Here is a 69,741-nt window from a genome sequence, read left to right on the forward strand (position 1 = left end):
TCTCATAATTCTTTGCAAATCTCTAGACTCCTCTTGTTTTATCACTTTAGCAATGTTTCAAAATGTTCTCTAATTCTAACAATGTGAAAAAGGGATCCATTTATCTCAGCCAGTGAATAAGATTAGCTTCATTTTCCTAACATTCCCTTTCTCAATTATTTTGTCTTTTTCTTCCTCAGATATTATGTGAGATTCAAGATTGCTGCAAGCACCATTTCCCAGGTGATAAAGCCAAGCAATTTTTAAAAAATGTGACAAATTCACATTTTTCAGTTTTTATAAAAGAAACATCTCTTCAATCATATACTAAATGATTAGATTATCTAATAACTTTTTTCTGCTGCTATTTTTTCTATTGCTTTACAAACAAACACCTCAGTGTTGTTTATTGTCCCTTTCAGATAAAGGAGAACCGGACATCAGAGTTTGATCAAACCTTAGCCTGGAGGACTGACTCTTACTTCTCCATGGGGATTCTGGGATTTTGCCTGTTTCTGCTGCTGGGAATAACCTCTTTCCCTTCAGTCAGCAATGCTCTCAGCTGGAGAGAGTTCAGCTTCATACAGGTGAATAGAGACATATGTGTCTGGGTCATATGATGGATAGATGGATGGTTGGAGGTGTAAAATGTCGCTGGATAGCCTCAGTGTTTGTACTGACACATTCTGGGCAGACTTTCCTGTGAAGAATGACGTGCAGCCCATCTAAATTGATCTTGATCCCCGCATCCTGTTTACTGCTTGCTGGCGGCCGCAACTTGAGACAGCAGATTTTTTTTTATATAACCATTTCAAGTGGAGCTGGCCCTGTGGTCTCCACAGCAATCTGTCCAACAGCTCTGCCCTAAAGCACATGTTTATGTTTGTGCCTGAGAGTGGCATAACAGGATTTATTAAATAACCGATTGTGTAGTCAATTCATTTCAGCTGAAAATATCCTAGACTTTTCAAACATTTCCTCTGGACCTACTGTGACTTTTAAAAAGTAAACAGATAAGCATCATTGCAAACCAAATTTGAACTTGAATAAGGAAGTGAACGACAAACACACTGTAGCTCATTTTAGACCTGCCTCTAAAAAATGTCACGAGCCAGCTTCAGATAAAATGAATACAAACAGGCTCATTGTGAAATTTAATTTAGGACGACTGATTAGCTCACCTATACACTGTGGCCTTGAAAAGCTGCAAATGACACGTAGATTGATGATTCATTTACCACAAAGATGCATGCTCTTCATATTACATAGACTCTGTGGGTGCTGCCTTAGAATGGGTGCAGTAGAGATGCTTGAACCTCCTGAGACCCTGCATTCACATATGAGGACACTGTTCAATTCTGGCTTCTCTACATTTAAAAAAAAATAATCTGCTGTAAGAATTTGGGATACTTGTTCAGAATTTCTGTAAAAATTTTAAGAGGATCTCGCTGCAGACCTCTTTGGTGGGGCGACCTCGACCCTGAAGCAGAAAGTGACGTAAATTACCCAAGCCAGAACCAGAATGACGTACTGAATGTCAATGTCAGAGTCTTCTTCAAAACTGCATGAGAGGATTTGAGAACAGAGTTCTTCTCAAGAATGTTTTTTTGAATGCTGATTGTAGTCAATTATTCATCAGATGTAGACTTCTCTTTAACTGTCTTTAGAACAAATCAAAGGATCTGAGAAAAATTCTGTGATGCATTTGACTATTAAAAAAAGAAATGAACAAATAACTTCTTATGAATATGCAGGAAAGAATCAGCAGGGACATAAAAAGCACCACTTTGTCCAAAGAGGGTGCCCATATGAACACAACCTAAAAGTCTCTCACAGAAGATTTAAGGAAACTTTGAAATTGCCAAAGACTTGACGTAGCATGCCAAAATGAAGAGAGGGGTAGCTGCAGTGTATTAATCTCTGACACCAGCTCTAATATGGCTGTTTATCTCAGAATGGAAGAGCCATTATTTGCTGGCACAAATCTTTCCAGGTTGTTGTTTTTTTTAATTCAGCTTTAATACAAACAAAGTCTGGCAGCTACATTCATGTAATAACCACATTTCTGCTGTTACAGACCAAGCAAGATTTTATAAATAAAACATAGAAAAGGGTCTAACCCAGGATTAACCTATATATAGATCCATTTTTACAAGATGATACGCAAACAGTGGCTCATTAGTTTCATTAACTTCAGCTAAAGCTAACATAGCTACCTAATTAATGTTACTTTAGTGAATGCAACTAAAACTAGTGAGCTACAGATGTAACATATCTACATAGCTCACATAACAGCTTTGAGAGCTTAGCTTTAGCTATGTTAGTTATGTAGCTAAGTAGCCCTGTTATCTATAGCTAAGTTAGCTTTAGTAATGTGAACTTTAGAAAACATAGCTAAAGCTTACTCAGCTAAGTAGATAATGTATTGACATAGGTCTCTGTGAGCTTAGCTTAAGCTACATTGGCTACGTAGTTCTTTTATCTACAGCTAAGTTAGCTTTAGCAACGTAAACTTTAGAAAACATAGCTAAAGTTTACTCAGCTAAGTAGATAATGTATCAACATAGCTTCTTTGAGAGCTTAGCTTAAGCTACATTAGGTACATAGCTTTGTTATTTATAGCTAAGTTAGCTTTAGTAATGTGAACTTTAGAAAACATAGACAATCTGATTTATTTTGACAGTGTGAGTTTGTATTTATGTTCCGAGATATGCAGCATCTCTGACGAACAGTGTGTGAGTACAACTGATTAAAATACTGAGGTTCAACACGATAGCTCAACCTGTGACATCAAATCCCCTGTCTTCCTTGGCACCAAAACCGACTAGAATCACTAGTTTACCTTTACAACCGTCAAACACATTGATTGAGAGGAACTTAACAACTGATGAAAATTAAAAGCATGGTCAAATTTTTATCGGGACCCTCTTCAAAAACCCCCAGTGTCCCTGTCCGCCCTGGCAACATCTTGGCCTAAACACAGGAAACTGGGACGTTCTTGGCAAAAGATTTTGGACTTCCCCTTATCTTCCCGTAATGTTGTACAAAACAAACCCATCAATTTGCTTTGTTTTGACAGGTTTAAGATCAACCTGCCCCAACACTATAATAAACTATTTGCAGTTATTTTCAGATCTGTGTGTGAGAACCTTTTATATTGCCACAATATCTGCTGGTTTTATATTTATTATAACTACAGTTAATCAGGTGGGCTCTGGAGATGAAGTAAAGGTGTGTGAGTGAGATAGCCAACTTACTATTAAAAATGTGTTGGTAATACTTTACATCATACTTTTATTCACACTGATACAAATGCTAATCTTTTTTTGTCACTTTCACCAATTGAAAATTAAATTGGCCTCACCATAGGGAACAAACTCATTCATAAATGTAACTGGGTCATGTCAAGCTCTCTTTTTCCACAGCCCTCCCCTTTACTCCTGCCTCAATTAGAGCTGTGCTTTAAATGTTAAGTTATTCATCAAATGTAATTTAGGTGGCATACATTATCCTTGGCCATGGTCTTTAGGTTATTGTTCATGTGTGTTGAGTGGGGGCTTTTAAATGAGTGCGTATGTGGGTGCATGTTCTCTGAATTATCTCTTTTTTTACACACACTGATGAGTGTGTTGGAGAGTGTGCATGTGTAGGTCAAAAGCTTCTCTCTGTAAAGGTCAGTGTTTCACCTTGAAGCTTTTCAAAGCTATTACACAGTAATTAGTCATGTGTTTAACCGTGCACGCGCATGTGATCTATGTAGTCAATGTCTGAAAGTGTACCTTGTTTTTTCTCTCTCTTCCAGTCCAAGCTGGGCTACCTGACACTGTTCTTCTGCACCTTTCACACCTACCTGTATGGCTGGGACAGGTTCCTCCGTCCGTCTACCTACAAGTGGTACACACCTCCTGGGTACATGCTGGCTCTGGTTGTGCCGTCTTTGGTGCTGATATTTAAGCTTCTTCTCCTCCTACCCTGTGTGGATCGCACGCTTATGCGAATCCGACAGGGCTGGGAGAGGTGTGATGTAGAGGACAACAGCAAGAAATCACTGCTAACGTAAGACTTTTACGGGCCTGAAACAATTGCATGTACAAAAGAAATAAAAGCAGAAATCATGTAACTGTGAGACATCCAAAACTGAACATTAACACATATTTTTGAGGTCTGTCTAGTTGAGAAAGTCAAAAAGTCATCACATTATAACTCAGGCAAGTCTTTCTTAATGTTTTCTACAATAGCATCAGAGCACATTTAAACTACTGTACCAAATCATAGACACATTAAAGCAGCCATATCTAATTGTGCCTTGTAAAGAACATAGATGTTCACATTTTTTTAATGTGCTGTACTCATACTTGTCAATATAACAGCCTTCAGCTCTGACTTTTACATCTTCAAGTTTCTCATCTTTTATCTACAGTATCTGGCAGCTTGTGTTTATTGGATTTAAAGTGTATATTTTTATGTAAATTTATATTTTTGATTTCTCTTTTTAAATAAAACTCAGAACAAATATTGATAAGAAGCCTCATCTTTCCTTTCCTTCCATAAATCTCTTCCTGTCTGAGAGCTCTGTTTAACTCGAAGAGTTTTTCCCTGCTGAGTTGAATGTGCTCTGTCTCGTCGTCTCGGTCTGATCCCTCTCCAGGGTTCATCCCTCTGGCTGATCTGATGCTGTTCTCCAGGAAACATTCGCTCTGAGCTGCAGGCTTCTCCCTAGTCACTACTAGATCTCATCACATCAGTGGAAAGAGGAGCGTGCTGACTCTATCACTGGAGTCCTCTGCTGAAAGGAGGTTATATTCGGTAGCGTCGGTACAGATAGTTCTTTGATGTCATGCTACAAGTCATTTCGGATCATCCTGGATGGAGTGAAAAAAAGTATAAGACTAAGGAAACTGTTACTGGAACATGATCCACAATAAATGATAATCAAAACAGAGAAAAAGGTCAGCAGCCTGCTACTCCAGCAATACGTCGTTTCCATCTTATGTGTAACATTATGGTGCAAAGTCCTCACTAAACGCTACATTAAAGTCGTGAAGTTATAACTTAACTTGTGTCATTGGGCGGTTGCACCACTGAGAAATAAGGTTGATCTTAACTAGTAGAGCTTTACCTCCAAATTTACTAAAATATTATCATAGATATGATGTTTTCACTTGATTTAACCAATCAATGAAAAAGCATTTTTCAACCCTGTGTTTGTCACAATGTTGCCTCTCGTGTCTAATCGTAATTAAAAGGGTAATGGCTAAAAATAAATTCCAGCTATACTAGGTATGTTATTACTGTTACTATAAAAGCCAATGTAGCTAAGTTAGCTTTGAAAACAAAAGCTTTAGTAAATGTGGTTTAAGCTAATGTAGCTACGTAGGTAACATTTCTACATAGCTTACATAGCTGCTTTGTGAGCTTAGCTTTGTCTGAAGTTAACTTTAGTAATGTGAGCTTTGGCAAGCTTGGCTTAAACTAACTTAGCTACACAGATAAAGTAGATACATGACTTACGTAAATGCTTTGTGAGTTCAGCTTTAGCTATGTTAGCTACATAGCCCCATTAGCTATGCAGCTTATGCAGCTGATGGAGCTATGTAAGCTACATTTGCTGTGTATGTTTTCATGGGGGATCAGCTTTTTTCCTGTAAGCAGACTGAAACATTTAGTAACACAGTTTGCAGGTCATTGTTAACATGTAACTTTTGGTATCCTAACTCATAGCCTAACCCAAAAAGAAAGTTTAACCTGATTTTATTTTGTAGTATTAGCATGTATTTCTGTTCTGATATTTACAGTGTCTCAGTCTGTGAGAGTTGCCATCAGAGACGACTGTCTAGTATTAATGTGTTATTATGGCTGTGTGTGCACATGGGTGTGTACACATGCATGTATGGATAGATGACTGGTTTGCTCTGTGTTTTATAGTCGTTTCGTTTCAAATCGACTTTTCTTCTGCCCAGGGACAACAGATGTAAAATAGCGAAGCTAAATCTGGTACAAAGCATCTTTTCTCTTCTTGAAATGAATGTTTTTGTTTTTTGGTTTGTTTTTTTTTTCTTATTGTCCTTGACACAAATAAACTTAATAAGGCTAAACTATCCTGAATACCACACACAAATAACTGAAGTATACAACTGAAAAACAATACAATCACTTAACAAAACTTACAATAAAAGCTCTCACATTTTATAGTGAAAACTACACACATATAAGCACAGCTTTGTCATTTTAAATAATGTTGCTAATAGCCCCTTATATGATTACCTGCCAAACTGCATTCCACACAAAACATGCACATTCCTACAAAAAGTGAAGACAAAGTGAATATCAAACTAATCCCCGGTTACACATATCTCAAGACTGGCGTCAAAAATGATTAATATAGAAACAGCATCTCAGAGAAACAGCCACTGCAAACTGTTTCTGCCTGTTTGTTTATCTTTATAGTATATTGTAGCAAGAAGGCAAGAAAATTTCTCAGTCAGTGGATTTTACAATAAGTTCACTTTAAGATAAGTGGATATTAAATGCATTTTGTTAACATTATCCACTTCCTTTGTATGAGACTTTAGATTAGCTGTTTTTAGTAAGCCTCTTTAAAACTTCAAAGGCTTTTCCATAAATCATGAATGACAAGTTGGCAACATAAGGAGCATTCAGACAGTAAGAATTATAAGTTTTGTATGTAGCTGTTGGGTCATCAACAATTTTTTATGTGCTTAGCAAAGTTTTGTTGTATATCATTTTATACTGCAATATGGTCTGTGTATCCCTTACATTTTTTTTACATAACATACATTTACTTTTTTGCCTAAAACTTGCTAAATTACATGAAGAAAGTTTTCCCATCTACTACTCTGTAAAGCCTAGCTTCCCTGCTGCCATGACAAAGTCCTTCTGAAAATCACTACCATGAACCTCACTTCAAAATAACAGAAATATCCCTTTAAAATCCAGCTATTCTTCTGCTCCCAGAGAAGTAACTCCTGAGCCCCTCCGCCCATCCGGATGTCTTTTACTACCTGCACTGTTGCATACACCATTGCATATTTGTCTTTCTTTGTGATTGCATGCCACCTCCTTGTTATTTTCACCGGTGTCTTGTTCATCACCTGTGTCACATTACCTAGTTTGTATTTAGTCTCTGGATTCCTTCCCTCTGTGCCTTGGATTTTGTTACTAATACTCCATGGGCTGTGTTTTATAGTAGGCCCTGCTTTTGTTTGAAAAAACATTGACTCTACATGGTCCTTCCCTTTGTGAATTTCCAAATCTTTATGGGGTAACTCATAAAGATAATCATATGCAATGCAAAATAAATACTATTTCAACACTTGTAAGGGCTTATAATACTCTGTTGATTCAGCACTCTTCATGAAATCACAGCTTTCTATATTTTTCAGTCTCTGGAATAAAAAAAATGTAGAAGAAAATAAAGGAAGGAAACACAAAGATGTACTGTAAAAAAGGAACAAGTGAGTTTACAAAAGCATATTTTCCCCTGCTGCACAGTCTGAGCACAGATTTGATGGTAAATGCAAAATGTTGCAAAAATAGGAATTCAATTAGATCCCATTACATATGAATTACTTCAGTTGTATGTTGTAGCCATCCAATGCAAAAATGGTGAAATTGCATGGTTTTTCATTATCATTTTCAAGTTTTTGGTGCTGCTGACATCATGTCCTACAAGTCCTCAAGGTAAAATAAATCCCCTGTATGACTAAAAACTGAAATAAAATGAAGCATAGCAGAAAACTGAAAGTAACAGCAATTTTATATAACCTAAGCAGTTTTTATTAGTCCCAATGTGACCTTAAACTCAGCTTTTACTTCTGAAAACATGCAGAAGAGTACTGTCTCAAGTGTCCAACATTATACTTCAGTAGATCAACTGAGCAATTCAAGTATTTTCTAAATAGAATTGATATTAAAGATTTTGAAAAAAAAAAAAAAGTAAAAACAAATGCAAGAGAAAGAAAATTTCATGTTACTGGGGATTTGAAAAGCTTAAAACCAAGTATTCATTTCATTGTAAACCACAGCCTTGTTTAACTATTAATAGGGAAAAATGTATCACGTACAAATAATGACATTGGAGAAAAAGATGGACCAGTTGAGCATCTTTCTCAAAGCTGTGGGGTATTCATGTAAATGTATGGCACTGACACTGACAATGCAACCACGTTCCACCTTTAGCTTCTCTCGAGGGGCAAATGCATATTAATTAAGTTTCTAGTCAAGAAAAATGTTCACCTTCCCTCAGTAAATCAACAGTGCTTATGATAGGCTGACTGCAGCTGTGTGGGATTTGGGTACTTTAACTGTCTTTCACGGGTACAATTGAATGAGCAAATGACCCCCCCCCCCAAAAGACAAACAAACAAACAAACAAACAAAAAAACAAAACAAAACAAAACAAAACAAAACAAAACAAAAACACTGTAGTCCACTGGGGTGGACTACAAGTTGAGTGTGTGGCACTCTGTTTGTACTACATGGGACTCTGCAACAGGAATGCTGCAGCTGTGGAATGACGGACAACCTTTGGTAAGGGCATATACCAGCGCTGGATTAAGAATCACAGGATCCTTTACAATAATGACAGGACAGTATAGTTGTACCAATAAGCATTACAGCTAACCCTGACTAATTGTACGTCTTTTATGTAAATAACAAGAACTAGATTTGATTCATAAGTGTTTGCTGGAGCACGACTGCTGGCAGTTTTTGGGCCCTTCAGACATCCACAGCACAACCAGGGGCTTGTGGCAACCCTATTACCCCCGCCCAGCGGGTACCCAAGGCTAGTGGTTCCCAAAGTGGGCATCAGGGCCCCCCAGGGGGTCACAAAACACTGAGAAGGGAGTCTTGAGATGCCTTCCAAAAAAACAAAGAACATTTTTATATGATTAAAAACTGCATATTCCCCCATCACTGTAGAAAACATATGCATAAAATTTATATAATTTAAACCAAAGGCATAGTTACCAGAGGAGATTTATGGTGAAATCAAAACAATCTTCAGAAAATCCTCAAAATGTAAATCTGCATGTGGCTATTCTTGAATGTGCACAAGTGTGTTCAATTAGGTTTTAACAACATTCTGGGACCGTGGGGGTCCCCAGACTCTGGTACTGTTATTTTGGGAGTCATAAGGCTAGATGTAAGGGAACCCTTGCCCAAGGCCATGCTTACCTACCACATCTAACCCTTACTCTTTCCTAAAGGTGTAGACTTGGTCATTTTTTCAGCAGAACATTTTCCAATGCCATCTTGTGGCAATCCTCCTTCCCACCTGATCCTGCCATCAAGTGGCTTTTGCCACAGTTATGCCTTAAACCACATGTTTTGTCCCAAACATGCTTAAAAGTTCTGCACAGTATACTGTACTATTATTCAGATAATAGAATGGAGAAAGCCTTTCTTTCTGTACTACAACGATATGGCAGTGTCAGTGGTTATGCTCTATGATGAAGTTCAGCATTTGCTTTAGCTACATAGTTATGTTATCTACGCAGTTTATGTAGCAAAATAGCCTCATTAACTTTAGCTTTAGTAATGTTAGCTGTGTGACAATGTTTTAATGGAGGACAAGCTTTTTTTTCCTATAAGCAGACTGTAAGTTGGCTTTATTAAACATTTTGTAATCAGGATTTGCAGGTCAGGTTTGCGACTTTTAACTTTTGATATCTTAACCCTTTCCTTAACCCTAAGTGAAAGTTTAATCCAGTTTTATTTTAAAAGTTTTAGTGTGTATTTCTGTCCTGACAGGGACAGTGTATGTTGTCTGCAAGAAGGTGTTTGAGAGCTGCGCTTTGCAGCCAGATTGTCTTGCACATCTGAGGCTGGTCACATCAGGGCCCACTCCCAAAGACAAAGCCCTGGGCAAAAGAATTAAACAAAGCTCTTCAGCCTGTGCAAGATCTCCTTGAATGGGAACCCTATAGCCACTTACCCATCAGTGGTGGAATATCTGAGAATCGAATCTGAATCTGACACGAGGCTAGTATGGCCCATACCAATAGCTAGGCATTATTTAGCAAACACTCCAGCCAAGCCCCCCTTTCCACCGTTTGCTTTCGAAGCAGCATGGCAACCTTGATGGTGTGGCAGGAATTTCCACAGAGGGAGATGGGCTATTCTCTCCCTTTGGAGACTCTCTGATGCTAGGCAACAGAGACTTCCTGTTGCTGAGCAGCCATGACTTTCTGAGACGAGAGTCCTCTCTGCCACTGTGCAGCACATCCCAGTTTTGCAGGGATGTCTCAGATGACACCGGGCAGTATCAGGAAACTAGACCCAATCTGCAGCAGCAGCTCCACCCTCAGAGGGCCAGTCAAAGTCTGCCGGTAACCCTCACTCTGGCCTGCATCTGCTTCTGTAGGCACAGTCGTAGACTTAGGAGGTTTGTCTGTACTGGGCAAATTCAACGATTTGCCGATTCTCCTTATCGAAGCCATCATTACTGTTGAACCCCAAGAGATTAAGGCACAGCCCCCGACGCCCTACATACTCCAACAAAAATATGCCAGACTAATTCTGAAAGCCTCTTTCCTTACCCAAGTAAAAGTATCAGTATCAGTCCTGGAGGCTTGTTGCCACAAACTGGATGTCTAAGCATGGCACTTATCTAATAATGTTACAATGTGTCAGTGTCATTTGGCAGACACTTTTGTCCAAAGCAGCATCCAATCTGACACTTTCTTTAATCTACACTTCTTCTGCTTGAAACAAAGACCTAGGTCCTGAATGTGCTCCAGGAGCCAGCTGATTACCATGAGACTCTGTAAATGTTGACCAGACCAGTATGCTGGCCCCATGCAGTGTTTGGAGCTTTTTACCACATAGGTGGCAGTGAGAGACCTAGTGTGCTTCTGTTGTTTTTATTTTGTTGTTGTTCATGCATGTAGATTGATTTGATGATACAGACTTTAAAAAGAATTATCTTAATAAGTAACACCCTTGATTGCTGTTAAATCAGCAGAAAATTCTCTTGATGAAATAACAGGTTGCTAAATTTCAGGTTTTTGGAGCCAAAAAAGAAGAAGTAGATAGAGGAAGGAAACACGCAGACACAAAGATGTACAGCCAGAAAAAAGGAACCACTGAGTAAAAGTCAGTCTTCATCCCAGCTCTACACAGTCCGAGCACGTATTTCAAGGTAAGATTTATGCATAAAATACAACAAATTGCAAGATTTTTTGAAAGAATCTTTTAAATATAAAAGACAATTTAAAGTAAAGCTAGTCAGTACTTGGTGAAGTTGATAGATCTGTTCTTTTAATTTGATGTAATTTGGATTTTTGTCTTGAAAGTTGAGGATTAACTGGAAGATGTAATTTTCTTTTAAACTGTGTATTTTTTGTCTTTGTATTAGATGAAGGTTTTGTTGCTGGGAGTGATGCTGATATCATGTGCAGAAAGTCGAGAAGGTAAATTTAGCCCTTGGTTAACCAAGCCAGAACCATAAAAGTTGCCTTTGAGTCAGTTTCAGTTTAACTTTAAATTTCAAATTTTAGTGTTCAATTCTTGTTTGCAATAGGAGAAAAATATCCTTTCTACTCCAAATATTTATGTCAGACATTTAAGCATTTTCTAGGTTTTAAATACTATGGAATAGGATGAAAAAAAAGGATAGGACTTTAGAAAACCAAATTGTTAGTTCTGTTGTAAGAGTAAGAGAGTGATAAATGAGTGAAAAAAAACTTAAAATGATACCAAATGAGATTTAAAATTTATTTTATTGACATGTTATACCCATGCTTTTAAGGAACATCCTGCAGGTAGGAGACCAAAGTGAATACACCCTAGGGAATGCAGTTTAGCTCAACCTTTTTCAACAAATTTGTAGAATTAATACACTTCTGACTCCTGGAGTTGTCTTTGTACATTTACTTTTACAGGGTGTACCCCGCCTCCCCCCCCGAATGAGATTAGTTAATGGTTCAGACTGGCAAAAAAGTGGTAAAATGGGCAAAAAAAAAATGTTCAAAGAGGTAAAAGGTGGCATAAACAGGCTTATTTTGCCTAAAAGTGGCAAATATTAGTTAAAAGTGAAAAAATAAGGTGCTTAGAGTTGCAAGGAAAGTAGAAAAATGGGTTTAAGGTGCAAAATAAGGGAAAAAAGAGGTTAAACGTGGCAAAAAAGTGTTAGGAGTAGTTCAAATATCTTAAAATGGGTTGTAAATGACAAAAGAAGGTTAAAGTGGCTAACAAAAATGTTTCTAAAATAGATTAAAGTGACAAAATGGCTAAATAATGGCATAAAAAGTGGCAGAAATGGGTTAAGAGTGGCTAAAATGGGCAAAGAGAGGTTTAAAGTGGTGAAAAGAGGGATAGGATGAGATGGGATTAGCTAAAACATGATGAAAATGAGTTACAAGTGGCAGAAATGGGTTAAAAGTGGCCAAAGGGCAACAAAAAGGTTTAAAGTGGTGAAGAGGTGGCAAAAACAAGCTAATGGAGGCAAAAAAAAATGGCAAGTGTCAAAAATGGGTGGAAAAAGTGGTGAAAATGTGTTTACAACAGGCAGGATTAAACTATTTCAACATCAGACCAGTGAATAGCTTGACACAGTTGCTTTTGCACTATGCTGATGAACAGAGATGTCTGAATGGTAGAACCTGAATCAACAACTGATGGATGGTACTTACTGACCCTATTAGTGACATCTATTGTAAAACAGCAAACCCAAAGACGTTTTCTCTCCCTTTTTCTAGATCTATCTGGTAAAATGTTCACCTTTCCTCAGCAAAGCAGCAACAATCATGTGAGGCTGACTGCATCTGCGCAGAATTTCAGTGCTTTAACTGTCTGTCACAGGTACAACTGAATGAGTAAAACACGCAGAAAGCACATCACTTAATTTCTGACCGTGAATAGCATCACAAATGAATATTTCTTTCTCACACCTACAGGTCCATCACAGACCTGAAGAGAGATCATGGCATTTTCTCTATGTCCACGTCTAGTCATTCTAATGCCCTCCTGATTTTTTGGGATTCTACAAATACAGAGATGGAGGCACACGTCTTGGACTCAGGTGCTGCGCATAATGGGGTGGACTACAAGCTGAACGCATGGCACTCTATTTGTACTACGTGGGACTCTACAACTGGACTAGTGCAGATGTGGTTCAATGGGCTACCTTTAATTAGGCAATTCACCAGATCTGGGACAAGAATTCTTGGACCCTTTATAATAGTGTTAGGACAGGTATGGTTATACCAGTAGAGATTTAAGTTGTGGTCTTTAAATGCAATTCTATAAATGCAGACTTCTGACGAATTCTGCCTTATAAATAGAAAATGTGCACACAAGCTGATCTGATTGGCTGTCTCAATCTTTCATCTCCACAGGAGCAGGATTCCCACGGTGGGAGGTTTGATGCCAAGCAGTCATTTGTTGGAATGATGTCTGATGTTCACATGTGGGACTACGTCCTGTCTCCTTGTGAGATTAGGAACTACGTCGACATGATAAACTTTACTCCGGGAAATGTGCTCAACTGGAGGGCAATGGAGTACCAGATTATTGACAAAGTCTTGCTGGAGAAACAACAAAAGAGCTGTCGCTGAACATTCAGACAGGACAAGCCATCCTGAGAGAGCAGGAAAAAAATCACATTATCTGACTTATACATCCATTGTGAAGGCAGACAGTCAAAGCCACAATAAATAACAATTCATAACAATAAATGAAAGGCATGGCAGGAGTGGAAGTCAGAAGAGCTGAAATGTAGCCTACATGTTTTCGTAAAAAATGTGAACATGGAGTTACGGGGAAGGGCAAGAAAAGTGTTCTTTCATCAAATGATAATCAGTCGCTTTTAATAATGTACATTTAACATGCCAAATGCAGTATGCTTGTAGAACCAATTACACTTGATAAATCAACATAATGTTTCTATAATTTCGTGTTCTATGTGAACAATCATTTGACCATATTTTAAGAATAAATAAATGAAGGAATAATGAATCTGTTGCTTTTGTTTTTTTTTTTGGTTGTGTATTATTTTGTGTGTTCCTACATAATTCATGTATCACTGAGCACAGACATAATATGGGACAGGAGATTGGCTGGTTGGCTGGACGCCAACGTCGCCGCGATGTTGCCAGAGGCAAGTTGCTACGTCATTCAAGACACTAGACAAGGATTGTGCACATTTTCGGAATAAAAAGGTCAAACGATCAGATTACATGGATTTTATGAATCATTTATAATAAATAATCCATGTTAAAACAATAATTGACAGTGAAACATAAAAGCAGAATCCACCTTCTTGTATTTTCTCATTTACATAAAAAGATATACTCCATGATTTAGAATCAAATATTTTTATATATAATACAGTTTCATATGTGTATAGATATTCTTTTTTATTTTGAATTTATAGATTTATATATATATTGATGTTAATCTGATCGTTTGACCTTTTTATTCCAAAAATGTGCACAAATCTTGTCTACTGTATTGAATGCCATAGCAGACTTGCCTCTGGCAACATGGCGGCAACATTGGTCTCCCGTTGCATATTATGTCTGTGCAAAGTGATACTTGAATTTGGATCATACATGGTTTTATTAAAATCAATCTTATGGAACTGCTGTGCTTGTTAGTCTGAAAACTCATATTTATCGACTACTTGTATTTACTTGTGTGGTGGACTTTCCTATATTAATATGGTGGCGATGCACAAAGAAAACAGCGAAGACGTTAGGTTTAAGTGCCTTCCGGTATTAGAAGATGAGATATGGCGGCGCTCGTCCGATTTCTGGTATGAAGTGGAGGTCCTCTGCTGCATTCAGGTCTCTCTCAAAGTATTTGTAGAAAGTATAAAATCTGAGCATAGGACAACAGCTGAATTGTCATGGATGTAAAACAGGAAGTTAGAGAAAACTTCAGTCAGCGGAGTCCTAGAGTTCAAAAAGAGTCAGATATTTGGCTGACTGTCTTTAAAGACAATCTAGGAAGTGTTCTTTATTTTTGATTACCACTGTTTAAATTGAACTGTTTGAAGCAAAATAACACTGCAGAATTCCCATTCAGCATTAAAAGAAATTGTGCAACCAAAGTCTTGCAAATTAAGTATGTTTGTTGGGTTTGTTATTTTCAACAATGTAGATGGCAAAGGCATATGGTCATAAACTGTCTGGGTTTATCAGTGTTAACTCTGACTTTATCAGGGAATCTTTTATTACCACAACCAAAGTTTATGATTTAAGGGTTCAGCCTTCATGATTTGATTATTCAGCATGACCTGAATACTCACAGCACGCTGTGTGTGAGTTCAACTGGGACAGAGTTTTCACTACAGGCAAGGAAAGATCACATGTAGGCATGTACTTAAGAAATATGACTTTTTTGTGTAATTTGGCTAGGACTGTCAGAGTTATTACATTAATCATGATTAATTTAGGTACATTATTAGTGCATTAGTTTTTCTTTCTTTTCTTGAGTTAATCACAAGCTTTATTGTCCTTTTCAGCACACTTTATGCTCATTATCATTGACATATCCTCTCTTTGACACTACACAGACATTTATATGTGGCCGACTGCATCCCACCTTAAATTCCTGGTTTGGGCTGTGGCTCTCACAAAAGTGTTTTTAAGACAGTGTGGCTGTTGGGTGGAAAAAGGTTGAGTATCACTGGTGTACTGTGTTGTGCACTTGGATATCTTACTGCCTCTTGGAGATCCTTTCTTAATTGTTGTTTAGATACCAAAAGCAAGCACCAACCTAGGCCTTGAGATCCTGTCCATGACAATCCCAAACAGAACTCTTGACAAGGGCTAACTCATGCAGAGACAGACAGTTACAAAGAATTTGTCCAGCTTTTTTGCCAAAGATGGGGATCCACCTCTTACTTTGGTCATCTATATAGCTGATGACTCAGCCCAGGTAACCTATACTCTTGCAGTATCCTACATGACATGGTCCCAGGCTTTCTTCCAGTCAACAAAACTCATTGTTGCTTTTGTATCCCAGTTTTGACGGTCAGCTGGAGTCTCTCTTCCTGCATCCTGGAGTAAGTTCTATGAGAAAGGTAAGAGGTGTGATAGCCTGACAGTTTTAGTATAAGCTCAGGGCTTGACGTTTTTAGGAAAGAGAAGCACCACTATCGACTGCCATTTCAGATTGAGTGAATTTAACAATAGAGGAACAATGTGGAACAGCAGTAAAAGTAACAAATTATTCAATGATTTTGAAATTTATTCCCAATTATTGTGTTCCATACTGCTAGATAAAATGATCAGTTAACTACACTCCAGGTGCAGATTCATGACTAACTGCAAGATAAGATCCTAACATGCCCAGCAACTGGACATCTTCAACCCCAAATTTCCTTTGCTTTTGCTACGGTATGTTAATTTAATGTAATGACCCCGGAAATGTCCTTGTAGTGCCTTCAGCAAAACAAAAAGTCAGTTAGATGTAATGAGTTCACAAAAAATAAGTCAGATATCAAAGGCATTTTGTTAACGATATCCTCTGTCTTTGTATGGAGTTTAAGACTGACTGTTTTTAGTAAGCCTCTTCAGAGCTTCAAAGCCTTTTTTCATAAATCATGAATGATGAGTTGGCAACATGGGGAGCATTCAGGCTGCAAGAATCCTACATTTATACCCTGCTGTTGGGTCCTCTGCCATTTCTGGTGATGCTAAGCTTTAGATTATTCTATTTACTTTTTGTCTCACTTAAGTATTTGTACTCCATATAGTCAACACACAACATTTGTACTTAATGATGTCTTGCCATTTCAATTTAGAACTAGGAGTTTATCTGTTAAACTTCAAACTCATACAGCTGTTGTTTTAAAACATTCACACTGGAGAGTTTTGGGCCATGAAAAGTCTGTTTAAGGTCATGCCACAGAACCTCAATAAAATATAAGGCCAGACTTTGACTAGTCCACTCCAAAGCTTTCTTTCATTTCTTAGCCATTCAGGGGTGGACTTGCTGGTTTGTTTTGGATCATTGTACTGCTGCATAACCCAAGTGTGCTTGAGCTTACGGTCACAAACATTCTCCTTCAGGATTTTCTGGTAGAGAGCAAAATGCATGGTCCCATTGAGTGGTCTGGGTCCTGAAGTGGCAAAGCAGCCTCAGACCATCACACTGCCACCACCATGTTTGACTGCTGGTATGATGTTTTCTTTATGGAATGCTGCGCTAGTTTTACACCTATGGATGCAATTTTTGCCTCATCTCCATCTTATTGTTTAAACATAAACACTGACCTTGACTGAGTGAAGTGAAGCCTACAGGTCTTTAGATGTTCTGGATTTTTTTTTTTTAACTTCCTGGATGAGTCTTTGGCACTGTCTTTGGGTAAATTGGTAGACCAACCACTCCAAAGGCTTTGTCCTTTCCAGACTGATGAATTTCATTGACTTTGTTTCTTTTCTGGTCTCAAATTTCTAGCAGCATAATATCTTAAACCAGATGTTTTTCTAAGCATATGAATGCTACAATCATAAAAGCTTTGTTGTTGCTTTGCTTCATTATTTACCACAACACTGGCAGCGATGGATGACATATGCTGCTGCTGATCATTTCTTGCACATCAGTGAACGTCGTAGCCTGCGATTCAGCGCTGTTTAGTGGGAGTTGTCATCGTACAGTCTGTACACATCAAACTTGATGTCATATGAGATTAATGGCGCAAAGTGTAGCATGCCAGAAATTTATAAGACTGCTAAAAATGCAGTCTGTATGCAGCATTGGTTTAATTCAGATTCAAAAGATGGGAACAAGTGTCACATGTAGGCCTGTATCTCTCATCTTTATTGGGTAACTCATATTAATGTTACAGTGCAGAGTAAGGACTTTTCTTTCACATTAGACATACCCTTAAATGGGCTGATTCTGCAGAAAACATTCATATATGAAAACACTGAATGTCTGGGAAACCATAAAATGTGGAAGTAGATACAGGAAACACACAGCTGCAAGCATAAAAAAAAGGAACAAGGAAAGGAGCAATTGAGTTTACAAAACTCACAATCCTTCTCCCTGCTGCACACTTTGCAGCATACAGATTTCAAGGTAAGATCTATACATGAAATACTAGAATATAGGAACTTGAAGATATGTAATTCTTGAAATGTATGTTGTAGCCTTTCGATGCAAAGAAAGGATGGATTTCTATGGCATGTAGTTCTTGTAGACCCTCAAAAGATGTTTAATTCTGCCTTTTTCTTTGTCTTAGATGAAGCTTCTGGTGCTGATGGTGATTCTTACATCATGTGCTGCAAGTCCTCGAGGTAATAAAAATACGTATTGAATAAACTTAACCAAAATGTAAATTCACACACAGTTTAAACTTCAAAGGACTAAAAGAATGTATGGTGTTGCAGTGCAGTACTTAACTGAAGGTCAACAAAATCATGGTCCATTAGATTTTAAGCTTTGATATCCATATTTTACTTTTAACCTGAATAATAACCACTCTTATGAAAGCAACAAACAATAAATTTCTTATTCATTATACTGTATTACAATAAAGCTTTTTTTTTATTTTAACCTTTTTCCTAAAAAAACAGAATTACCTTTTTGTAAGTAATGTTAACCGTGTGGACTGGCACACTGAACTGAACTGAACCACTAGGAAAAATAATGTCAATCTTCATAGCTAAGCCATATGTGCACAAATGTCAGGATGCAAGAAATTAGTAAGTATAAGAAGCTGAGAAAGATTTAAGGGAAAAATTATTAAATAATTGCAAAAAGTGGCAAAAAGGGTAAAAAGTGGCAGAAATGGGCAGAAGACATGGTTAAAAGCAGTTAAAAAGTGATGCAACCAGATCAAAAGGTGGCAAAAAAAGGGGGGTTAAAAGGGGCAAAAATGTGTGGAAACTGGCAGAAATGGGAGAAAATTAGCAAAAAGGCATTAAAAGAGGCAAATGGCAGGACAAGTAGTGGACAGGGGTTAAAGGTGGCTAACCGGGTTAAAAGTGGATTGTTGAAATGGGTTAATAAATTTTTAGGAAATCATTAAAGAAATGGGCGAAATGTTGCAAAATTGGTTAAAAGAGGCCAAAGATGGGTGAAAGTGGCCAAAAAGCTGAAAAATTGTTTGGGAAAAAAAGTGGTGAAAAGGGGTTAAAAAGTGGTAAAAGAGGTTTAAAATAAGCACAAATAAATATTTTCAGCATTAGAACCCAGCAATGCTCCCCACGTTTCAGCTTCACAATGATGTAACTGTTTTTCAGTGGCCCTGAAAATTAATATATTCCTTATTCCTCACTAATGACTTTTACTCCAAGTCTGGCTTTGGTTTTGTAATGACTTTCATATCATTGATTATGATTTTGGTTCATCTTTGTCCTTAATGTAAGTTTCTAAATAATAAAATCTTTGCTGAAAAAATAAATAAATAAATAAACCAATTAATATCTTACATTATACTCACTCTTTTTTCAGATCTGTCGGACAAAATGTTCACCTTCCCTCTGAAAACCAGGAGTTCCTATGTGAAACTGATTCCGTCTGTGCGTGCTTTGAGTTCCTTAACCGTCTGCCACAGGTACAAATGAATGAAAAAATGAAAACAAAACAAGTCGTCTTTTCTCTAACTGGGAAGCATCACTCATGACAACGTCTTTCTTATGTCTACAGGTCCTTCACAGACCTAAAGAGAAATCATGTCCTCCTCTCTTTGGCAACGCCCACTAATCCCAATGCCTTCCTGACTTTTTGGCATGCTGCAGAAAGGGAGATGGAGACCACCATCAAAGACATGCCAATAAAGCAAGCAGGGATAGACTATAAGCCAAACACATGGCACTCTATTTGTACCACATTTGACTCTGCGTCTGGACTGCTGCAGATGTGGTTTAATGGAGAACCTCTGGTCAGGAAATACACCCGATCTTCAATAGATATCCAGGGCCCTTTAATCATAATTATAGGACAGGTAAAGTTATAACATTTAAGCTCAAATTTAGTTTCTGAATTCATCCCCAACTGCCAACATCTGACTTGGTGTGCCTCTTCAATGTTAATATTCTAGTAAGATTCAGATCTGATTTGCTGTATCTCAATCTTTTTCACCTCCACAGGAGCAGGATTCCCACGGTGGGGGGTTTGACATTGATCAGTCATTCATTGGAATGATGTCTGACATTCACATATGGGACTACCCCCTCTCTGCCTGTGAGATCCACAACTACATGGACCGTGTGAGCTACACTCCAGGAAATGTGATCAGCTGGAAGGCGCTAGAGTACCAGATTTTTGACAGGGTTGTGCTAGAAGAAGAGCAAAAGACCTGTCGCTAAAGATTAATACAATTACATTCTTATTTGAGCATGAAATAGTCTTTGTAATTGTACGTCCCATGTAAAGAAAAGGCAGAGTCTTCACAACCTCGAGGAAGAGATGAGTGCTTGAGCAAGTATGCATGTACAGTGGAAGGAATTACAGACATGTAGGTGAAGAGGTCAGAAAGCGTTGAAAGGTGGTTTGCTGGCACGGTTTATGTAAAATACCATTACAAAGTCCTGATTCAGAACAAGAAAAGCCCTTCAGTCTTTTATTTCTTACCTGATTGATGTGACTGATTTACTGCTTGAATATTGAGAAATGTGAAACTCGTATGTAACAGCATGTTAATCTAAACTGTGAATGACTTTCTAGATCAAAATGTTTATCGTACTTGATGTCAGACTTTAAATTGTAACCTGATGATTTCACAAGATTTAACAACAGCTGAATAAATGGATCTGATTGTACCAACATTGAATAAAGTGCATTTTGTTGTCAATCTTTCTGTTCAACATATTTGTATTTTCTTCTTCCCTCAAGTCATTTTTTGTTCAACTGACCACCTAAAAAGTTTTCTGTATGTCTTTTTTTTTTTTTTTTTTTACCAGTGCAGTAATGCCTGGTAGCAGCTGTAGATTAACAGTAATAAATGAAAACTGTTACAACTAGTAAATAAGAGCCCAAAGGTAGAACAAGGACAAAGAGGTTTTGGGATTGGTAAAGAGGTTTTTCAAGGGAAAAGGAGGTTGGTAGAGGAAATCAAGGCAAGGTGAGGCTGATGGAGCTGAGCAAAGGCAAGCAGGTGAGAATCCAAAGTACAAGACTGCAAATAAAATTGGCTGAGAGCAGCAATGAAGGGCCCTTGCACCCCAGCGCATATTAAAGTGTGTGGCAACCACAGGTGTGTTGGAATACTTGGGTGATACCAACTCTGATCAACAGTAGGTGGCATCACGACAAAGAGAGATGCTGGTGATCGAGACAGAACCAATATTTATTGTGTAAGCCATTCAGAGCGCAGACCTCCGCGATTAGCCCTATCTCCCAATAGTGAAGAATCCTTAAAAAAAAATTCCTTGATCCAGATTGTGATCCGGATCAGTCCCAAAATGTAATCAGTTCTTCCTTATGCCATTTCTGCCATTTCCTGAAAATTTCATTAAAATCCATCCATAACTTTTTGAGTTATGTTGCTAACAAACAATCTAATGAACTAATAAACTCCACAGATCACATGACCTCCTTGGCTGAGGTAAATATAAAGATAACGAGATGTATTTTGTAGGAGTTGCTACTTGCATCTTACAGTAGGTGGCTTTACAGCAAACCACAGAATTAAAATTCTAATGTGTAGAGGGGCAGACCTTCTTCATTCATGTGAAATTTGATTAAAAAAAATCTGATGTCATATCAGAATTAGGCCAACTTCCTGTGAAATTGGTGAGATATTAAACTGCTCACCATCCTTTGATATGATGTCTACCTATGACAGTGTCTATCAAAATCTCTTCTTGATACGTTCATCCCAGTAATAGGAATAAAGAAAGGGATCAATTGTGCCACTTTCTATTGTTAGTAGGGGACGCCAAAGCAAAATGATAAAGTTAACCTGAAGAGTGGCAAATCGTGGTCATAATGCGAAATTTGAATAAAATTAGATGTTTCACATGAGCGTTATGGCAACTTCCTGTGAAACTGGCGATTTCAAAGTTTACCATAGCCAATATATCATCCATTAACAAAACATATGTGTTGTGGGTAACTGCTTTAGTTGAGCTTGATATGTTCAGCACACCAAGAGGAATAAACAAATGACCCATTTAAGACTTCCTGTTTGCAGTAGAGGGCGCTATGATGGGATGTTTGCTTGTAGGCATGTGTGTGATATAGTTGTCTTGCAAGACAATTTTGAAGAATACAAAATCATGTTTACAAAAGTTTCAACAGATTAATGTTGTTAGACACCATCAAAAAAAGCCTTATTTCCAAATTGAGATGATGGACTTCCTGTTAGGATTTGGGCATGGGTCCAAGAGGCTTGGACCTATGAAAATCAAATGCCTACATTTCATAATGTGCAAGGGCTGAATGTTGAAAGGGAAATTTTCAAAAATCAGACGAGAAAATGTTGAACTGACAGAAGAGGACATTGTGACAAAGTAATAACATTGATGTATAGATGTTTTGGGGATCAATGTGTGATCATGCCTGTGAAGTTTGGTGATGACTGACATAAATACCTAAAAGTTATATGGCATTAATGGTGAATTTTCACAGAAGAAAAAAACTGATAAAAAGTTGTGCAAGTCTGGACCCCTATCACTGTCCATTTGTTGAAAACTCTAAAATTACAGAATTTAAGATCTTCAGGTTGTCTGTATGAGCAAAAAAAAATCTGGAGTCGATCGGGAAAAAAATCTCTATTATGAGTTTGTTAAAATGTGCAACATGTCCACTGCCAAAAACACAGAAACTAGACCTTCAGCTGTTTTTAGTACTTTCTTGTATAATTTAGAGGATGGTCCCATGAGACTTTTTTTCTGAGTCGTCAAGATACATATTTACTAATTTAAAAGCATGTCGTTTTTACTCAGTCCCCTATCTTACAGTTTGGGCCACTGTGGGGCTCCTGCACGATGGACTTGCACAAAAGCACTGGATTAAAATTTACACTGGGGGACAATTTTCTGGAAAGTTTAGTGAGTTTTTAAACAATTTTAAGCCTCCAAATTAGCACTTTCTTTTAACAGTATAATTATGATGCCTACAATTTCAGTAGGGTCCTTGGTGCTCAGACTCTAATAAATGGTGATGTGAAAAACACAACATCGGGCCAAAGAGTCATCACACTTAAACATTTAACAAAAACAGATAAAAAATCAGTGGAAGGCCTGACACTATGGCTATGCCTGAAATGAGGGGATGCATCCTCAGGAAGATGCATTTCAAGAAGGATTATGTCACAGTGAGTCAAAGTCTGTTCTATTTCAAAGGCTTTTTCAAATGGGGTTTTAAGGAAAAACTATTTAACATGAGTCAAAACTTTTCATACACCAATGACACAAAATGTGTGGGTAAGAAACTCATTTTTAAGAACCCAGATTGATACAATGGCAAAAAAAAAACAGAAAATTAATTAAAATAATTTCTTTTCAAATGAAATTAAATGAAATTGATGTCTGACATTTACATGAGAGACTACGCCATCTCTGCCTGTGAGATCCACAGCTACATGGACTAGCTTATGTCAGCCACACTCTAGGAAATGTGATCGACTGGGAGGCACTGGAGTACCAGATTTTTGGCAGTTTTGCTAAAAGAAGAACTAAAGGCCTGTTGCTAAGGTTAATACAATTCTACTCTTACTTACTGTAAGCATGTAAAAAAATGTTGACCCTCTGGAAAATTCTGCTCATTTACTTTCTCAGTACTTGGTTAGAGCTCCTTTTGCACAAATCACTGCATCGACATGTGCGGTGTGGCATAGAGCCAATCAGTCTATGGCACTGCTGGGTTGTCATGAAGCCTAGGTTGCTCTAAAAGCAGCCTTCAGCTTGTCTGTATTGTTGAGTCCGGTAATTCCCATCTTCCTTTTGGCTCAAACCTAAGAGCACTACACTTGTAGCCCATTTCCTTGACACATCTGTGTGGTGGTTCCTGATCCACTGACTCCACCCTCAGTCCACTCCTTGAGAAGCTCCCCTCAGATCTTGAAGCTGATTTGTTTGACAGTCCTCTGAAGGCTGAGCTCATCCCTGTAGCTTGTGGACCTTTTCTAACCACACTTTACCCTTCCAGTCTACTTTCCATTAATATGCCTTGTTATGGCCTCTAAGAACAGCCTGGCCTTTCAGCAATGACCTTCTGTGGCTTACCTTCCTAGTGAAGGGTGTCAGTGATTGCTGTCTGCACATTTGTCAGGTCAGCAGTTTTCCCCATGATTGCAGTTGTGTGTACTGAACCAGAATGAGAGAATAAAGGCTCAGGAAACCTTTGCAAATTGGACTCTTCCACAGCATTCCTAATTTGAGAGAGTGATATATTTTTGATTTTCATGAGCAGTAAGCCATAATCATCAAGATTATTACAAGAAAAGTCTTGAAATGTTTCTCTTTGTATGAGATGAATCTAGAATTTATGGAAATGTTTGAAGTAGATTTTGTGATATGTTGAGATGCATCTGTATTTATTTAGATACAACAAAAATATCCACAGCGTTTAAAACATGATAACAAAGATTGTTTTGTAGACAATAAAAATGTACTACACAAATCTAGTCCATGTGAGCAATCTGCCTGTACGAGGAAATAAGATAAGACATTACTGTTGGGGAGTCTCTTGTTCACGTGATGATTGCACTAATAAAAGTGAGGAGGTCAGGGTAATTATAGCCAATGCTATAAATAATGGGTTTGCTTAAATTTCAAAACTGATAAAAATAAATTAGTTGACATTGAGAGTTCACAGATTAAAATTTTGAACTAAGGTCTAAGGTCAATGCCACAAAAAAAGAAAATAGTTTATGTTTATTTTTATTCTTTGGCTGGACCAGGCTTCTCTGTCTTTAGGCCATACACTACACTGCTAAGATTTTTTGTTCTTATTAATATCACAAGCTCCAATTCTTTATAGGAATGAATTCAGGGTGAATAGCTGCATGCTCAGCCAAATAATAATAAATCAAGATACATTCTTTTCTGTCTTTATATCAGGGGCAGTTTGCTGTACCTTTACAAACTGTAGTTTAAGTAAACAGTGATTTAAAAGTGGCACAACGTACAAGAAAGATGGTGAAAGGGCTTTCCAAAAGTGTCAAGAAAATGGTTTAACAGAAGCAATAAATAGATGGAAAGTGGGAAAAACTGGTTGGAAAGTTGCTGGCAGAAAAGTGATGAGAAGGGATTACAAATGGCAAAAGTTGGTTTTAAGTGGCTAAAAAGGGCAGGGGAGCAGTATAGACCAATCCTACAGCTGATTTGTGGGCACTGCCATTACTGCAGTGGAACTGCGTCGTCCACTTCCACCTGCTGGCTGTGACAGCAGCAGATATGTTTGAAATAAAAACGTTACAGAACCACAAGGGAACCATAATCCGAGGGCTATGACTTTAGTTATATTTTACAAGTTAAATATATTTTACCCACGTTGAATATCCATTTTAGAAATACAGTGAAAACATAGATCCAGCGTTCATGCTAGACTGTCAAAGCTGACCGACCTCCAGAATTCCACTCATATACAACTAACGAACATATCCAGCATTAAAAGCAATAACAGACACAAAAACAAACTCTGTGATCCAGTATCATGCCAAGACAAGAGCCACATATTCTTTAAAAAAACCCGACCCAGTCCAAAACAGTAAAAACCAAACCGAACCTTAATCCGAGCTGTCCATCCTGTCATTACAGCCTTCTAAAACAGATTAGACATGACCGGAACTTGAAAATGACTAAGAAAAGTCAATATTTCATTTATTTGCATGTAAGTCAAATAGAAAATAAGTGTCACCAGCTGCTCCTTGCATATGCCGTTTGTTGTGTTTGACACATTAAACAACATGTAGTTTCACTTTAGCTCCCAGTTAGCCTTTAGCTTGTTAGCCACCATTAGCAGCGTACAACAGCCAAGTATTCCCCACAGAAAACACCAACAAATCGTTATACCAAACTGCTAACCAGCAGCAGAATAATGTCTGACACTGTGCTAGAATCATGCATTTTAAATGAACTTTGTTGCTTACCTAATTGACAATTTTGATTCTCATAAGCTGATGTATTTAGCTGCAATTGCTGTCAGTTTACAACTTTACAATTCAGGTATCCTTGTTCTTGGAATAGTTGAAAAAAAAAAAACAACACGTCCCCTACTGATAGTTTAGTGCTGTCCTCTTCTTGTTTACACCTCCAGCAGCTGAAGTTATGTCTTCACTACTGTTAGCCTGGATAGCCCTGGTCATGCTAACCAGCTTCGTGTAAACAAGACTGTGCTGTCCTCCTCAGGCAAAAAAGACGTGTTCCTTCCTGCGTGACTTGAATCTGTTTTAAATACAGTCCCATATTTTTGAGAATTGGCCACAGGTAGATTTACCTACTCTTCGATGTCCAGTACAGCTTTATCCCTGGGTCTAACCCAGTCTCCTCACTCAGCTGCTACTTCTTCATGTTTGTGTTGCTAAGCTGTCTTCAATCCTCCATGTTTCTGCTTCATAGAGTTTTGTCTGTCAACTCCCCACTAGTTTGTGATGATCTCATGAAAATATTTAATTAGCCATGTGCAGCTTAGTAGATCAATAATCCTGAGCACTGAGCAGGAAGGGGTATGCTCTCACAAAAAATGTAGGTCTTAGAAAAATAACTTCTAGTTTATATTAGAAATATTCGACCCTTAACTAATGCTTCTTTAAGAAAAAAATATGAAATATGTAATTATTTGCCATTTATTCAGCAATTGGCATATTTTCCAGCTGGACGTATTGGACGATCATATCTTTATCTGCTTGGCAGCTACGTGTCATTATGTCCGAAAAAACCATGTCGGCTAACATAAACCCAGCGTCCATAAAAAAAAGACTAAAGACTGTTTAATGACATTCTATTTGTTAGCGTAATAATATAAAAGTGTGTGTAAGTGTGTGCTAGCAAAAACATCGTTTTTTAAATAGTTGCTCATTATGTACAGCGCTTAACAAATTTATTAGACCACCTGTCATAAAAACGAGAAAACATAAATATTTTAGAAATCTTTCAAAAACTTGTTTAAAACTGAAAATGTTATTGTTATTTATTTGGCAAATAAACTGAAACAACTAAATAGTCCTTTTTCACACATTATAACCAAAAAACTTCATATTTTTTATGGCCTCCTTTGGCCTTGATAACAGCTTGCATTCTTGCTGGCATTGTTTTTATGTACTTTTCCACAGTCTCTTTTGTTATTGAGTTCCAAATAGTTTCTAGCTGTTCCCACAGACTTTCTGTAGATGAAACTTTTGTGCGATCAATCTTTGAATCTACTAAATCCCAAATTTGTTCAATAGGATTTAAATCCGGACTCTGACTTGGCCAGTCCATCAGTTCCAGTACTCCAGATTCCTTTTTTCTTGGTCAAATATTCTCTGCACAGCTTTAAAGTATGCTTGGGGTCATTGTCTTGTTGGTATATGAACCCCCGACCAATCAGATTCAGTCCAGAAGGGATTCCATGATGCACTAAGATGTTGTGGTAGACGTTCTTGTTCATGATACCGTCCATTTTCACTAATTTGCCCCCGCCGTATCCACAAATGGAACCCCATACCATAATGGAATCTCCACCCTGTTTCACTGTGGGTGCAATGCATCTGGCATCAAAACATTCTCCAGCTTTTCTGCGGACATAAACACGACGACGCTGACCAAAGAGTTCAAACTTAGACTTGTCCATCCAGAATTCCTTCTTCCAGTCATCAACAGTCCAGTGTTTGTGCTCCCTGGCAAATCTGGGGCGTTTCTGGATGTTTGCAGGCCTCAATAATGGCTTCTTAGCAGCTATTCTTCCCTTTAAGCCTTGTTCCGTCAGTCGTCTGCTTATGGTCATTCTGGAGACTTTCTCAGACTCTGATCTAGAAGCATTCATCTCTGCCTGAAGATCAGCAGTGGTCTTCCTTCTGTCTCTAGTACTTAAAATCTTGAGGTGTCTGACATCTGCTTCAGTTAATTTTGGTTTCCTGCCTCTTCCTTGGCACATTTTGTAAGTACCAGTCTCTGCAATTGACTCCAAAGCATACTTGACCACACTGTGAGAACACTTTATGTCTTTCCCTATTTGTCTCAGAGACCATCCAGCATCATACTTTTATCATTTTTTTAGTGAACCATTTTTGGTACAATTTCTAAAAAGAAGGAATGTGCTATGTCGACTCTATCATGTTGTCTTTGTGAATTCAAAGGCTCCCATATCTGACCTGAGCTGAACTTACACTGGTGGTGGTGAGGAAGGATGCAGGATGTGACCTGAAGTGCTGGACTGGGGTGGAGGAGGGCGGCACAGATTCAAGATAAACACAAACTGACTGCAGAGAATAGAGCCTATTTAAAGTTCGGTAGATGATTCTTTTAAATGATTATTATGATTACTATTTGTACTGTTGATTTTAACTTTTGTAAACATGTTGCTTCTACACGGACAAGGAAGCTCAAAGTCCATCTTGATAAGTGCAAAATAAAATCACATGGCAGATTTCAGAGATTTTATCTGGTCTTGTTTTTTTAGGGGGGAAATTACTGGCTCTCAAAACCATAAATTAAGCTGATGACTGCAATGAGGAAGCAGCCTTAAATCATATAAAATTCCAGGTTCTCTGCACTGATGCACACAATTTTCTGACACAGGACTCAAGGTAGGAAGAAATGATGCACACTGAAAATATGAAGATAACATTTCTGTATCAATAAGTTAATCTATTTCGCCTTACGGAGATGAAAGTAGAGTAATAGAAAATAATTTGCTGTTTATTGTGCACTGTTTTTCATTGACAATATGAAAATATTTGATTCATTCAATATTTTTTGTTGTGTATTTCTTTTTGTCTCAGATGGCATTGTTGCTTCTACTTGTGATGCTGACAGCATGTGCTGCTCTTCCTCGAGGTAAAAAAAAAACAAAAAAAAAAACCTTTCCTTCTTAAAGAAAAGGAACACCAAATTTAAACTTAGCAAATGTAGGGACAGCCTTGCAGGAGTGTGTCATATATCTTTCACCTAATCTCAGTTTTTCATGCAGGGGTACATTTATTCAGAGCTAAGAGGATGGAAGGGAAATCAATGTTAATAAATTAATCATCAAATTTATTAACAGATGCAATAATATTGCAATACATGTGGAAAATGTTAGTTACATTTGTTCAATTATAAATGACCATATAGAGGGATAAAGGACGTATTTGGCCTTCTTGCAGCTTTAAACTCAAACAAAACAACAACAACAAAAAAGCATGAAGGAGGAAACAGGAAAGAGGCCATCCAATAATGCATATAACAAAAAAAGGGTTTGAATCAGGACACATACCATGAGTGCAATGAGCTCTACTGTATTTACATTAGATGTTGCCTATCATGATAGAGCAGACAGAAGAAGTGTGCAGGAAGAGCAGAGGGCAAAGTTCACAACTAACCTGGGGAAAGGAAATCAAAACATGACCTCCTTTACTACTGTGAATACATGTATTACTTATTTCATTTCAGTGCTGCTCTGTACTAATCTATCAGTGAATTCTTCCTACATTGTTCTTCACTGTTCTCATTCTAATTTCTCTCTTTATTTCAGATATGTCAGATAAAATGTTCACCTTCCCACAAGAGACCAACTCAGCTCATGTCAGGCTGACTACGTCAAGACAGAATCTGAATGCTGTGACTGTCTGTCTAAGGTAGTGTTAATATGGAACTCTAAATATACTGTATGTATTAGTGCAGTCAAATGATTAGAAATGTATCTAAATCATTACAAGCTGTGTGAGTAATTAATCATGATTGATGCTTATAATCTTTATGTAAGTAGTATTGCAGTACAGGTAGATTTACTGCTTAAGCCTGTTGTTAAATGCATGCATAAACGGGTGCATCTAAAAAAGACAGAATAACATGAAAATGCTCATTTCCCAGTAACATAATATGATATCATTTTTAAAAGTTAAACTTCCATATTCTAGATTTTTCACACAAACAGTGAAATATTTCAAGACTTTTTTTGTTTTCATCTGGATGATTATGCCTCATAGAAATCAAAACTCAAACCAACCAAAACATTGAGTCCTAATACATAAATGTCAGCTTTTTTGGAAATTATGTTCACTTATGCACTCAGTACTTTTTGGGGCTTCTTTTGACGTATTACTGTATTAATGTGACGTGGCATGGAGACAATCAGTCTGTGGCACTGCTGAGGTGTTATGAAGCACAGGTTGCTCTGATAGCAGCCTTCGGCTCGTCTGTATTTTTGAGTTTGGTGTCTCTCATCTTCCTCTTGACAATATTCGGATCAGGCCAGTTGGTAAGCCAATCAAGCACAGTAACACCAGGTCAGTTTCAGGTAGTTTTGGCATCACAGTGAGCAGGTACGGAGTCCTGCTGGAAAAGGAAATCAGTATCTCTACAAAGCTTCTCAGCAGGTAGATGCATGAAGTGCTCTAAAATCTCCTGTAGATGGCAGACAGACTCTAGACTTGCTAAACCATGAAAACTATAAACACTGGACTTCAAGCACCTTGGATTCTGTCCCTCTCCCATCATCCTCCAGAATCAGGGGCCTTGATTTCCAAATGAAATTTAAAATTGAGTCTTACCTGAAAACAGGGCTCTGGGCCACTGAGCACTGAGTGCTTTTTCTCCTTAGATCAGGGGTGCCCACACTTTTTTGGCTTGTGAGCTGTTTATGAAATGACCTGCTCAGCATGATCTACCTAACAAAAAAAAAAAAAAAAGTCACAAAATTGCAAGGGGGCTTGATAACAACAACTTTCTAACACCAGAAACAACACAAAATGTGAGTTCTTCACTGAAAGAAAGTGGAGTGTCAACTTTCTGCTGTATAAGACTTGAAAAATCTTAACATGTAAAAGCCAATTGAGTTGTCAGAGCACAATCTTTTAAAGGAGTTTTAGACATGAGCTGTCCCTCAAAATTCTTGTTTCTTAATAGTTCATAGTAGGCATGTTTAAACTGCTGCTTGCAGATCTCTCTCTCTTTCTCCCTCTTCCCCTTTTGTTGACTGTCCCTTTATTTCACTGTGAAAACACATACCCATACACTTAGCTGGTACTGAAACAAAATCACACAATCCATTGTTAAACACACTGCACGTTACACACACAGTAAGAGCCACAAAACAATACCTTTCAGTAGATTTAGGCTGGGTCAGTAAGACCACACATTTTCTGAAAATACTTTTCCAGTCCAGTGTGGGCCTGTGATTTGGAGCAAGGATGAGATCATATGAAACAATATGGTGATTTTTGAGGCCAGGGATTCAACCTTGCTGTCCTCTCCAAACGGAAGGCATATGAATGCAGCGAATCCTTTTCAGTGGGTCGCAAAGGTGTGCCTAGAGAAAAAAAATTGCACCTAAAAGTACATGGAAGTCTTTTAAAGCATGCTAATTTTGTCCGGTCTCCTTGGTTTGTTGCATAGTTTGTACTGCCGATGTTTCAAACTGTAATGTTTTTCATCAATAACTCTAATTGGTTGAAACGTATCAGACAATTGCTTAGCTATTTCTCAGTGAGGAGTCAATAGCCATTTTTGCGCAGAAATTCTGCAATAAAGGCAAAAAGGAATGCCCGTCTCTGTTTCGCAACGAGCAATTCACACAAAGGTGTAACAGATCTGTGCACGCCCGAGCTTACACACACACCCTGGCGTCCCATAATCAGATGGCAGCCACTGACCAAGCTGCTGCTTTCAAACAAACTCGATACTCTGGATTTCTCAGTTCAAAACTTTGTTTTTTCTAAATTAAATATGGGGAAAATAACATGAACAATCATTTCGATCAATTAGATCCAATTGACTTTTTTTTCTCCATGATTCTAGTTGAAGGTCCAACTTTAAGCAGTGTCACAGCGCACGTATTTACATTAGAGGTCGGAAACTTCAGAGTACCAAGCTCACTTGAACACATCATGGAGCTTTTCAGACGCTGCTGTGAGCAGAAATGTGTCTGCTCTCTCCTCTACTGTACAGAGTGTGATCAGCTCTCTAACCTCGCAGTCTCCCCAGTTAATCCACATTATTCTTTGTTTTATCCCCCATTTGTTGTCTCCGAAGAAATGCAGCTCGATTAAACTGCGCTGGTTTTTAAATCTCCCGTTTATGGAGACAGCAGCGCACACTCGCCGTTACAGAATGCCGTGACGTCCTTTCAGACTCATTGAGGAAAAGTCTGTTACGGCTCTTATACTACCTCTCGATCTGGATCAGAGATAGGGCGAGATCGACCCCCCATTACGGAACGGTTGCTTTCATACAGAACGGAAAAGAGAGGCAGTGTGAAAGTAGCTACTGATGGGTCCTGAGGTTCTGCCAGTTAAGAACCAGTGGTCTAAATATTACCCTTCTCCTAAAATTACTAGGAGTGAATTCACAATTTATTGTTATTTTTTCTATTTAATTAATCAAAATGAATGCCTCATTTTGACAGTTCTAATACACTTATGGATTTAATTCAACCCTAAATGCCTGACAATGTCTTTTTATTTTCTACAGAACCTTTACAGACCTCAGTAGAGATCATTCCCCTTTCTCTTTGGCTACACCCACTACATACAATGACTTCTTAATCTACATAGATGCAAGTAATCGGTTTCCATTAACTGTCAAGAATAAAGTTGGCATTATCAGAGAGCTGGACTACAAGCCAAATACTTGGCACTCGATTTGTGCCACATGGGACTCCATATCAGGCCTGGGGCAAATTTGGTTGGATGGAAGGCCCTCGAGTAGGAAGTTCATCCACTCTGGATCAAGCATCAGCGGGCCTATTATCATTGTTTTGGGACAGGTAATGTATTTCAACACTGATTATGCTAAATTTGATGCAATGTAGGCTGTGGTGTGTGTTCTCTGAACATAAAGAATTGAACACTGTCTACCAACATACAGATAAAGTTCTTTATTTGGTTTTCCTTGCTTTTGTTAAATCATGTCCACTCTTTTTTCATCACTTAAGTAAGTGCATTCATCCTGAAAACTTCCAGAAGTACTACTGTTATTATATATGAAATTAGATGAATAGTTAAAGGATACCACAACATATAGGCGTCACTAATCACTGTCTCTTCTTCAACCTCTGCAGGATCAGGATACTCATGGTGGAGGTTTTGACATCAATCAGTCATTTGTTGGAATGATGTCTGATGTCCACATGTGGGACTTCGTCCTTTCTCCTTGTCAGATCCAGCGCTACAGTCGGGACTTAAACATCACTGCAGGGAATGTGCTCAACTGGAGGGCGCTGTCATTCCAGACCATAGGAAGAGTTCTGATTGAGGATAAACAAAGACGCTGTTTCTGAACTTTCAACTCAAAAGATTTCTTTGCAAAGCTAGAAAAAGGTTTTGAAAAATCTGAAATCAAAGTGGTGAATCAGCTTTCCTGTTGTCATGTTAGGTTTTTTTCTTTTTGTTTCCCATTACAGCAAAATGATAAAATATCTTGATTTACATTGTTTCAACATCTGATACATTTGTTATGTTCCTTTTTGAATAAAATATGGGTTTATGAGATTTGCAAATCATTGCATCCTGTCTGTATTTACTGTGGATTTAGAAAGTATTCAGACCCCCTGCACTTTCTTCAGTGTTGTTATGTTGCAGCCTGATGCTACGTATAAGGAAGAACTGATTAGATTTTGGGACTGATAAGGATCACCAGCTGGATCCAGGAATTTTTTAAAGGATTCTTCACTATTGGGAGATAGGGCTAGTGGCGGAGGTCTGTGCTCTCTGAGTGCTTTTCTAGTTTTTAATTGGAAGAAGTTTGACATAACCAGGCAGGACCCTTTCAAAAAGGTCACCCAGCCAAATTGAGCAATATAGAGAGAAGGGCCTTAGTATTAGAGGTGACCAAGAACCTGATGGTCACTCTGACTGAGCTCCAGAGATACTGTATGGAGATGGGAGAGTAAAAACAGTACAATGGGACCAAAAAGTGCAAGAACTGTAAAATTTGTTTAAAGTGGAAAACATTGGTTAACAGATGCAAATATAGATGAAAAGTGGTCAAAAAGGGTCTTTAATGGCTGGAAAAAGTTTTGGAATGTGTTTAAAAATAATTGAGAGGAGGATAAAAATAGCACAAAACAATATTTTCAGATTTAGAATGCAGCTTAAGCTTGACATACTTTTCAGCTTCAAAATGAGGTAACGTAAGAAAGGATGCCAGCACCATATTGATCCAGCACTTGCGTTGATGACAAAACACATGAAAGCCTGCTTTGTCCCATCTCCACTCAGGATCTCTGGAGCTCAGACAGGGTGACCATCATCTCTTTCCTAAAGTCCTTCTGCCCTGATTGCTCAGTTTGGCCTGGTGACCAGCTCACAGAAGAGTCCTGGTTTTGCCAACTTTCTGGCAAAACTGTAGCCTTCAAACCATGGTAACTGGGCTGTTTGAAAAATCAATTTTATTTAATGCAATGACAATACCATGTGTATTCATTTAATTTTTCTTCCTTTGAGAAGTATTCAGCTGCATTGTTTGCACATGAATCCTGGGTAAATTTTTCATCAAATTTGCTCCATTATCACCAGATAATCCTCACCCACAATTTACGCTGTTTATTTATGCTCATGCAAGCTTTCATAGCTGGACACACATAATGTTATTATGAGCTTCACAGCAGCCTCAAGGAGTGTGAAATTAAACATGAGTGAAAAATATGATCATAAACTAGCATGTTTGACAGCTTTTCTGTAGGTTGCTACCTCTTTAATCCTTCCCAAAGCAATATGTGAATACTCTTACAACATTTTTACACCAACACACACAAACACATTGCCTAAAGCAGCCAAACTGCAGCATATAGGCTAAAATAAAGTCAGCAGCAGTTCTTCGCTAATAGCTGAATAACAATGTGTGAGGGTTGTAGGGACAGGTTGTGTATGCAGATAATTCTGTTAGATGCTTGATAACAGGATGTCTCTGACTAAATGTTCTGCTCGGGGCTGGAAAGCTGCTGCAGATTCCTCTTGTAGCATCAGGCTCAAAGAGACAGCTGCTCCATCCTCCTCTCCCCTCCTCTGCATCTCCATCATCAGATTAATTTGTATGATATACATATTGACTTCCCCTGTTGTTCCACACAATTCTCTCACTGCCATTATGATAATATATTTCCTCATTCGATGATGATGTTTTAGAGTGTATAGGCAGTTCTTTGAAATTATGTGACTTTTATCTCAGAAGAGTTCAGTCTTAGGCGTTGGCCTGGTTCAGTGGGTGGAGCTCTGAAGGACAAGCTTCAGCAGCTGAGATGGGAGAGACTCTGCATGCAAACACTGTTGCCCAGGTTCTTCACCAGTCAAAGCTTTATAGGAGAGTAGCAAAGAGAAAGACACAGTTGAAGAAAATTAAGTTTAGAGTTCACCAAAAGGCATGTGGAAGACTCAGTGGTTAAGTGGAAGAAAGTTCTTTGGTCTGATGAGACCAAAATGGTGCTTTTTGGCCATCAGCAAGATGCTATGTTTGGCGGACACCAAACACTCTACATCACCACAAACACACCATCCCACCTGTGAAGCACAGGGGTGGCAGCATCATGCTGTGGGGATGCTTCCATGCAGATGATCCTGGAAGGCCTGTAAAGGTAGAGGATAAATAAATGAGGCAAAATAAAGTAAAAACCTGGAGGACAATCTTATTCAGTCTGCAAGAGAACTGCGGCTTGGGAGAAGATTTATTTCCCCGCATAACACAAAGCATATTGGGAAAGCTGCACAGAAATGGTTTAGAGATAACAAGGTGAATGTTCTGGAGTGGCTGAGTCCTAGCCCAGACCACAGTTCAACAGAGAGTTTCTAGACTTAAAAAGGGCTGTTCATGCCCTATGCAGCCTCACAGAGCTTGAGCAGTTTTGCAGAGAAGAATGAAGTAAAACTGTATTATTCAGACCTATCCACACAGACTCAATGCTGTGATTGCAGCCAAAGATCCATCTACTAAATACTGACTTGAAGGTGGTGAATATTTATGGAGTGAATCATTTTATATTACATATTATATTTGGTGTAGCTGACATTACTTTGTAGAAATATGTTTTTAAGTTGACATTAAAGAGGGGGAATTTTGGTCAAAAAAGCCAAGTGATACTGTTCATGGTTAATTATAAAATCGACAAAAGGGTAAAGCATCCAAGGGGTAAATACTTTTTAAAGGCACTGTATCTTATTTAAGAAAGGGTAAAAAGCCCAAAATAATCTTTAACAAAGAAGTGTCAGCCTTGTGTTATGAATAAAAGCAATATGCTTTGAAAGCAAGCAGAGAAGATGCATCACCAACTGGATTTTGCAGCTCACGGATTTCATATTCTTTTTTGTTTTTTTTTTTTACTGAAAAACAGAATGTACACCATCAGCTGAGGACGTCAGCCATCCTCCATATTTGTTTCTCCTTTTGAAGTCATGTTGGATCACGAGAGTTTCTATGAGATTTTTTTGTGTTTTGTAGGATTATAATGTTGAAAATGTCTGTAGCCTCCCGTGTTTTTGAAATGGACTAAGATCTGGAAATGTTTCTATGTGGAGCCAGCCTAGAGCAACATCGATGTAAATCCAATTATCCATCATCATTGAAATGATCACTGTGATCATCATCTTTATGAATTATTTTTGATTTTCATTCATTTTATTCCATTTTTGATAGAAACTCACTCCACAGTTTGAGGAAAACTGCCTCAGGGTCATGGAGTAGTATTGTCCTCTATATCCCAGCTGTTCATGAAACTTTTTTTTTATCATGCCATCAGTGTTAAACCATTTCCTCTTCATGTCTGTGACTGTCACAATATAGCACTGCTCTTATATCATGACTTTGACAGCTGTAATAGAGATCCTGTCGGGGCCCTCTAATCTCAGTGTGAACTCTGGCAGCAGGGGTTTGACGTTGACCAGTGTGTCTTCTTCTTACTCTCTGGCAACTGTTTTATGATCTAGAGCAGAACAGGAAACCTTACATGAAGCAACTCTGACATATCTGTGCCATTTCGATTCTTTTAAATCCTAGTGCAGTATTTGACACTGTTTATTTCACATTTTAATTGCACTTAGCTGGTTTTAATCTTATCCTTTAGAGCGAAGCTTTACAGTTACAATAGGAAATCACTCCTCTTCTACCTCTATTATTGCCTGTGGTGAACCACAAGGTTCAGTTCCAGGTCTGATTTTATTTTCTATTTATTTACTGCTCTGAGGCCAAATCTTTTAGCACCAATAAGTCTCCCTTTATCACTATGCAGATGACACAGATATACCTGCCCCTGGACCAGAGGACTGAAGAAACCTAGCTGCTGTTACAGATCGCCTGAATGATAACAAGGGTTGGATAGCTCAAAACGTCCTAACAACTGCAAATCTGATTTTTTTTTTTTTTCAATGTAACACAATTCTTCAAGTATAATCAGTTGTAGCCTTTGTTCATAATCATCAAATATCAAAACAACAGCCAGAAATCTAGGAGTATAATTTGATTCAAACTTCACCATTGTAGCACTCATTAACAAAATCATACAGTCCTGCTAATTGGCCCATAATGAATGTGGCGGATGGAACAATCATCCTGCGAGTCTCCAATAGTTTTCTACCCTTTCCAGAAACTTCCAATAGGCAGTTGCTCTGATGGATGCGGGATATATCCCATGCAATGGATGTGTAAAACAGACTATCTGAATCATCCGGTTTAAAAGAACATAATGTAAGACAGCATCATGACGCACAGTGTGGCGTCTTCAAAATGGCTTTTTTGCCCCTGACAGAGGCACAAAAGTGCAAAATGGAGAATTTATGACCAGTTTTCACACTAAGCAATGCCATTATGTATTTTGTAGTTACATCAAATTGTAAGGGACATAAAATGTTTTTTGGCACTTTATTTTTTTACCAAAGGAACAATGTCCTGTGCTGCTGATGTACACTTTGGTGATAATGCAGAGAGTCTTTATATAGTCTTGGCCACTGACATATAACACATGTAAACCAGCTCTGTTTACATGTGACTACACATAAGCAATGATGCTGGGGGCTCTCACCTCAGTTCACTTTCGCAAAGTAGCTCCCAGATGAAAAAAATAGAGATCACATTAACATTTTCAAATCTCCAATTTAAGATTATGTGAATGTGGCCAAAGAGTGTTGACTTCTGTCTTTCTCTCTCTTTCTTTTTCTCCCTCTCTCTCCCACCAGCTCCATCTCATCCTGTCTTTATGCTCAGTCAAACTCAACGAGTTTTTCCCCCATTGAATCAAGTGTGCTCTGTCTCATCGTCTCTGTCTGATCCCTCTCCAGGGTTCATCCCTCTAGCTGATCTGATGCTGTTCTCCAGGAAACATTCAATCTGAGCTGCAGGCTTTTCCCCAGTCACCACAGGACCTCATCACATCAGTGGAGAGAGGACTCCATCACTGTAGTCCTCTGCAGGGAAGAGGTTATAATGGGAGATATTATTATTATCATTATTATGTATTTATTTATTCATTTATCCATTCATTTATTTTTGCCCTAGCAAGAGCATGAAATTTTGTACATCACGCTTAGGTGAAACAGAACAAGTCAAAGTTTCAATATTTCAAATTAAACAACAGACTAAAGCATGATGTGGTCTTCCTAACAAAGGTGTACCAAAATAGTACATTTTGTCTTATGCCATCATGATATCTATCGGTCTATTCTAGTCAAGCTATTAAAAAAAAAAAAAAAAAAGAAAGAAAGAAAATAACAGAGTTTGTGGGGAGCGGGGTACAGTTGATGTTGATTTTGCTTGTGGTTTGGTGAACTGATCTCTTTGGATAATTGGGCAGCTTGCTTCAGTCCAGCAGTATGTTTTTCTAGTGGTTTTATTCAGCAGGGTATTACATTTAAGTGTCTGTGGTCAGAATCTAAAGAAATATGTAATAAAAGGACAACATGAACAACAAAAAATGAATTTTCTAGCCCAGCTAAAGAAATTCATATTTCATTTTGTGGTTTATTTCACGTTAGTTTCTCCATACAAAAAAACTGAAGAAATATGGAAACACGATAATAACTACACACTATAAAGTATTAGTTAAGCATTGATAAATGCTTAATTTGTCATTTAAGGTATACAGCCAACAAAGCATTTATAGCTGACTTTAAAAACAAATTAATATAGCTTTGTAAGTTTTGTTAGTTCCAGTCTGTTTTTTTCCTACATTGAAGGGCCCTGACTCTGGACCCTCTCAATCTCAATAAAACCTTCTTTATAGTTCAGATCATTTCATCATTGAAATCTCTTTGTTTTTGTACTTTTGAAGTAATCATTAACTTCATCTGACAGAAAATACAACTAGATTGTATGAAATATCTTTGTTCACTAAGAATAGAATACAAACAGGGCTTCACCAAACCCGATAACTAAAGCTGATACCAGTGGTATTCAACTGCTGGCCCAGGGTCCATATGAGGCCTCCTGAGGTCCCTATTCAGCCTCCTAAAGATGAGTGCATTCACAAAAATGTGAGAGGGAAATAAAAGTCCTTGATATTTGTTGTTATTTAATCCTTAATTCTAAATTCAATCAACCCAAAAACAATCACGATTGCAACAGTTTATCAGGAATGGCTTAATGTTTAATTTCTTTTTTGTTTGTTTTTTTACAGAAATCCACCTGTCCACCATCATTACACTGTAAAACCTGAAAAAACTATCTAGATATCATATAAATTAAGTTAACTACACTTGACAATGAATTTAATGTTTTAATAGATTTTTAAGTCATGTTTAATGCCAGGGTGAAGGAAACCATTTAGCTGTTGTTTCAGGTAAAGTTAACTTATAGTAAACTTGTATCATCCAGCGATGGGCTGCCAATTTGCTGATTCACACCACTGTCCAGTAGATGGCGGTAACCAGGTTAAGTCAACTCAAGCAAGCAGAAAAAGGAGAAGAAATTTAACTGTCCGAGCTGTTTGAGCACATGCTTGTGTCAAGTTTACCTGCTTTATGAACAGAAGTAAGGACGAAACATTTCTCTAATTTCAACTTCCATGTGAAATTTGGTGCTTTTGAAAATATAAGGCAAGTATTTTTTTGTCATTTTAATGAAGTTGTTTGGCAGTTATCCCTTAATCTGCAGTTTTTTTCCAAAATGCCACTTATGTACCGTGAGTGAAGTTACCAACTCAGTTAGAGATGTCCGGCCTGTGTGGAGGAACACTGATATATCTTGGTTGATGTACTGAACACAGGGGAAAAGCATCACCCAATCCAGGGTGCTACTTGAGGTCAGAAACATTAGACATGAGTGTTTGAAATCAAAGTACGAAAGGTTAAAGTGAAAATTATAATGGATGAGGAAAGTAATTTAACTTAAATGTACAAGTAAAATTAAGTTGATTAAACTTTAGAAGGCTAAGTGCCTGCTACTTAACAAATGCTGTTTTCTAGTGAGTGTTACTTTAGTATCTTAAGTTAATTCATCTTTACTTGTCTAAGTCCCTTCCAGCAAAAAGGACAAAAGGGTTTTTTTTTTTTTAAATCAAGACAACTGACAACTTGACCTAGTGATTCAATTTACCATATAACTAATTCTCAGAGGAAAACTGTTTACAATAGAGAGTCAGTGAGAGGAGAACACTGTTGTATTGGTGCATGAATGCACCAACTTTCCCTCAGTGATGGCTCATAAAATGTTGATTTTTTGTTACTTTGATTCCAACACTTCCACTTTTTCTGTGCCTGTATTTCTCCAGCATCAGCTGGTGGCTGTGTCTACCAGAAGTTTAACATTAGTAATGTTACAGCCTGCAGCTGTGAACAGCCAAGCTAGCTCTGCTAAAGTGAGCTGTGTTTAGAACTAAAACTGAAGGTACAGTCCCTAACAGGTGCCCTGTTTGTTGTTTCTCTGATTCACACACCGCAGCAGGCAGTGCAACCACACACACAGCCACTAAATGAAGGGTGTGTGTGTGTATTGCATGTTTAACACTGTCAAAGCTCACAACAAAAGGTTTCTGTAAATCACAGCAAACCTGTCTCTCACAAGAAGAGTGCTCCTTTGTGTTTGTAAAGTTGTTGTCCTTGATGGAGAACAATACTGTTATTGAAATGATGCAGCTTTTCATAATAAAGCCTTCTGTAGTGACATTTTAAAAAGTACTTTCAAAATAAAAAAAGAGTTCAGGTTTTCTAACTGCTTAAATATTCAATATAAATGTGTAGAAATGAGTACATAGAGAAAAGTGATGTTTCCTCCTGACTCTAGCAGTTTTTTTTGTCATTTTAATAAAACACTTTGAGTGTTAGGGATTTTTCTTGCTGTTGATCCTATCTGGTAATGTTCCCATTTTTCATTTCACTGCATGTGTGAAAAAAACAACACCTCTCTAAATGTTGATGTGTGGAGAAACTACGGTGGCTGTGAAGTATTTCGCTCATTTCACATCACTGAGGAGGTTGAATTTAATGTTGGCATCCCTTTACAAAAATAAAAAAACAATACATTCAAATAAATTTGAAACATCAGCCAATCGGAGGAGACTTTGGTTGTGACACTGCAACACTGTGATGAGTCCAGACTCTGCCAAAAGAAGCTGGCTGGCCTCTCATCAAATCGTTGCGTGGTATCAAGGTAACGGAAATGAAATATGGGGCTAACCTCATTCGCCTATGCAGACACTAGCAGAAGATTTGGAGATTTTAGTAAACAAATTGACTAAATTAACACTACAGCAGTAACCTTGCAAAGCCACTGGATTGGCCAGATTGAATGTCTGTCATCAGGCAGATCCATCTTACAAAGCTCCCATCTGAAATAACTGTGCCCACTCTGGACATGAATAAGCCAATCAGCATCTTACAAGAAGAAGGAGCTGTCACTACAGGCGTGGTTTAGTCGAACTGCAAGGTGGTAAACAATGGTGAGTGTAGCAGTTAGATGGTTAAGCAGAAGTTTTTAATCAGAGCTGGACAACATTTAATCCTTAAAAAGAAGAGTAAAGAACCACACTGAAGCTTTTCTTGGCAGAAAAGATGTTTTTGTTTTTTTTCCTGACTGGCTGCAGTGAGTTTGTTTCACCAACTGGCTCCGCAGATAAACTTAGCACAAAAAGTAAGGAAAATTGTGTTTGGTAGGTTATTTCTTTGTCATAACAATTCTTATTATTAAATCTGATGGAAAGCTTACTTATTTCCTTTTTGCAAAGTGCCTCATTTGTAAGGAGCATGTATTTGAGGGATGAGCAGCAGAGCTAAGTATGTGGGTGGCCAAATGTTCTCTGCCAATATTTTGTGCCAAGTTTTAGATAACAGAAATAGAAGCTACTATATCGAGTTAACTCCGGAGCACTGCATGCTGGCTGTGTAGTATGTTTAATTGCTCTGATTGGCCTGTAATGAATGAGACAGACAGAACTTCATCCAATCACCCTCTGAGATCTTTTCAAAGCATCTGCCCCCTGAAATATACACTGACCACGGACAGGTGCCAAGATGAATGGGAGATTGCATTAAAATTTGTGAAAACCCACTGGCAGATGTAAAGTGTTACCAGTAGCACTGATTTATGAAAAAAACATCATGAAGATCCAAGATTTTGGAGTGGGACCTGGATGAAGCCGAGGACCTCCACTTCAAACTGGAAGTCAAACTAGCGCCGTCATATCTTGTCTTCTAATACCAGAAGTCACTTGAACTGAACGTCTTCTTCATTGTTTTCTTCATTCAACGCTGCCATATTAATAGAGAAAAGTCCACCACATAAGGAAATACAAGTAGACGAAAAATATGTGACTTTTCAGACTAACAAGCACGGCGATTACATAGGATTAATTTTAATAAATCGATTTATGGTCCAAATTCAAGTATCACTTTGCACAGACATAATATGCGATGGGAGATTGGCTGGCTGGCCGGACGCTGATGTCGCCGCCATGTTGCCAGAGGCAAGTCCGCTATGGCATTCAATACAGTAGACAAAGATTGTGCATGTTTTCAGAGTAAAAAGCTCAAACGATCAGATTAACATCAATATATATATATAAATTCAAAATAAAAAAATATCGATATATATAAACCAGTATTATACATAAAAGTAATTTGTTTTAATTCATGGAGTATATCTTTTCATTTAACTGAGAGAATACAAGAAGGCGGATTCTGCTTTTGTTTCACAATCAGTTTTTATTTTAATATGTATCATTTATCATAAATGATTCATTAAAATCCATGCAATCTTGTCATTTGAGCTTTTTATTCAGAAAAACGTGCACAATCCTTGTCTACTGTATTGAATGATGTAACAACTTGCCTCTGGAAACATGGCAGCAACGTTGGCGTCCAGCCAGCCAGCCAATCTCCTGTTGCATATTGTGTCTGTGCTCAGTGATACGTGAATTTGGATCATAAAATGATTCATTAAAATAAATGTAATGTTAACGCTGTGCTTGTTAGCCGAAAACTTGCATATTTTTCGTCTTCTTGTATTTCCTTATGTGGCGGACTTTCCCATATTAATATGGCACACGGAGAAAACAAAGAAGAAGACTTTCAGTTCAAGTGACTTCCGGTATTAGAAGATTAGACATGGTGGCGATTTTCTGACTTCCGGTGTGAAGTGGAGGTCCTCAGCTGCATCCAGGTACTCTCGAGATTTGTAACACAGGGAAATGTAACACAGCAGCAAAATAAAATGCAATCTGATGATGTGTTTACTTTGAAACTAGTGTTATGATGAAGCTGAAGCTACTCTGTGGGGTTACATCATTACGCCGCCATGAATGATGGAATATTCCCCTTTGATTAGGGTGAGCGGTTCAAACACACCCTTCCTATTAAACTGCTCATTTGTCCATGCAGATATTTTTGTAGTTGTGATGCTTAACTTGTACTTCTTGTCTGCATGTACCTGAGCATTTCACTCACACTTTGATCTGACTGTAGTTTGTGGACAGAATTAAACAACTTCTGGTACAGTAGCCTGAATTGATGAAACTGTGATTATTTATAGCCTCCTTAAGTGCAGTAGGATACTTCTTGTCATAATTTCAGGTGTTCTGTTTTTGTATATGGAAATTATCTGAGCATGTCAAGCAGTGATTAACAGAAAAGGTGAGCCCAGCTCAAAAACTCCTCCACATTTAATAGCACACAAACAAAAAAGACGAGTTCGGATCTTTTATGTTTTTGTGCTATCATGCTGAGCAGTAAACAGGGTTTGTGTGTTTGACTGTGTGCATGTCAGCTGCTGAGAGAGAGAAGGAGGATTGTAAGTGCAATCTGGTGCATGCAAGCTCTACATTTATAAATGAATGAATCTGTGTAAAACAGGAGTTAATGGCAGGTCTGGTGTTTTGATTTGTAAAGCTGTTAAAATGTGAGTTTTAAAGTGCAGAAAAAACATGACCAATATATGAGCAGTGGTATTCAGCACAAGATGATTAGTAGTTCAACTATTGCAAATTGGACCTGCACTGTTTTGCATTTTGTGACATTTAGTTGAATAGAAGACAATTTTTCGCATCATGTTGTGTCATCAAATGTTTCTTTAAAATAATCTAAAATCTCTTCTTGTTCTGGTGAACCCAATTGTATTGTCCAGTCTCGTCTTATGAACTAAGGGTCCTGCTACACCACAATCACGTACTCTTTTAATCACAATGTTTTTCAGTCTTACTTCCATGCACGCCTGTAGTTCAAATATAAACTCTCACTGACCCTGCGCATGAGTTTGGTTTAAATAAACTTAGAAAGCACACCCTAAGTTCATTAGTGACATCCAAATAAGGCAGGCAGCCAGTCTTTTTAATCTTTTTCCATTTAGTTTTCTTTTCTGAACTAAATGTAAAATATTCTCCAACTACGTGGCACTGGAGACGTTGAAGGCTACTCGCAAACCTTCAGGGACCACCAAGATAAATTAGTCTGCACGGAAAGAGCTGCAGCAGTAACACTTCTCACCTTAAACACCTCTCTTTTGACATTCCTGCTGAATCAATTAAGCGTTATACGCTGTGTGAGAACTCTGAAAAAAGACCCTTGTGGTATGCTAGCTGCCTCCTGATGTAATGGCAGGCAACTTTTACCTCAACAGGCTGAGGGATTTGAGAGTTGGAGCACATTGTGAAAGTCTAATCCTGTGGACAATGAGGAACACTTGAGTCCCTTTGGAGGCCATATGCCTGCTTGATTTCCTGAGCAACAGTGCATGTACCCCATGCTGGGCGCTGTTATACAGTCTTAAGAGTAACCCTGAGGTGGTATAGAGTGAGGTTTTCTGATCTGTTTGAAAGAAACAATATACCAGAATTTACCGTATACTTGTGTAACCCTGTTAAAATGGCTACTTGTTAAAATAAGTAGATGTTTGAATAGAAAGTCTATCTGTAAATATGTTGATTTCCTGGTTAGAACTATTTGTGAATGTGGTTTAAAAAGCATTTGATAAAGGGTTAAAATATTGTTATAAATAAGTGTAATAAATATGTTTAAGAAGGGTTAATAGATATAAATGTGTCTTGACAAATATTTTATTTTATTTTGAAGAGTTCAGGGATACATAGGATCCATCTATTGGTTGAAGGGATGTGACCCCAGGTCAGAGAGGGGGGGTGCGGGGGTGATGATGAGAGAGAGTGACAGTGGAGCCACGTTATGACAAGTGTGCTTACAGTATTATAAAAAAAAAGTGTAGTTTCAATATCAACAGACTGTCGGTTGGACATTCTGAGACTGGATACTTGTTCTGCACCCAGTTTGTGAGCAGCTAAAGACATTTCTAAGTGGAGTTGCCTTTATAGTTGCACACGTGCTTAGTTAGCTCACACGCTAATTAAATTAGCATGTAGAGTAAATTTCACTTCCAAAAAAATGTGAATTTTTGGGCTATAATTTGTGTATTCAGGCTTTAAAAGGATAAATATATCTCTGTTCCCTGGGATTTCTTGCTGTCACAATTTCTTATGATAATCTTTACTATCTGAAGTTGGGTGTCAAGGTGCAGGTACAAAAACACTATCTTTAGGTGTACTAAATATGCAAGAGCAGTCTATAGGATAAGTCATTTATCCTTTTGTTTGAGGGATGGATGAAAGTATAAATTAAGAGTCTACCCATTTCCACACTGGTACCACTGGATACAATACTACCCCTTTGTATGATTCCCTGTGATGGTCTGGAGAGGACCAGGAAGTTTGAAAGAGGTTTTTTGTTTTCTTAACCAGAAAATAATAACATGCTTGATGAAAGTCTTAGCACCAGAGCATCTTTTAGCATTATAACAACACAAAGCAGAAGTCCAGCGGTTACTCATGTAATCAGTTTTAAAAACTTCTTCAAACCTGCAGCAGTGACAAAATATAAAAATGCATACAATAAAGCAAAATTACAGGAGGAGTAAGCATACAAATCAATTCATACAGTTTTTTCTTTTACAGTTATACAACACTAACACTTTGACCACATTTTTAATATAAATTTTACGCAATTTCCCATCAGGATAATTGTTGTTCAGCAGCTCAGTCATGCACTCTGCATATGTTGATGTGAAACAACTATTCAGACATAAGTCAGTGATACTGAATGCATTTCGTTCAGCATAAAGCGATGAATCCTGGCTGAACTCTTCATTAAATGTGGTCCATGATTTGTTTTTTTAAAAACAATTTAAACCTCAGTGACAATTCCAGCTGTTTATTCCTGCTCATATAAAAGCGAGCTTTCATGGCTGGACACACATAATCTTATTACTGGCTTCATGGTAGCCTATAGGTGTGTGAAAATAAACACGAGAGGAGATGATGAATGTAAACCAGCTTTTTCACAGCTTTTCTAAATGTTGCTACATCTTAATTCTTTCCCAGGGCAATATTGGAATACTCTATCTTATTTATATCACTGAAACATGCAGAGCCCAGCAGCAGGAAATAGGCTAAAATCAACATCAGATCTTCGGTAATAAGAGAATAATACAACACGAGAGGGTGGAAGAGATTGCAAATTGTGTGTGCAGATAATGCCGTTAGATGCTTGATAACAGGATGTCTCTGAATAAATGTTCTGCTTGGGGCGGGAAAGCCGCCGCAGATTTCTCTTGTAGCACTAGACCAGACAGCTGCTCCATCCTCCTCTCTTCCCTCTTCTGCATCTCATTTATCTGATTAGAGTTTCTATATCCCTGCATGGATATGGACTCATTTCACACCTGCAATTCTGCACCTGTTCACCTGCAGTCACTGGTGACTTTCCCACCTCTGCTCATCACCTGATCAAGTCATGTGCCTTCCTGGCTCTCCTTTATCAGCTATTAGAGTGCACTGAGGGCAAAATTTCTGTGTTGGCCCAATTTCAATCTCCACCCAAAAGCCTAAGCTTTTGAAGCTAACACATTTAACTGAGGTAAGACTCAATTGCACATGGGCCCAAAAAGATATAACAAGGAAGAATTGGACACACTATCTTAAAATCACATTGCATGGAAAAAACACATCAGCATAAAACAAAGTAAGTGAGAAGCCACACCTCTAGTATTAATATGTGTTGTAACACTACAGAGCAAACAGCCAAAGGTCAGATAAGCCACAACGGTTTGTCTTTTAAGCTCTCATCAAAGCAACCAATATAGCCACGATAAACAATCTAATACAGGCTACCCATGTGTGCCTATATGAAGTATTCACCTCCTTGGGTGTTTTATCTTTCACTGAATTAATGGATCAATCATGGTCAATGCAATTATTGTGAAAAGCTTCTGACAGGAAAATTCTGAGAATTTTTTTTCCATCATAGGGCACCAAAAATTTTTTTCAAATTTTGTCACTTTACATCAGGGGTGTCCAAACAATGGCTCAGGGGCCAAATGCTGCCCGCAGTCCATCTTTTAATGGCCCGCAGCACATTCTAAGAATAAAATGAAATATTGTCCACGTTAGAACATGACACTAAACTGTATTGCACTTCTCAGTTTCAGCACAAGGTGGTGCTACAATGTTAATTCTGTAAACAAACATTTTGACAAGAACAATTTATTGATGTGTTTTTGTGACTAAATTAAGACAACAATGCAAATGTTTAACATACTGGCAACAAAAATTATAACAAAATTCTGATGTAAAATGTGCTAGTTGACCTCACTGCCAGTGGTAGCCAGGGCCCCCAAGGCCTCCCCAAAATCCTTGAAATTATAGACTTTTTTTTGCCTTGTCAGCTATTAACTAGCCATTTCAGCATACTCAATCACTAAGCACATCTTAACTTACATTTGATTGGTTTTACTAACTGCAATACCCTGAAGAACAGGTATATGGAAGTGGCCCCACCAGGCTTATACACTTCTGTATGTGGCCCTTGGTGGGAAGTTTGGACACCCCTAATTTACATGGTACCCAAGAGGGCACCTCATCATAGTTCACTGCCATAAAGGAACCCAAAAGGACACATTGACAGCGTTTTTCAAACATTAGGGCACCAAGGGGGCGATGGCCCTCCCTGCTTCCCCCCTGAGTTCACCAGTGCTGTAGATTGATGCAAATGCAGACTCTAGATCTTTAAATCATTGTTTTCCACAAAAAAAAACCTTATCACATGCCAAAACTTTTCATCAAATGCCTCTTTTTATATTCTATCGATGTCTCTCTGAATGTAGCTGTAGTACAAAGTCCCTTGAAACAGTCAGCAGCTGGTGATTTTTCTACTTAATTTGTGCCTATTTTGATGGTTCCTGTTTTACTTTTTTTTTTTCATTTTTTTATTTATTTATTTTTTTCTCCAGTCTCGTCCGCTCCTCTTTCTTCTCCTCTTTCAGGATTCTGTGAGAATAAGAGATTGTAAAGTTTTCTGCCAAACCTGGCGGGGGGTGTTTCAGCCAAAACATAAAAGCTCGCCCTAACTCTACATCTACATTCATCTCTTAGAAGTTTTAATACAGTTTTTTTTTATCCAGGGCATTGAAGCCCCTTTTACAGTCTCCCCCAATCAGCTTTTCCTAAACCTACCAGTTGATTTCATGCCTAAACCAAACCTTGACTGTGTTTTACTCCTCCAGAAGCCTTTTGTTCTCATATTCTTCCAAACATTTTTCTCAGTAGTTTTGGTCTCTGTTTATTCTTCTATCACAGATATGTTTTACAAAATTCCTTTGGCTATACTCTCTTTAAAAATGTTTTTAATAAATTTGCTTGACTTTCCATCTTTTATTCCAAACTTGAATTACAAATACCTGATTCTCTCTCCTCAGCTTACCATTGTTCCCTTCTGTGGATCCTGTCTCAAAATATGACATCTTATTTGACCAACTATGGATAGTGCATGGTGGGTTTTAAAGGGGACATATTTTACCCTTTAAAAACAAGTTTATATTGGTCTCAGAGGTCCAGAAAACATGCCTGTGAAGTTTGTGGCTGAAAAAACACTGCAGTATTGGATTTTTGCATGTTTAAAATCCCTCTGTTTCAGCACCACACAGAACAAGCTGTTTCTGTGTCTGTGGCATAAAATATAACTGAGCTGTCTGACACCACCCCTGACTACATCCCTCTCAGGAAATGGACGTGGCTCTCTAGATCCTTCTCTCAGCTGGAACTTTCTTCCAAGCAGGGCAGGCCAACCAAACCTGGGGCAGTGCTAACTCCTCACATGACATCATGAGGGGAAAATCTGAAAACGGCTTGTTTTAGCACACATTTTCTGATAGGTGGAGAGGGGGTGGGGGGTTGTTTTGGTACTTGAGGGGATGGTGGACATGCCAGGGGCACATGTTTTTGTTTGAAAAGCCTGAAAAAGTGTATTTTGCATAATATGTCCCCTTTAAAGTGACATGTGCTGACCCATGCCTTGCCTCTCCATTTCCAGTCTTGGGAGGGAGTAGAGAGAACAATCAAGAAAAAACTCATCTTAAATTAATAAAGCAAATCATAGTGAGCTCATAGCAGTCTGTTTTTTTTTTTTTTTTTTTGGTCTGTTTTTTGTAATGTGAACTCTATCTGAAGGTAATGCAATTAGCCACCTCCAAGCTGTAGGTAATGTTTGGCTAAAAGTAGCTGACATTACCTCTTGTCTAATAATAGAAAATGTTTGGGTTTTTTTTTACATAAAAAATGCAGCCAGATAGGGTTCCTCCCTCACTATTGTCTGAAAGGCTGAGATCAACCGCAGACGTGGACTTGCACATGAGGCGATGGGTTCACTAAGCAATACAGCGTGATCTAATGGTATCTGAGCATGCAAATGAAAGTCGTAGTCTTTCAGCCCTTGGTCCTTCTGGTCTTACTAAACTTTTTTGAGGCCTGGGTGTTGACTGATGGCTTGAGACGCCAGCTGGACTTCTTTGTGACAACTTCTCTTCAGCACATCTTTGGGTATCATTGGCGAGACCTTGTGTCCAATACTGATGGGGCATGGGCCTGGCACAGGCCTGGGCTGAAATGGCAAACTGGCATATGCTCACATACCTGACCTGACTGTCTTCTCAATGCTTGTTTGCTTATCATGAAGAAACTGTAAAATGCTTAGCATTTTTAAACGTATACATCTACAGCATAAAGAAGGAGCAACATAACAGCATGAGAATGATGTCAAAGAAGTGAACCATCACTTCTATAGAGCACACATTCTGTTGGGCCTCCTGTTTAGCTCTCTAAAGTTGTTGATGATTCTAACTTTGTTTAAAATAACTTATAGAGGGGACTGATTTAGCAACACCTGCTTTTGGCAACAAAATCTGCGACCGGTTGTTGCACTCTCTTTCTGGCACTTGTACGTGTGCATCTCTGTGTGTTGGCTCCACATGTGGTAATATAATTAGCTTTACCTCACTCTCTTTTATGCTGTTTTTTTTTCATCTGCATGCATTGAGATAGTGTGAGTCTGTACATTTGCATGCCCTTGAGAGGCTGGCAGGTTTGGGCAGTGAGGTATTTATGTTAGAAAACAGGGAGATCAATAACATCCTGAAAGAGAGCAACCTCAGGGATACAACCACAGCGCTGAGAGGGAAAGGGGAGAGGAGAGATGGTGCCTATGTTTATCAAAACAATGGATGTCAGCAGGGAATATCAATCTATTTTCACCATGTCCTGTTAGGAAGACACAGCACAATAATTCTGTATTTTAAAGCTCAGAAAAAAAACAACACATTAAAAACATTTATTTCCACAGAGACTCGTCATTTGGCTGAAAAAAGCCATACTTTTTTTGGTTATTGTACAATTGAGAGACAGTGCAGACTGATCAAAGGACACAAACATCAGCATAGACAAAGTTATCATGTTTTCTTCTTCTTTTTAACAATTTCTCACTGTCTGTAAACATTAGAAAGTACTATTCACAAACACAGAAAAGATACAGAAATGTTTCAAAAGATTCAAATATTGCTTGCTTAATTTAAAGTTATTTACAAATTATAAATATATCTAACATGATCATCCTTTTTAAAATGAAAGTTATGTACAGTTTTGCAACCTAAGATATGAGAGACTATAAATTAGTTTCCTTTGTCATAACCATCTCTTCTCTAGGTGGAGTCCTCTCCCAGCCCTGTCGGATGCGGGTTAGGGTCCGGTCTAGGCAGGGAAGGAGGAGCAGAAACTTGAGCACCAGCACCACAGAGGGAACTATCAGACACAGCATGTAGCCCGGAGGAGTGTACCATTTGTAGGTGGAAGTGCTAAGAAATTTTTTCCAGCCGTAAATGTACCCATGTGCTGTGCATATGAAGAGGGTCAGGTGGCCAAGCTTGGACTGAAAAAACATAAAATATTCATGTTAAAAGATACAGTATCTAATAGGCTCTGATTGCCAAGAGTTGAACAAGAAAACAATGCCACTTTTGTCTGCGTGTTCTGTGTTCAGCTAGAACTAGCTGTCTTTAACTTTAGCTTCACTCCCATATGATGGAAACTCTCACAGGTACAAAGGTAACAAAATCCACCTATCAGCACATAAAACCTAACTAATTTAAACCTTATATCAGCAGGAGCTTAGACACCCAAAACAAAGTCTGTCATATACTTTTATCTCTCATAAAGCCATGGTATGTTGATTATACATTTGATAAAAGAATAGGTGACACATGCAAGATAAAAAATGTTAGCTATTTAGCCCTTCGTGCAGGGATATGAGATGCATTGACACCAATTTGATTGGCCAACTCCAATTTTTGATAATTTTCCTGGTCTGACCTGCATATCCACCTTACTCCTCGCCCCCATGAAACTTTGTGAGAACCCATTTTATTTATTTCTTTTTTTAAAGTCTTTATCCATAGGGCAGAGGACAGGGGATAGAGACAGAAACAGGACAAGAGAGGTGGGGGGAGACATGCGGGAAATGAGCCACAGGCCAGACTTGAAAGTGAGCTTCCTGTGTACATGGGGCCGCTTTAACCTCTGCCATCTGTACCATCTTCATGAGACTTTTGGCTGTTCCCTCTGTCAAAGCAGCATTTTTCATAGCAACTTAACACTACTGATTATTAAGAGATGACTCTCTCAGTATCCCTGGTCACTTAAAACAGCCTCACCCATTAATGAACCAGCTCATAGAAACGAGAAGTTTACTGCAGCTGTATTTTCCCTGGCTTCTGGGGAATTATAATCTAACCAAATATTTCCTTCAATAAACGAGTATTTCATTCAGCTATTGTGTAAAATCTTTTACCTGACTGTGTCCCTCTTTCTCACTGCACAACTGTATGCACAAAAAAGGGAGACAGTTGGAGTATGTGACATGTAGACATGAGGACAGCACAGTGGAGAGGAAAAGGGAAAACATCTTTTTTTTCGAGAGGGGTTCAGCTTCAAACTGCAGATTTTAGACACCCCCACTTGCAGACCACTACTGTGAGATGCCAGCTCTGTCAGAACAAAAGTGATATGATTTGCTGATATGCACAGTTGAAACCAGAAGTTTACATACACTATATAAAAAGGCACATAAACTTTTTTTTCTCACTGTCTAACATTAAATCAGATTAAACTTTTCCTGTTTTTGGTCAATTAGGATTACCAAAATTATTTCTATTAGCTAAATGCCAGAATAATGAGAAAAGGATTTTTTTAGACAATTTTTATTACTTTTCTTCAAAGTCAGAAGCTTACATACACTAAGATTACTATGCCTTTAAACAATTTGGGAAAGCCCAGATGATGATGTCATGTCTTTGGAAGCCTCTGATAGGTTTATTGACAACATTTGAGTTAATTAGAGGCACACCTGTGGATGTATTTTAAGGCACACCTGAAACACACTGCTTCTTTGTGTAACATCATGGGAAAATCAAAAGAAATCAGCCAAGATATCAGGAAGAGAATTGTGGACTTGCACAAGTCTGGTTCATCCTTGGGTGCAATTTCCAGATGCCTGAAGGTGCCACATTCATCTGTTCAAACAATTATACGCAAGTATAAACACCATGGGAATGTCCAGCCATCATACTGCTCAGGAAGGAGACGGGTTCTGTGTCCCAGAGATGAACGTGCTTTGGTCTGAAAAGTGCATCTCAACCCAAGAACAAAAGCAAAAGACCTTGTGAAGATGCTGGCTGAAGCTGGTAAGAGTGTGTCATTATCAACAGTCAAATGAGTCCTGTACCGACATGAGCTGAAAGGCCACTCTCCCAGGAAGAAGCCATTACTCCAAAAGAAACATAAAAAAGCCAGATTACAGATTACAGTTTGCACACAGGGACAAAGACCTTAATTTTTGGAGATACGTTCTGTGGTCTGACGAAACTAAAATTGAACTTTTTGGCCATAATGACCATCGTTACATTTGGAGAAAAAAGGGGGAAGCTTGCAAGCCTGAGAACACCATCCCAACTGTGAAACACAGGGGTTTCAGCATCATGTTGTGGGGTTGTTTTGCTGCGGGAGGGACTGGTGCACTTCACAAAATAGATGGCATCATGAGGAAAGAACATTATGTGGAAATACTGAAGCAACATCTCAAGACATCAGCCAGGAAGTTAAAGTTTGGGCGTAAATGGGTTTTCCAAATGGACAATGACCCTAAGCACACTGCCAAACTGGTTACAAAGTGGCTTAAGGATAACAAAGTCAATGTTTTGGAGTGGCCATCACAAAGCCCTGATCTCAATCCCATTGAAAACTTATGGGCAGAGCTGAAAAGGCATGTGTGAGCAAGGCGGCCTACAAACTTGTCTCAGTTACACCAGTTCTGCCAGGAGGAATGGGCCAAAATTCCTGCAAACTATTGTGAGAAGCTTGTGGAAGCATATCCAAAACGTTTGACCCAAGTCATACAGTTTAAAGGCAATGCTACCAAATACTAATGAAATGTATGTAAACTTCTGACTCTCAAGAAAATAATAAAAAATTGTCTAAAAAATGATCTCTTTCATTATTCTGGCATTTAGCAAATAGAAATAATTTTGGTAATCCTAACTGACCAAAAACAGGAAAAGTTTAATCTGATTTGATGTTAGACGGTGAGAAAAAAAAGTTTATGTGCCTTTTTATATAGTGTATGTAAACTTCTGGTTTCAACTGTATATACTGTAGTAGATTTTTTAATGCAACTTTATTAATAAACAATTGCAATAGCATTCATGAAATAGCCACATTGCTAACATTACAGTAGTCAGCAGATGACGTTAATACTAACATAGCTAACGTAGCCGCATAGCTATGAAGCTAACGTAGAGTAACTGTGTGGCTTTGTTACCTTCAGCAAATGGAATAAATCTAACGTAGCTAGCTTTAGTTATCTATGTAGCCCTGTTAGCTATGTAGCTAATGTAGCTACACAGCTATGTTAGTTTAGCCTTAGCTACATTAGCTGCATTAGAGTGTTTTCATGGAAGAAATAATTTTTTCCTCTTCCTGTAAGTCACTCTGCTTAATTAAACGTTTTGTAATTAGGTTTTTCAGGTCAGGTTTTTGACATTTTTGACACAACTTTTAATATTCTAAACATTAGCTTTACAGGGATTTAATCTAGTTTTGTTTTGAGAGTTTTTGCGTATACTTCCATCCTGACAGAGGCAGCATCTCACAGTGGAGTTCTGCAAGAGGGGGAATCTGAGAGCTGCAGTCTGCAGCTAGACTCTCTTGTCTTTTTCTACCCTGAAAACTTTCATTTTTTTCTCTTCTCTACAGAAGAGCACCTTCCTTGTGTGTGTGTGGCTACAACAAAGGATTTGTCTGTGTGCAGTGTGCACTCTGGAGCTGTTTTTGCACTTTACACATGGTCTTGTATGGCACAAAAATAAGCTTGTATATCTATGCTGGGATCAGGAAATAAATGGGCAATATAGGAGAGGACCTGCAGCTAATTCAAGTCTTCAGCCAGTCTATCAGTGCAGCTTTAGCAGACTGAAGACAAGTATGGCAGACTTGTTAGCTAAAGATGGAGTCTTAGTTGCTGTATGTCTCTATGCCTACCATAGCTAAGCTAACTAGGTGATGTGTTGGCTTCGTTTAAAATACAGATAGTTTCAAACATGTAATGGTCTAGGTCTCCTCTCAAACTGCAGTAGTGTCAAGCTAACGCTAGCTTACAAACAAAGTGGGAGCTTATTTTCAGTCATGTTTTTAAAATGAAAGCTTTCTTAAGAATAGAGTGGTGCAGGAATGAGTCCTAAAACGTGGAGTGAGTTAGCATTTTAGCACTTCTGGTTCCCTCGTCTGGAAGTCTATGGGATTTTTGAATGAGTTTTTAGTTAAATGCCTGAAATAAGGTCTGTGGTGAACACAAGCTCAGGAGAGTTTAACGTTTTATCCTACAACATAAAATACATCTGAAATATGTCTCACCTTTGAACTATGTATCTTTTCTTGTCATAATAAAGGCTTATCATTTTAAGATGATGATTGGCTTGTTAAAAGCAGGCAAAATGTTATTTTCTCATGTGTGCAGTCAGCTTCCTTACACTGACATGCTATATTGCAGAAACTACACCTGGCCCTCTGTAAAAGACTCTGTACAGCTGCAAACCCTGAAGCTAGCATACACATTAGCATGCTATTATGCCGGAGTTAATTATAACCAGTATGTTTCCTTCTGTAGATATAACGGCATTTTGGGCAAATTAAATCTCACATATAGCTGACTTTAGGAACTAAAAAGCCTATATAATGCTCAAGTTAGCTTTTTAGGCATTTTGATGGATACAGGAGAAATGGGGTATATTTAGATTCTGTGGCACTCTCAAGTGTAACAATAAGCTAAATGCACAAATTGTCTCAAAGGCGCTCTGGAATAATTGCTTTTGTGGCACCAGTGGCCTTTGAGGTTCCATTATTTTCAATTATTTGAATAATGTGCTTTCATTCATATTTTTAGCATTTAGCAGATGTTCTCCTCTACAGGGACTTAAATTGAGCAAACAGCACAGTAAGGGAACAGCCATAGCAGATTGGTAGATGATAATAATGGGGATGCAGTTCATTAGTGTACTACATTAGTATGAGTTTGAAAATTTACAAGTACTTTTCCAACTACATCCATAAATGTAACAACAAACAGCTAAAACAGTTAATTGGAATGACCCCTCATCTCACCAGATCATGGGATTATGTTGACCTTGACCTCTATCTGTGAGTCATTCTCTATCTGTGCTCTATCCATGGGCCTGACCTTTACACAAATGGATCTGTGACCCGTATTAACAATCTTCTCCCACAGGATCACACTAGGTATCATAACTCTCTTTAATGAATAACTTAACATTTAAAATCCTGGGCTAAAGTCAGTCAGGCTTTTGCTCTGTGTGCCCAGCCTATGCTGTTAGTTAACTAGGCCCTGGGGAGACGAGTGCCAATGACATATTGCTTTTTACAACACTTTAATAACCCTGATGAAAACCTGCACACTCCAAATATAGATAATCTAAAAGGCCCTGTAAGATATTTTACTGATAGTGAGCACATGACAGATAACAGGCTTAAAGGTGAACACAAGCACACACACCCACACTAAAACTAACACATGTAGTGAGAAGATCGTACATTTCCAACTGCGCTCTGACCTGAATGAAGCTGAACTCTCTCCAGCTGAGAGTGCCTCCTACAGAGGGCAGGGATGTTAGTCCTAGCAGGACATAAAGAAAGAAGCCCAGGATCCCCAGCACGTAGAACGAGTCCGTGCCCCATGCCTCGGTATTATCAAAGAAAAACGGAGTGGTTTTATTATCAATCTGAAAGACACAAAGATAGAAACACAGTGCTGTTAAAATTGTGACTATGTTGAAATGAAAGCTTTACATCTCCTATGTACAGGATTGAAGAGTCCCTGCAGGACCTGAACCAGCCTGCCGTACCTCATCCACCACCGTCGAGATGAGTTTGTGTCTGACAGCATAGCGAATAGGAATGATGAATGTATAGATAGCATGGAGAAAAGCTAAGCCCAGTGCAACCAGACCCATCTGCTTCCTGCACAGCATCCAGCGGTCCAGCCAATCAGGAAAGCGCCTGAAACATCCATAAGTGAGCTAGCCGCTTCACACTTCAGAAATGATACACCATTTTTAACAACAAATTGCACAGTAAGTGAACATTTTCCGGCCCAGTTTGATGCCTGACCTGTACTTGGTCCCTCTGTAGAGCTGAAGGAAGGCAGCAATGACTCCAGGCAGGTAGCACAGGGACAACATGACGAGTGATACAATTGGAAACACCTGAAAGATCGGGAGCAAACACAGAGAACATTCTTCAAGAGGAGAATAAAATGCCAAAACAGAAGTTTCAGAAAAAGGAGAAGCTCTTTACCTTGTTGGCCAGAGAAATCATGATTCTGTAGGAGATATTTCTATCCTGCTCGACAGCTGCGTAGATGACATCTCTAATGAGCAGATAGAAGAAGAAGAAAGCAATGAGGCCGAGGGCAATGCACAATGGCAGCCTCCATTCTTGGAACAAGCGTAAGGGGAAGTCCTCCAGCTCTCCAGCTGCTGACAGAGACCCTTTGTCCACGACAGTAAGACCCAGCTTCGTGGCCATCTCGCCCACAGCCTGCTTAGCTTCTGCACTGTTTCCACACAGGTACACCTGCAGCAGAGAGACATGAGTTACCTTTTTAAATGGACTGCAGTGTACTTGTGGCAGGAAGCAAAACAATTAATAATAGACTCTATGGAAATAGAAAATCCCATTTTAACTGACAGCCTCCTGGCTAAGCACGCACAATCAACAAGTGTCAATCAGCATAGCTTTAGCTTTAAACATTTGCAGGTAATAAAATGTTCATTGAAGTTGTGTTGTTCTTCATACCATTGTTAGCTGTTAGCACAGAAGCTAGATAAGCTAAGATGCCCTTGTACTTAGGGCTTTAAATGAAATGTTAAATAATTGCTCTGAGATGTTAGCAAGGTCAAAGTTAGAACAGAAACTTTCTCCATATACGCTCAGCAAATACTACCCATAACCCTGATTAATCCTGAACATTGATCATCATGCTCTGTTGTAAACCTTGGCAGCATAACAGACATCTAAAGTTAGCATTCAACTCCAGCTACTGTCAGAACATTGCTCAATATTGGTGTAAAGGTGTAAACAAAGGTGTAAAAGTACAGCCTTTTCACGTTTTACTGTGACTGGATCATAGACATAATTAATGGACATCATGGCTCAACCATGTATGTACTGAAACACAAAATTCACCATACTTTTTAACCATTTGAATGCAGTCTTCTTTATTTCCTTCTTTCTTTGTTTTGTTTTTTTTTCTCCATGTATAACAGGTTGTTTCCACCGAAGAGTTCGATTTAGTTTGGTACAGTATAGTAGCTGGAAAGGCTCCCAAATAACCGACCCATACTGTGCCACTTTTTTGACAGCCTTCCATTCCAAGCTTACCTATCCATCCCAAAAAGGGACGTTCATTTAATTTTTAACAAATAAATAAGATGGTAAAACCCTCAACTTTTCTGTTATGTCATATAAACTGTTATCAGTGTTGAATATGTTCACTTCATGAAGCGTTCACAGAAATAACTTCAGCAATTAACCAAACAGGAATTAGGTTAATTTGCAAAGGCCACTTTTAAGCCATGATACAGTTTAAGCTTTTCTGCCAAGCTACCAAGCTTTCTGGAACAACAGAGACTTGCGCTGCCTGTGACATCACATGCAGACCCTCTACAGTCCACCCAGCAGGTGAGGGTAAGGGTGTCTGTGGACATGCAAAGTATTTTGAGGTTTACTGTACTAAATTAGACTTAATAGTACTCAATGAAACTGGACCACTTAAAGGAAAGGCAGCTTTATTCTGTCTTGTTTCTTTGTGCAGGAAAAGTACTTTACAGAAGTGAAAAGTTTTATTTGTAATATTTGATGCCTATTTTTTGTTGATAATTTCTTTATTTGCCAAGCTAGGAGACTAAAAGGGATTTTAACTAAAACCATAATGGGCCAGTCATTTAGTCATTACTTTTGAACTGCTCTGTGCCACTTTGCTCCCAAAACCACTGGTTCTACTGAACACATTTTTTCAATTTCTTAGTTACAAATGTCAGTTTATTTTTAGGAGAAAACTGATTTATTTTATTTAAAAGTTCACAGAATTTTTCATTTTAAACATTTTAAATCTCTTGCACATGCCCTTGATTACTTAATACCTAAAGAATTTTATCTTTTACAAACAACTGAATTTTTTTTGCACAGTATAGAAATACTGTATAAATATACCTGCTCTTTTTTCAAGCAACATGATGCATTTTTGCACTGAAATGTCCATACTGATGAAAAAATGACCATGTCATATGTGTGTTTTTAGTTGTGCTCTTACATCACTTCAAATTTGCAGTTTTAACATCTGATTTTAATGATTAAAAAAAAATAAATACTATGATGGCTGTGGTGACAGGAGTGGGACAGTTGCAACTGGTTGATGCCATGGAAAAGCTGGAAGTTCTGTGAAAGATTTATAAAGCTTTATAATGCAGTGTTAACTGCTACTGGACACTGTTGTTGCATCTCATTCATATTTTGTGCTGCGACGTTACGATGGACCTTAATATTCTCAGTTTCAAGCCCAGCCAGTTTACTGTTTCGTAAATACACTGACAATACGACAGAGCTGCAGTAACTCTAGAAAATCTGTGGTAAGGTAGGTCACCTCTGGAAGAACAAAAGTGGGGGTCGTTATCATAGCAAGGCAGTTCATACTGATGAAGAGTATTCTCTGTTCTTCCTTTAAAAACACCTGAAGTCCCAGGCAGGAACTCTAACTCAGTGGATAACTTCCCCCATGGTGCAAATGTGTTTCTCATCAAAAACAGCACTCCAACAGAAACACAAACAAAAGAGCTCCTGCAGGAATCACTGTACCATATAACTGAACTCATATAAAACACATCTAAACACTTTGCACAAGGGTGTGATGGGGAACTCCACCCACACATCCATCAGATTTGAAATGGCAGTTGTCGAGGCTTAGATCAGTTGGTTCTTTACAGAGTTGAACTAACACTGGTGGATCCACACTGATAAATAACTCCAACGCTGAAGCCCATTCCACTCAGACTAAAGTTAAAATTATACTTTGGGAATAAAAATCAACGATGAATGTTTAACCTTGGGATATTAGCTGGGTTTCCATTACAGTTTTTTGCTAAATAAAAGCAATATTTCTAAAATTTTCACAAAGTACAATGTTGCTTTGAATGTGTTTCCACTGACAAGCGTTTCGGGCATGAGCCTCATAATTCTCATAAAAACTCATCTCACAAGTATCTGCTGCAAGGATGATGGACGGCCAAAACCTATTGCGTGTTGGAACGGTTATGATTGGATATTGATCATTTTGAACAAAAGACAAAGGTAACGGCTGATAGCTCTGAGGCAAAGTCCATATGTATGGCAAAAGCCACGAATAAGCGTATAAGAATGATGTTAAGTCCACATGAGTACACACGTACTGCACTATGTTGTCTCAGAGTGAACTGGTCATGTGACACTGTACATCACAACCTGAGACCTGTAAATGTGAAAAAAGTGTTTCCATTGCACTTTTGCGATATATTTCTATATTGAAACGTCTTATAAACCTCCTCACAAGAGCGTTAAAAACTTTTTTGTGATATTTGAGAGGTTTTTCGAAATTCAGGTGTTTCCATTACCACTCTTTTATTGCACTATTTAGTTGTTGCGGTAGTGGAAATGCAGCTATTAACACTCCAGTTTTTGCTGTTTTGGGATGTGATGTGGACTCCTTCTCGCTCTATGTGCTACTGTGTAGTCAACAGAGGTGGAAAAAGTACAAGATTTTAAAAAAGTAAAAGTACTGATTTAAAAATACATTATTAATCCCAAACATGATACCTTTCTCCAGATTTTATTTTGCTTTTTTTCCTTTGTATCTGAATTTCAAATCAGGAGATGCTCTTACTGCCACTTCAAAATAATTGAGAGAAACCTAGAAATAAGTATGCAGGACTTCGTGTTGCTGTTTTCCCATTGAGTCTAACCTGTACTTAACCGTGACCCCAAAACCAAGATACAAACTGAACCATGACCTGTGTGATCCATTACACCCCAAAACACAACGGATAATGAGAAACAGACAAAACAGAATACAAACTTGTACTCACAAGGTAATAACTTCATGCACTAATTAAAAAAGTTCCATTTTTTGGGTTATTGTTGAAATTAAAAAAAGATATTTACAAGAGTGGTCAATGTTTTTATTTTCACTGCAAGAGAAATATGCATGTAGGGATAACTAAAGTTCGTTAAAATGCTTTTGGTGTCTATGGGTAACTCAGATCTCGCTGCAGGTTCTTTCATGGTCATAAGAGTCTGCAGCTATCAGCAACATCATTACTCATCTATACTATGGGCCCTTCAAAATTAAATCATCCTGGCAAACACTTTTAATTACATTAAGATACTGAGTTCAACACCCAGAAAGGTTTCACCGTGTACCAGTGCATCCTACTACATCATAATCTGCTGTTATGTGAATGTAAGCCATTTATTCCAAACACCAGGTGCATCTTTTCTTCTAGAAAATACCTCAGAGTCACAAAAAACATGTAATTCTTCATGCTGATCACCTTTTGTTTTTCAGTTTCTAATAATTACTCACAGATGATTGTCCCATGACTCACCAGGTCTGTTTGAAATATATAACCCATGAGAGCACCACACACCTACAGTGTCTGTCTACAGAATTACCTCGGCTGTGCTGATCTCCACACAGACGTTTCAGTCATTTCAAGATGAAATTATACCACTACATGCATGCTATATATGTGCTAAATATGTAATCCCATTTGGAGTTCTCACCATGCTGAAGGTTATTACCACACTCCCAGCTCTACCATAAGACGATTAAGTTGTTTGTAAAGGTGGTGGGGGGGGGGGGGGGGGTAAATCGTACAAAAGGAAAAAGAGATAAAGAGAGCATTAGAGAGGGTAGGAGAGAGAGAGAAGGAGAGGAGTTTGACAGGCGTACAGTGGAGGCAGCAGGATTGAGCAGTTTTCCCCCAGGTGTGTATATAAGTGGACCGGGCAGCCAGCCATGTCTCCCTACATTACTGCACCAGTAACAGCAGGGGAAGGCCGACAGACTAAATCTCCATCTGAATGTAAATGTGACAGAGGCATGGCCCCACTGTGGATCTAATCAAATTGCCGACCGGGGAATAGCACACACTTACAGGCATGTGCATGCGTGTGGATATGTACTGTACTGTTCACACACATTCAAACACTCCACTCATGTTCTCTCACGGCTACCTGTTTTCAAAGAAAATAGAGCACTGCGGCGGTGTCTGTGTGTGTGTGTTGGTGTGTGTTTGTGTGGTTTGGAAATGGGGTGGGGTGGGGGGTGTATGAGTTGAAGAGGATCCGAGGCAGATTCAGGTTTGGTCTCCGGAGGTTTCAGCATGTTTGTGTTTCTCTTTGTAGCTGTGAAACGGAAGCTGCAATAAACATGGGTCTTTGTAGTTTGTAACATCATAAAGTGTGTTTGTTTGTTTGTGTGTTTATACGAGTCCTGTCCTCGTTTTTTTTTTCCTTCCATTGTTTGGCGAGAGCGGCAAAATCAATCATGTGCAGTGACACAAATGAAATCAATTGCTTTTCTAAATTTTGCATGCTGTATGTCTCTTTTCAATAAAGACTCTGAGTGACATTCATCCTGTTGTGTTGCAGGGCATGATGAAAGCAATTATGAAGTATCGAGTCTGTTATCTCCTCCTGTAACAGCTCTGTCTTTGTATGTTTGGCCTAGTCAAGCACAGCCTTCACAAGCTCCCCGGCTTTGCTTCCCTTTGATCCTGCTGACATCTTTTAACAATTTCCTTTACTTTCAGCACTCTCTCACCTGTTTTCCTGCCAGCAGTCCGTTCTGCAGGGCCCAGGCAGACAGTGTGTTAAGGCCTTTCACCACAGCGGCTCCAGGGACCAGTCTGCAGAACACACAGTGAGGACTTTTAGTTTAGCTATTGTTTCTGCCTTCAAACACGCAGACGGGGGGAAAAGAGGGTCTCAAAATGGTGAGAATTGATGTTTCCACTTCAGCTGAATAGACACACAGCAGGACATCCTGGAACAGGAGCTGAAACCCCACAATTTTTTTTTCATTTCACTCGAATCCAACAGAGAGTTTTGATGTCTCATGCTCTAAGTGGCATTTAGGAGCACTTTCCCCCCCAAAAATACCTGGCATTTGACAAAAAAATAGCTCCTACTTTTGACAAAAGGGTGCTGACATGAGGCAAACATTTTTCCAGATGTATTTTGACACCATGACAAAAATGAGAGAGAATTGATGTGGTGTATTAACATGAGCATTACCTCTGCAGGTAGGCAGCATTGGCTTCTGGGTACATTCCTTTCTTCAAGTTGTTACTGAGATCCACCAGCACCTTCGAGCGTTTACAAAGAAGAGAAGACAAAAGAAAAATGGAGTCAGATCTTTCCAATTAACTCTTATCTTATCTCATTTGTATTCCTGTTCAAATAGAGGGGGGGGCGCTGATTAATTTAATCATTTTGATAAAGATGTGAACAGAAATTAGCTCTTTAGAGTAACCTGAAAGAACGCTGAACATGCATTCTTTCATTGGAAATCTTTTACACATTAAGAGGCGTGCTGTTATCACACAAGGGCTACAAATAGGCGGTTTCACCATTAGACCGAGGTAGACAGGTGCTTAGGGCCTCATGCTCCAGTGGGTATACAGATATAGTTGTGCATTATATAATGAGCTACATACCAAGAGGATAAGAGTGAATGCAAAAGCATCACAATAGATTTGATTTTTCTTTTTCTTTTTTAGTCAGCACTGAGGTCCAATCTCCTCAAAAAACCATAATCTTAAAGTCAAGCAAATTCTAGTTGGGCTGTTCCCTTTAGACATAGTAAAACAATGAACTGGTGGATAACTGTGTGGTGAAATGGCATGCGGTACATCAGAAAAAAACATTATTTATGGCCAAAGAATGGACATTGTACCAATGGTAAGTTCCACTCAGCATAGAGATATGTTAAATTATTTATATGTGGTGAGTCTGAGGTGCAGAACAGACACTGAGGGGTACTTTTAGATTTGGGTATGTCCTGTGGTTCTCTGACTTAGCAAGAAAATGCTTCAAAATATTTTGTTTCCTTGCTATCATGCTTGGATCTGAATGAGGAAAGGCCTTATTTTGGACTACAAATTACCAAAACTGTCCCTGGCCGCAAAGTATTACTTTAGAGGTGTCTGTTGCCCAGTTAAGTATTTTAATTATTAGTCATAATCTTTCAGTTTTATCTTTCTTCTTCTTTTCATCTTTTCAATCATTATCATAATAAGACAGTCCTAAAAATGCTTCACAGGCAGACAGAGAGTGATAGCAGAGTAGGAGAAGAATGAAAGCATTACAAAGTGACTTGATAACTAAATATAAGAAATAGATGTAATACATTAAAAGACGCTTAAAGAAAAAAAAATAGTAAAAAGAAGAAAAATGAAAGTTAGAAAAATAGAGCCATAGATGTAACAATGTCAAACAAAGGTAAATACATTAAACAAGGTTATGAATTTTCCTCAAATTGAAAAACATGTCTCACTTTCCACTAATGCACAGTTTGTAAAATTCGCCACCAGGGGGCTCTCAACCAAAACAATAATCCAAAATGATGAGTACAGACCAGTGCTGCCCAACTACACTGTTTACTTCTTGTTTTGACATTAAGACTCTGTTCAATAAAAATGGCGCCCCATAAACTGATGTTTTGTTTTTCCGTAACTTTCTCATAATAAAATACACTGAAAAAGGCACCTACAGGTCATGCTGGAAGTGGGTCCAGAGTGTGCTTCCTGGTACCGCATTCAGCAAAGTTATGAAAAAATAAAAAATTACAACATTGATTTTCTGTTTAGTAAATACTAGTGCTGTAAAGCAATAAGAAGATTAATCACCACAGGCTTGTAATTAATTAATCGCATATATCAAGGGTGTCCAAACTTTTTCCACCAAGGGCCACTTACAGAAGTGTATAAGGATGGTGGGGCCACTTCCATATACCTGTTTTTCAGGGTATTGCAGTTAGTAAAACCAATCAAATGTAAGTTAAGATGCTTAGTGATTGAGAATGCTGAAATGGCTAGTTAATAGCTGACAATGAAAAAAAAAAAGTCTGTCATTTTGAGGATTTAGGGGAGGCCTTCTGGACCCTGGCTACCTCTGACAATATTTAAGGGCATTATAAATCAGAATTTGTCATTGTTTTGGTTGCCAATATGTTAATTATTTGCAGTCTCGACTCAATTTAATCACAAAACACAGCAATAAATTGTTCTTATCAAAATGTTTGTTTACAGAATTAACATGGTAGCACCACCTTGTGCTGAAACTGAGAAGTACAACACAGTCTGGTGTCATGTTTTAATGTGGGTAATATTTCATTTTATTCTTAGAATGTGCTGCAGGCCATTAAAAAATGGTCTGTGGGATGCATTTGGCCCCCGGACCATAGTTTGGACACCCCTGGCACATATGAATAATATGAGCAGGACTGCATTACAACTGTCTAATCCTGTTTGCAATATATTTATATTTATGTATATATTATCATTTTTAGCCAATATTATACTCTGGTCTTCACATTATTAACAGTTTAATCCTAATTTACTGTGTCTGATGTGTTACTATATTAATATGTGACATCTTCTTTTTCCCCCAATGCACTCACACTGGCTGTAAAGTAGGTCTACATCTACTCTCAGTTTGCACAGACTGTGCATCTCATCTTTGTCTTTCTGCCACTTCAGGATTTGTTTTATTCTCAAAGTTGTTTTGTTATTCCTCATAAACAAGTTTTCATGCATGCAAGCGTGTGCTTCTTGTTAATGACGTCATTCAAACTGTAACAAAAGAACGTGCTTTTGAGCAGCGCTGAAGCTTTTTATGAGGTTTTAAAGCAGTGACACAGGAGTCAACTTTTAAACAGGGATGTCTGCAGATCAGTAGATGAATTCAACGTTGTTGGATGTACATCTCAGCATGATGCTGCTGTGCAGGCTCACAGACAGACAGGAGGAGCAGGGATAGAGACTATAGGTTGTCTTATTAATCAATCCTGGATGGTATGTATCTTTCAGATGTATAGAATAATAGTTATCAAAATACCATGACACGTATGGCTTATTTTTTGATCCACCTTACAACGCTGCGATGGACAAATGGAGAAAACAGTGGCGTATGATGTCAGTGTGATTTATTTGCTTTAAAACAAAAGGCGTTCTGTCTGTGTGAATAATAAATCAAATTTAAGCACTATTGAACAGTGTCTTCAATTCAAAACAAGAAGTAGTGTTGAAAAGGAGGCCACGGAGGTGGGCAGAGCTGAGCGGCACTGGTCTTAAATTGCTGGAAATGCCAATAGTGGGGGTCTCCATGTTACAGATTTCAGTTTAGGCAACTGAACATATAACCCATGGCAGCCTCCATAAGAAGACATGTCACAGTACAGTTATAAAAAATAAGAATTTGTTTGTCTTGAAAATTTTTGGAAATGGCGTAAGGGCTCAGTTTAAAGGTATATTTACTTACTATACTTTGTTTTTTAAATTATAGATATTTCAGGGCAAAAATTCTTCATATTGTATTTTTAAAAAAGACTTGCCATGTTGATGTCCAGAGACGTTGGTTCAACAGTTTAAGGGAAAACAAAAGATGTCTTTTCCTGCTGCTTGTGCATCTACCTACATTTCACCAGTAGATTATTGCCTGATCCTTACCACTGATTCCTAAAATAGAACATTTTCTATGTGGGTTTCTTCTGTGGCATGAAAATTAATGATTTCATGTGAACAAACATTTAGGAATTTTACCTTGGACATTTTGGAAAACTGGTAAACATGTTTCCCTTGTTTGTCTATAAACCAAAGCAAAGAAAGACTAACAGAATAAAAGATATAGGTGATGATGGTTGAATATTCTCTTTCACCGTCCAGCAATTGCATAATCAGAAACTTCAGTTTTTTTTCAATCTCTACTCTTTTTCATCATTTTCTTATTTGTTTTCTTCCTATATGTGATCTTGTTGTCCTCATCATTGTTTAGGTGCTGAACTGTTTTAACCTCAATGCTATTAGTTAAAAATTCTGCTGTACAATGTTTGTTTTTTCATTATAAGAAGTCAAGCATCATTATTCAGCCTTCAAGATTAATTAGGTTTGTTCTAGTAAACACAGTAGTTCAACATTTAAAGGAAATAATTTAAAGTCTGTGCTGCAGAAAATCTTCTTTTTATTTTACAATAAGCTGTGAAAGAATCTATCAGGTTAGGTTTTTGAATTACAAAAAAATCTGCTCTGTATTAAAAAAGGCACTAATTTCTGCTTAAACAAGCAAGGACTGTCATATTTTTAATTGATAACGATTATTTTGAATGAGTGTGTCTTTTAAAATTATGATCTTGAGGATGGCTTTGCTGTATGTCATAACTCTGTCATGCCTTTATTGTTTTATGTGCATTGTTAGCGCCCTTGTTAAACCTGACCTCAATGACTCTCTCTATTTAAACAAATGTAACAGTCATTAAAACTGTATCCAAGTGGGACAAGCCAATCTTTGACTACATGATGGAGCTACTCAAAAGTCAGTGACATTACAAAGAAACATTTGATGAGGGATTACATTTTCAGTCCTGCTGATGCAAAATGATGTCATTAAACGAATAAAAGTCAATGTTTTCATTGCTTACTTATTAAACCACATGAAGTATAGTGTCGTGTCTCCTCTGCATAATTGTGAGCCGTTTATTAGAGTGCTAAATCCCAACTCTATGACAGGATATATTTTCCAGTTCTAATTCTCCATTGATTTTATTTAACACCAGCTTGTTTTATCATTAGAGCAATATAAATATTAAGAATATTATGATTAAGTTTGTTAATCAACTTTAACAGCCACTGCTCTTAAAAATAATGCAACACGTTGGTCTTATCAGCAAAATGCTCTCTTGATAAAAGAAAGAACATGAGTGGGTTGTTTATTAAGGTCATACTGAAAGTGTATAAACTTTACATGGTCTGTGAAGAGTGAGATTATATTAAGTTTTACATAATAAGGCAAATAAACACATACATCCTTATCTGCTTAATTAATTTTTAAAAATGCCCTGAAGATAACAACACTTCATTTACATTTATTCACAGCAAAGTTAATAACTTTGCTAAATATGTGTTGCACTTTGACATTTTCTATGCATATTATATTTTGGATTATTGTAATTAATTACTTTATTACAAACTGTTTTAATGTGTTTAAACCCAGTAATGCCTATGAGAAATTTCTGTTCAGTAAAGGTAGCAAATATCAGCTTAGATCTACCTGAAATCTTTAACTTCTTTCCACAAGATTGCATACAATATTTACTGTTAAGTTTTACTGAAATGTATTATTGTTACACGCACATCTTTATCTGAATTTCTTTTCATTTATACATGTAAATAAGACATACTTTTTTGGCACACTAAAATGTTTTTGATCATCAAGCAAATTCATCAGACAAAGATAACCAGAGTAAACAGAAAATGTAGAAGAAGAATAAAAGGATCTTAAATGTAGTTTTATTGCTGCCTAAACCTAATGGTTGTGTTACTCTTGGTGACAATAACTACAAGCATTTGCAACAACTGGTGATGAGTCTTTCACATCCCTGTAGAGGAATTTTGGCCCACTGTTCTTCACAGAATTGTTTTAACTCAGCCACATTGGAGGATTTCCAAGCATGAACAGCCTGTTGAAGCTCATGCCACAGCATCTCAATCAGATTTAAGTCTAGACTTTGACTAGGCTTCCCCAAAACTGTAATTTTTTTTTTTTAAGCCAGTCAGGGGTGGACTTGCTGGTGTTTTTATAATCGTTGTCCTGCTGCATAACCCAAATGTGCTTGGGCTTTAGGTCACAAACTGATGGCTACACATTCTCCTTCAGGATTTTCTGGTAGAGATTACAATTCCTGGTTTCATCAGTTATGCAAGTCATCCAGCTCTACAAGCAGCAAAGCAGCCCTAGACCATCACACTATCACAACCGTGTTTGACTGATGTTCTTTTTATCAGATGCTGTGTTAGTTTTTTACGCCATATGTAACAGGCCACACACCTTCTAGAAAGTTAAACTTTTGTCTCATCAGTCCACAGAATTTTTTCCCAAAAGTTTTGGGGATCATTAAAATATTTTTTGAAAATGTGAGATGAGCCTTTGTGTTCATTTTGGTCTGCAGTGGATGTCATTTTAGTCCAGTCTTCTTCTTATTGTTGGGCCATGAACACTGACCTTAACCGAGTCAAGTGAGACCTGCAGGTCTTTAGATGTTGTTCT

General features: G+C 38.1%; 5 protein-coding genes across 5 annotated transcripts in view; 4 read left to right on the plus strand and 1 right to left on the minus strand.

Moving 5' to 3' along the window:
• Nucleotides 1-4,491, plus strand: part of steap4 (STEAP family member 4) — a 16,366-nt gene extending 11,875 nt beyond the window's left edge. The window contains exons 8-10 of the mRNA XM_041792594.1: nt 180-222; nt 402-566; nt 3,782-4,491. Of these exons, the coding sequence (XP_041648528.1) occupies nt 180-222; nt 402-566; nt 3,782-4,039 (466 nt within the window). The 3' untranslated portion in view covers nt 4,040-4,491. The remainder of the gene's footprint in view (nt 1-179; nt 223-401; nt 567-3,781) is intronic.
• A 6,560-nt stretch (nt 4,492-11,051) lies between these two features.
• Nucleotides 11,052-13,959, plus strand: LOC121513146 (female protein-like). Its single transcript, XM_041792697.1, has 5 exons — nt 11,052-11,143; nt 11,360-11,414; nt 12,702-12,804; nt 12,900-13,197; nt 13,341-13,959. The coding sequence occupies exons 2-5, from the start codon at nt 11,360-11,362 to the stop codon at nt 13,557-13,559; spliced, it is 675 nt and encodes a 224-aa protein (XP_041648631.1). The 5' UTR covers nt 11,052-11,143; the 3' UTR covers nt 13,560-13,959.
• A 3,933-nt stretch (nt 13,960-17,892) lies between these two features.
• On the plus strand, nt 17,893-20,726 carry LOC121513810 (C-reactive protein-like). Its single transcript, XM_041793788.1, has 5 exons — nt 17,893-18,033; nt 18,197-18,251; nt 19,411-19,513; nt 19,606-19,903; nt 20,049-20,726. Exons 2-5 carry the CDS (start codon nt 18,197-18,199, stop codon nt 20,265-20,267), a joined length of 675 nt encoding a protein of 224 aa, XP_041649722.1. The 5' UTR covers nt 17,893-18,033; the 3' UTR covers nt 20,268-20,726.
• Nucleotides 20,727-28,828: 8,102 nt separating this feature from the next.
• On the plus strand, nt 28,829-33,303 carry LOC121514079 (C-reactive protein-like). The gene is made up of 4 exons (XM_041794156.1): nt 28,829-28,883; nt 29,560-29,662; nt 32,496-32,790; nt 33,085-33,303. Exons 1-4 carry the CDS (start codon nt 28,829-28,831, stop codon nt 33,301-33,303), a joined length of 672 nt encoding a protein of 223 aa, XP_041650090.1.
• An 18,124-nt stretch (nt 33,304-51,427) lies between these two features.
• Nucleotides 51,428-69,741, minus strand: part of LOC121513535 (metalloreductase STEAP4-like) — a 20,374-nt gene continuing 2,060 nt past the window's right edge. The window contains exons 3-10 of the mRNA XM_041793342.1: nt 69,523-69,525; nt 63,715-63,785; nt 63,242-63,326; nt 57,682-57,960; nt 57,496-57,590; nt 57,231-57,384; nt 56,940-57,107; nt 51,428-51,691 (exon numbers count right to left, since the gene is read on the minus strand). Of these exons, the coding sequence (XP_041649276.1) occupies nt 51,428-51,691; nt 56,940-57,107; nt 57,231-57,384; nt 57,496-57,590; nt 57,682-57,960; nt 63,242-63,326; nt 63,715-63,785; nt 69,523-69,525 (1,119 nt within the window). The remainder of the gene's footprint in view (nt 51,692-56,939; nt 57,108-57,230; nt 57,385-57,495; nt 57,591-57,681; nt 57,961-63,241; nt 63,327-63,714; nt 63,786-69,522; nt 69,526-69,741) is intronic.

Source organism: Cheilinus undulatus, linkage group 8 (assembly GCF_018320785.1).
Source record: "Cheilinus undulatus linkage group 8, ASM1832078v1, whole genome shotgun sequence".
Taxonomy (NCBI): domain Eukaryota; kingdom Metazoa; phylum Chordata; class Actinopteri; order Labriformes; family Labridae; genus Cheilinus; species Cheilinus undulatus.

Excerpts from the sequence above, each read along its gene's own strand:
- LOC121513146 (XM_041792697.1), top strand. The coding sequence starts at position 11,360 with ATGAAGGTTTTGTTGCTGGGAGTGATGCTGATATCATGTGCAGAAAGT. Across the intron at positions 11,415-12,701 it reads ATGTGCAGAAAGTCGAGAAG|ATCTATCTGGTAAAATGTTC; the intron begins GTAAATTTAGCC and ends CCCTTTTTCTAG. Across the intron at positions 13,198-13,340 it reads TTATAATAGTGTTAGGACAG|GAGCAGGATTCCCACGGTGG; the intron begins GTATGGTTATAC and ends TCATCTCCACAG.
- LOC121513810 (XM_041793788.1), top strand. The coding sequence starts at position 18,197 with ATGAAGCTTCTGGTGCTGATGGTGATTCTTACATCATGTGCTGCAAGT. Across the intron at positions 18,252-19,410 it reads ATGTGCTGCAAGTCCTCGAG|ATCTGTCGGACAAAATGTTC; the intron begins GTAATAAAAATA and ends CTCTTTTTTCAG. Across the intron at positions 19,514-19,605 it reads TCCTTAACCGTCTGCCACAG|GTCCTTCACAGACCTAAAGA; the intron begins GTACAAATGAAT and ends TTATGTCTACAG.
- LOC121514079 (XM_041794156.1), top strand. The coding sequence starts at position 28,829 with ATGGCATTGTTGCTTCTACTTGTGATGCTGACAGCATGTGCTGCTCTT. Across the intron at positions 28,884-29,559 it reads ATGTGCTGCTCTTCCTCGAG|ATATGTCAGATAAAATGTTC; the intron begins GTAAAAAAAAAA and ends TCTTTATTTCAG. Across the intron at positions 29,663-32,495 it reads GCTGTGACTGTCTGTCTAAG|AACCTTTACAGACCTCAGTA; the intron begins GTAGTGTTAATA and ends TATTTTCTACAG.